The sequence below is a fragment of the Hyperolius riggenbachi genome, chromosome 4, assembly GCF_040937935.1.
Source record: "Hyperolius riggenbachi isolate aHypRig1 chromosome 4, aHypRig1.pri, whole genome shotgun sequence".
NCBI classification, from domain to species: domain Eukaryota; kingdom Metazoa; phylum Chordata; class Amphibia; order Anura; family Hyperoliidae; genus Hyperolius; species Hyperolius riggenbachi.
This window is the reverse complement of record NC_090649.1, coordinates 395,783,114-395,855,202: the sequence shown is the minus strand read 5'-3', so window position 1 is coordinate 395,855,202 and position 72,089 is coordinate 395,783,114. Positions and strand designations below refer to the sequence as shown.

At 45.4% G+C, this 72,089-nt stretch overlaps 1 protein-coding gene across 3 annotated transcripts; it reads left to right on the top strand.

Annotated features, from left to right (window-relative positions):
- Window positions 1-17,448: 17,448 nt before the first annotated feature.
- On the top strand, window positions 17,449-68,973 carry APMAP (adipocyte plasma membrane associated protein). Of its 3 annotated transcripts, none has more exons than XM_068232231.1 (9): window positions 17,449-17,591; window positions 30,734-30,850; window positions 52,317-52,432; window positions 54,718-54,810; window positions 58,225-58,341; window positions 58,433-58,607; window positions 61,038-61,172; window positions 65,023-65,215; window positions 66,866-68,973. In XM_068232231.1, exons 1-9 carry the CDS (start codon window positions 17,500-17,502, stop codon window positions 67,073-67,075), a joined length of 1,248 nt encoding a protein of 415 aa, XP_068088332.1. In that variant the 5' UTR covers window positions 17,449-17,499; the 3' UTR covers window positions 67,076-68,973. The 3 variants fall into 3 exon arrangements, with proteins under 3 accessions (XP_068088332.1, XP_068088333.1, XP_068088334.1); XM_068232232.1 differs by lacking the exon at window positions 17,449-17,591 and adding an exon at window positions 26,307-26,454; XM_068232233.1 differs by lacking the exons at window positions 17,449-17,591; window positions 30,734-30,850 and adding an exon at window positions 35,276-35,368.
- The last annotated feature ends 3,116 nt before the right edge of the window (window positions 68,974-72,089 follow it).

The window sequence follows — 72,089 nt, the reverse complement described above, 5'->3', positions numbered from 1 at the left end:
TTCTTACAAAGGTACAATAATGGATAATTGTTCATATACAAGTGATAATTAAGGTTTTTTTTATAGCACTGACATCTTCTGCAGCACATTACAGAGTACATAGCCATGTCACTGACTGTCCTCAGAGGAGCTCACAATCTAATCCTACCATAGTCATAGTCTAATGCCATACCATATTATTATTATGTATTTATATAGCACTGACATCTTCTGCAGCACATTACAGAGTACATAGTCATGTCCCTGACTGTCCTCAGAGGAGCTCACACTCTAATCCTACCATAGTCATAGTGTAATGTCCTACCATATTATTATGTATTTATATAGCACTGACATCTTCTGCAGCACATTACAGAGTACATAGTCATGTCACTGACTGTCCTCAGAGGAGCTCACACTCTAATCCTACCATAGTCATAGTGTAATGTCCTACCATATTATTATTATGTATTTATATAGCACTGACATCTTCTGCAGTACATTAAAGAGTACATAGTCATGTCACTGACTGTCCTCAGAGGAGCTCACACTCTAATCCTGCCATAGTCATAGTGTAATGTCCTACCATATTATTATTATGTATTTATATAGCACCGACATCTTCTGCAGCACATTACAGAGTACAGAGTCATGTCACTGACTGTCCTCAGAGGAGCTCACACTCTAATCCTACCATAGTCATAGTCTAATGTCCTCCCATATTATTATTATTATTATGTATTTATATAGCACTGACATCTCCTGCAGCACATTACAGAGTACATAGTCATGTCACTGACTGTCCTCAGTGGAGCTCACAATCTGATCCTACCATAGTCATAGTCTAATGTCCTACCATATTATTATGTATTTATATAGCACTGACATCTCCTGCAGCACATTACAGAGTACATAGTCATGTCACTGACTGTCCTCAGTGGAGCTCACAATCCGATCCTACCATAGTCATAGTCTAATGTCCTACCATATTATTATGTATTTATATAGCACTGACATCTCCTGCAGCACATTACAGAGTACATAGTCATGTCACTGACTGTCCTCAGTGGAGCTCACAATCTGATCCTACCATAGTCATAGTCTAATGTCCTACCATATTATTATGTATTTATATAGCACTGACATCTCCTGCAGCACATTACAGAGTACATAGTCATGTCACTGACTGTCCTCAGAGGAGCTCACACTCTAATCCTACCATAGTCATAGTCTAGTGTCCTACTATATTATTATTATGTATTTATATAGCAGTGACATCTTGTGCAGCACATTACACAGTACATAGTCATGTCACTGACTGTCCTCAGAGGAGCTCACAATCTAATCCCACCATAGTTAAAGTCTAATATTGTCAATATATGATTGTTTTGGGGGAAACCAGTTGACTTGTTAGTGTGTTTAGGGATGTTGGGGAATATGAAGTGCCTAAATGAATTCCTGGGGAAGATAGTAACTCCATGCAGATTTTGCCCTAACCAATATTCAAACCTAGGACTCAGCCCGCGGGGTCTGTGGCATGCAGAGCAGGGTGGCAGCTGAATTACGATTATTTTCCAGTGAAACGCAGCCGCATCACGATTATTTTCATAGGGAGGCACCACAAGGGGGAGGATGGGGGAGCGTGTCGGGGCACCATGGGGGGGGGGGGGGGGGCACCACAGTTTTTCTCGCCTGGAGTGCCAAGATGGCTAGAAGCGCCCCTGGGTGTGTTGTAACGGCCGCTTTGTAACGCGGCTTACCACACTCTAATGCTCCAACGATGCGCGACGTTCTCAGTGTGGCAGTTGTAATGAGTTAAAACAGTTGCAGGTTGGTAACACGCTGCATGCAGGTACAGTGAAGCCTACTTATGCTAACGTGCGGTATGACTTTTACATTCAGTTACATTACATTACTGTGATACAGGGAACACAACACCTAGCTGTGAAGCCTGTTCAATGATTGGCCAATTTTACCACTTCCATTATATAGGTAAGCTCTCATACTACATAGGCCTTGATTCACTAAAGGGTGCTAAGTGTTAGCACGCCAGTGAAAAGGCACTTAGGACGCGAAAACGGCCGCTTCATGCGCTAATACTCACGTAAAAAGTTTGCGCGTGCAAAGTTTAGCGCCCCGGGGGATGCACGCGAAACGTCCCACCGATGCGTGCAAAACGTTGCACCAATCGCATGCTAGGCGTACTTAGCACGCGAACTGTGCAACGTTTCGCGCGCACCACACAGCACTAAACTTTGGGCGCGATCTGTAACAGCTTTAGACGTTCAAACTACTTAGCACCCTAGTTTGCATGTCCAAAGCTATTTGTGAATCGAGCCCATAGAGGTGGTAAACTTGGTCAGTGATTGGCCAATCAAAATTGGAGGAGTGTACCGGGCTTTAGAAACGCTGTAGAATGGCTAAAGTTACATACGCACTTTAGACTACTATCGCTCAGAACAATAGATAATTAACACATGAACGAAAGTTTGCCAACTGGAATGACGATTTCTTAGTTGAACAGAGCTTGTTCTTGTGTGAGCTACACAGCATATAATGACTGGCTATAAGTTCAAACGACCAATCAGTACTGAATTGCGCTCATACAGAAGTGACGTCAGACTTTCTTGGGTAATGGATTGTGCACATGTGCGCAGCGATCGCTATCTAACAATAGCCATTCATACTTTTAGAAATAAACGATCGTTGTTCAATCAGATCTGTCTTGATGGATCTGCATTTTCCACCGATGTTGGTACTTTGATCATCAGATAATCATGCACAAAACTTTAACAAACAATCATTAAAACTAACGATAATCGTTTCTTAGCCATTTCAAATGACTATAGTTTATCGTTTGCATATAGCTTTAGCGTTATATGCAAATAAAAAGCAATCAATGCTTGCAATATGCAGAGTTTAACTGAATGACTTTATTTTGGTGTAATTTACACTTTAAATACAACAAAGATAAACTAAATCTATGGGCTTGATTCACAAAGCGGTGCTAACTGTTTAGCACGGGTGTGCTAAACAATTAGCACGGGAAGTGCCGTTCGCGGACATTTGCGCGCGCAAAATGCCGCGAATCGCGCGATCGTGGACTTTTGGGCACCCAAATTGCCGCGATTCGCGCAAATCGCGGCAATTTGCGCGCACAAAGTCCGCGATCGCGCAATTCACGGCACTTTGCGCGCGCAAAATACCGCGAACGGCACTTCACGTGCTGTTTAGGACACCCGTGCTAAACAGTTAGCACCGCTTTGTGAATCAAGCCCTACGTATTGAACTATTAGTAATATTAAGGCACCCTCTAGTGGATAAATAGGGTATAGCTCAATGCTCTTGAGCACTGCTGGTGATGAGAAGAGATGACCCGAACCTCCGATTTTCGGTTCGTGAACTTCCGTGGAAGGTCCTGTTCGCGCGAACTTTCGCGAACCGCAATAGACTTCAATGGGGAGGCGAACTTTGAAAACTGGAAACATTTATGCTGGCCACAAAAGTGATGAAAAAGATGTTTCAAGGGGTCTAACACCTGGAGGGGGGCATGGCGGAGTGGGATACACGCCAAAAGTCCCGGGGAAAAATCTGTATTTGACGCAAAGCAGCGGTTTAAGGGCAGAAATCCCATTGAATGCTAAATTGCAGACCTAAAGCCGCATCTACACGAGTAGATGCGGCCGCGATGCTCCTTATCAATCGAGCCGCTGATGCGGCTCGATTGATAAGATCTGACAGGACGGATCTCCGCACCGCCGATTCCCTACTCGCTCCCCGCGAGGGGACAATGGCAGGGAATCGAGCGGAAGATAAGCGGCACCGGCGGGGACGAGCGGGGAATCGTATGCGGCGCACGCGCGGCGAGCGGAAACACAGCGGGCACGCGCGGGTACGTGGAAGAGGCGATCCGGCGGCTAATCGAGCCGCCGGATCGCAGCCTCATCTACGCGTGTAGATGAGGCTTAAAGTGCTTTAAAACATCTTGCATGTGTATACATCAATCAGGGAGTGTAATTAGAGTACTGCTTCCCACTGACACACCCAACTCACTGTGTAACGCACCGCAAACAGCTGTTTGCGTAGTGACGGCCGTGCTGGACTGGTGCGCGCCATGGCGAGAGTGCAGATCGTGGTGGTTTTCAAGCCCATATGGTCGCCGGGCTGTGGTAGCTCAGTGATAGAACAACAGTGACTGTCCAGCTGATCAAATTTGGTCTGTCCACAATGAAGCAACGGCCTTATTATCTTTGGTGTGCCACCCCCCGAGACACTCATATAGCTGGCGGTCATTGCTTCATTGTGATACGCAAGCCCCTTCACCGCGGCAAGGTAATGATCACGAAGGGGAATGGATACATGTACATGCCTTTTGTTTTGTTGTTGCAGCTGCACTGCTGCCAGAAAAATTAGGCAGGCATGTACACGCACCAGAAAAATTAGTATAGCGGCCGCTTGCTAGCAGCGGCGTTAAAAATTCAGGAATCCTCCTGGAGTCCTGGACCCTGTTGGTGGTGGCGGAGAAGGCAAGCGGCCTGCGGGCAGAGATGCTGTGTGTGGGGACTGACTTAGTCTTCGGGCGGGCAGTAGCCCACCGGAATCCATGCCTCATTCATTTTGATAAAGGTGAGGTACTGAACACTTTTGTGTCTTAGGCGACTTCTCTTCTCAGTGACAATGCCTCCAGCTGCGCTGAAGGTCCTTTCTGACAGGACGCTTGAGGCAGGGCAAGACAGAAGTTGGATGGCAAATTGGGACAGCTCTGGCCACAGGTCAAGCCTGCACACCCAGTAGTCCAAGGGTTCATCGCTGCTCACAGTGTCTACATCCACACTTAAGGCCAGGTAGTCGGCTACCTGCCGGTCCAGGCATTGGTGGAGGGTGGATCCGGAAGGGCTAAGGCGAGGCATTTGAATAAAGAATGTCCGCATGTCCGACATCACCATCGGATCACTGGAGCGTCCTGTCCTTGCCTGCCTGGACATGGGAGGATTACTGGCAGTGGTACCTTTATTGTGTTGTGCTGTGACATCACCCTTATACGCATTGTAAATACTTGCCAGCTTGTTCTGCATGTGCTGCATCCTTTCTGCTTTCAGGTGACTTGGTAACATGTCTGCCACTTTGTGCCTATACCGAGGGTCTAGTAGCGTGGCCACCCAGTACAACTCATCCCCCTTGAGTTTTTTTATACGGGGGTCCCTCAACAGGCTGGACAGCATGAAAGATGCCATCTGCACAAAGTTGGATTCAGATGTACTCTCCATCTCCTCTTGCTCTTCCTCAGTGACGTCAGGTAAGTCCTCCTCCTCCCCCAGACACGAACAATACCACAGGAATGTTGAGCAGCACAAGCCCCCTGCGACGCCTGCTGTGGTTGTTCTTCTGCCACTGCCTCCTCCTCCTCCAAAGAAACAGTTTCCTCATCATCTGAGTCTGATTCCTCTTCCCCACACGACTCTTCCTCCTCCTCCTCCCTCTGTGCTGCTGCAGTTGTTGAGGAAACATCTGGTTCTGATGTAAATTGCTCCCACAACTGTTCCTGCCATAACTGTTCCTCTTCACGCTCCTCCACAGCTTGATCCACCACTCTACGCACGGCACGCTCCAGGAAGTAATCGTACGGGATCAAGTCGCTGATGGTGCCTTCACTGCGACTCACCAGGTTGGTCACCTCCTCAAACGGCCGCATGAGCCTGCATGCATTTCGCATCAGTGTTCAGTTGTTGGGCCACAACATCCCCATCTCCCCAGATTGTGTCCTTCTACTGAAATTGTAGAGGTACTGGGTGACGGCTTTCTCCTGTTCTAGCAGGCGAGAAAACATGAGCAGGGTCGAATTTCAGCGAGTCGGGCTATCACATATCAAGCGTCTCACCGGCAAGTTGTTTCTCCGCTGAATGTCCGCAAAGCGGACATTCAGCCGTGTAAGATCACATGAAATGCCCACACAACTTCCTGGCCTGCTTCAGGACGTCCTCTAAGCCTGGGTACTTTGACAAAAATCTTTGAATGACTAGATTCAGCACATGTGCCATGCAGGGTACATGTGTCAGCTTTCCCAAATTCAAAGCGGAAATGAGATTGCTGCCATTGTCACACACCACGTTGCCGATCTCCAGCTGGTGCGGGGTCAGCCATTGATCCACCTGCTTGTTAAGAGCAGCCAGGAGAGCTGGTCCAGTGACTCTCCGCTTTGAGGCAAGACATGTCTAAGATGGCATGACACCATCGTACCTGGCATGCAGTATAGGCCCTGGGGAGCTGGGGCTGTGTAGCTGGAGAGGAGATCGCGGCACCAGCCAAGGAGGAGGAGGATGACGACAGCAAAGAGGATGTAGCAGGCGGAGAGGAGGTGGCAGGAGGCCTGCCTGCAAGCCGTGGAGGTGTCACAAGTTGGTCCGCTGCACAGCCACGTACTCACTGCTTGCCATCGGTCACCAGGTTGACCCAATGGGCTGTGTAAGTAATGTAGCGGCCCTGACCGTGCTTGGCAGACCAGGCATCCATGGCCAGGTGGACCCTTGACCCAACGCTGTGTGCCAGAGATGACATCACTTGCCTCTCCGCTTCACGGTGCAGTTTGGGTATCGCCTTTTTAGAGAAATAATTGCGGCCTGGCATCTTCCACTGCGGTGTCCCAATGGCCACAAATTTACGGAAGGCCTCAGAGTCCACCAGCTTGTATGGTAACAGCTGGCGAGCTAACAGTTCCGCCACGCCAGCTGTCAGGCGCCGGGCAAGGGAGTGACTGGCAGAAATTGGCTTCTTCCGCTCAAAGATTTCCTTCACGAACACCTGGCTGCTGTGGGCAGAGGAGCAGGAACCGCTCAAGGTCAGAGGTGGAGTGGAGGAGGGTGGCTGTGAAGGTGCAAGGGAGAAAGCGGCTGAAGATGCTGCACCTGAAGGAGGAAGAGGAGAAGGAGGGTGGCTTTTCTTTTGTGTGCTGCTTTTGCTCAGGTGCTCTTCCCATTGCAGTTTGTGCCTTTTTCCAGGTTCCTTTGTAAGGCACTTGTCCCTACGTGAGTGTTGGCCTTTCCACGGCTCAATTTTTGGAGGCAGAGAGAACAGATGGCATTGCTCCGATCTGAGGCAGACACACTAAAAAAAAGTCCAAACCGCTGAGCCCCCCTGGGGTGATGGCACTATGGTGGCCTCAGCAGCTGACGTTGAAGGGCATGTTGGCTGGCTGTTCATAGGTGGCGATACATGGCGCCGGACACTGCCTCCAGCTGTTTCTGATGACAAGCTCCCCCTGCTTCTTTCAGGAACTCATTTCCTCCTACGCCTCTCTGACTCCCCCTCTGAACTGTCCCCCTGTTCATCTCCTCTATTGGAAACATACATGGGATCCGTATCATCGTCATCATCATAATCATCCTGCCCAGCTTTGCTTGCCTCAGCCACCTCTAAAACTGCAACAGCAGCAGGTACTTCATCATCCTCCTCATCATACGTTACGTCCATAGTGTCGCCTAACTCACACATGAGGTGGTGTAACTTGCTTAGCGCCTTCATCTTGTTGTTGCAGTAGTGGCTGGGAATCAGTGATTTCACCACCAAATAACTCCTGCGAAGTGTCAAATGCAGCGGATGTGGTGCTTGTAGTAGCGCTGGTGGCTGCGGGAGATGAGGTGTTCTGTGTTAAATAGTCAACCACGTCCTGACAATCTTGGGAGTTGATGGCACGTGCCTTCTTCTGAGCACTGTACTTTGGGCCAGGGCCTCACGAAATCACATCAACAGGACCTCGCACAGACCTGCCAGGTGGCCTTCCTCTGGGACTGCCTCTACCTCTTCCTCTACCTGGTTTGTCTGTTTTGTCCATATCGGGAGGGGATGAAGTGAAAGGTATGCACTGACTTGAATAATACAATGTGCAGTCACACAGGTGCAGTTAACAGGTATGCACGGAGTGGTATATCACACTGTGTGCACTCACGTAGGTAGGTGGTTGCATTGAACACAACAGGTATGCAGTGATGAGGTGGGTTCACTGAACACAACAGGTAGGTATATGCAGTGATGAGGTGGGTTCATGGAACACAACTCTCAAAAGAGCTGTTGTGGGGTGCTATTTTAGCAATAAGAATCAGCCAGGAGCAAGCTAACAAGCCTATAACAGCCTAACTAATATTTCCCTATGAGAGTCTGCCAGCAACTGTCCCTTCTCTCACTATTGCAGGCACACGAGTGAGTGTAATGGCCGGCGGAGTCTGCCTTATATAAGAGGGGGGAGTGGCTCCAGGAGACAGTGTAGCCTAATTGACTACAATGTGCCTGCTGACTGTGATGTAGAGGGTCAAAGTTGACCCTAATGGTGCACTATGGGGGCGAACCGAACCTCCGGAAAAGTTTGCGTTACATGGCGAACGTGAACCACCGGAAGTTCACCTGGAACCGTTCGCCTGCGAACTTTGCGGGCCATCTCTAGTGATGAATGTAGATCTAGGCCAGCCATTCTCAACCGGGGTTCCGCAGAACTGTAGAGTTCCGTGAGACCCCTTCAGGGATTCCATAGCATTTCAGCCACTTCTATGAGACTTAATAGCCCCCCCTTCCCCATTTTAGTGGACAAAATAGTCCCACCCCTCTATTGATGCGACCGGAAGATTGATCTAATCCTCAGCGTATCACTAAGCTCTCCTATTGGGCAGCTTGCATGCCCATCATCCAGTTTGAATAGACGGTGGTGAGTAAGAGCGCACGTGTGGTGAGGATGAGCTGAGGCAGGTGTGACGGCGAGTGAAGCAAGCAGCACAGACAAGCAAGGCAGCACCTAGGAGAGAAGGAGACAGTTGGGGCAGAAAAGAGAGGCAGCGGAGGATGGCATGTTCCCCCCTTCCCCTACTGAGCATTGCACCAGTGACTTATTCCAGGAGGGCCAGCTAGTGACACACTGACACATACCGATCACCACTCATACGCACGACACAAGGGATAATGTAAAGCACAAGATAAACGTGCAATGATCTTACTGGATCGATAAACCTGGATATCGCTAAGTCCCTGTTTTGAATATCCAGGACATAAGTCCTTTTATAGGGGTAGCGATTACTGCATATGTACTATGACAATTATTATTTAGTATTTATATAGCGCCAACATCTTCTGTAGCGCTGTACAAAATATTTTGTCTTGTTACTTAAAGGACAACCAAGGTGATGTGACATGATGAGATAGACATGTGTATGTACAGTGGCAAGCACACAAACAACTAGAGTGTGTTCCTTTTTTTCTTGCTCTGCCTGAAAGAGCTAAACATCAGGAATGCAAGTGACAGTATTCTGTCTGGGTCATGCCCGGGTCGGACTGGGTCAGACTATAGCATGACCCTTAATGATAAGTAATTACAGACATAGAATACTTTCCTGTCAGTAAAGAGCAGGAAAGAGATAAAAAGGGTCAATAATTCATATTGATTTGATTTGAGCTCTAACATACCTGTACTTCAGTGAAGGTGTCATTGAGCAGAGATAATGAAACAGTAAAAACTTAAATATAAAATAAAACAGCGGGATATCTAAAAAAAGTCATTTTTAGGAGAAGGAGGATAGATACAATTGTTTTTCTCATCAGTTTATTTTTACCTCGGATGTCCTTTAACCCTCCTGGCGGTCTAATGTTTTCCGGCAGGAGGCAGCGCAGCAGTTTTTTTTTGTTTGTTTGTTTTTTTTTAAATTATGTAGCTACATGATAGCCGCTGCTCAGCGGCATCCCCCCGCCCGCTTCGATCGCCTTCGGTGATTTCCGATCAGGAAGTCCCGTTCAAAGAACGGGATTTCCTGGAGGGCTTCCCCCGTTGCCATGGCGACGGGGCGGGATGACGTCAGCGACGTCGTGACGTCATTGGGAGTCCCGATCCACCCCTCAGCGCTGCCTGGCACTAATTGGCCAGGCAGCGCACGGGGTCTGGGGGGGGCGGCACGGCGGAGCGGATAGCGGCGATCGAGCGCGGGCCGGCGGCGATCGGTGTGCTGACGCAGCTAGCAAAGTGCTAGCTGCGTTCAGCAAAAAAAAATTAAGCAAATCGGCCCAGCAGGGCCTGAGAAAACCTCCTGCGCGGCTTACCCCGAACTACGTTCGGGGTTACCGCCAGGAAGGTTAAAGAGGAACTCCAGTGAAAATAATGTAATATAAAAAGTGCTTCATTTTTACAATAATTATGTATAAATGATTTAGTCAGTATTTGCCCATTGTATAATCTTTCCTCTCCCTGATTTACATTCTGACATTTATCACATGGTGACATTTTTACTGATGGCAGGTGATGTCAGTGGAAGGAGATGCTGCTTGTTTTTTTTTGGCAGTTGGAAACAGCTGTTATTTCCCACAATGCAACAAGGCTCCCACAGTGTGATGTCAGAACCTGACATCACACTGTGGGAGGGGTTTCACCAGAATATCAGCCATACAGAGCCCCCTGATGATCTGTTTGTGAAAAGGAAAAGATTTCTCATGGGAAAGGGGGTATCAGCTACTGAATGGGATGAAGTTCAATTCTTGGTTACAGTTTCTCTTGAACTGTCCCTCAGAGGGTCTTACAATCTAATTCCTTCCACAGTCATAGTCATATGTCTAGTGGTCATCGATTGGTTAAAATTAGACATTACGATCATAACCAATCCATAGCTTGCAATGACTTCTGATTACAGGAAAAAAAGATTGATCGCCACATTTTTTTTTTACCAATAATGGCACTCGATATTTCACTTCTGATCAGAATTATCTGATCATTCAAACTATTTTTCGCTAGAAATGGGACCGTTAGTTGCCACCTTTAGTGGCCACCTTTAAGGGGATCAGTGAATAATGGCGCACAGCGGCTATGCATATAAATGGCGCCGCATTAAAAAGATACGCTTATCGCTATTTATCGTTAGTACTGCATAATTATGGCGCACAGGGAAAAAAGAAGAAAAACGGCACACACTAACGTTATTTATCAATAGTGGCACACACTAACGTTATTTATCAATAGTGGCACACACTAACGTTATTTATCAATAGCGCCCTACATAAGCCAAACTGCAGATGTTATTTAACTGCAAAACGGGGAATGGATTTAATGTAACACTGTCAAGGTTAGGGTTAGGCACCACTGGGGGGGTCTTAAGGTTAGGCACCACCAGGGGGTCTTAGGGTTAGGCACCACTAGGGGGGTCTTAGGGTAAGGCACCACCAGGGGGGTCTTAGGGTTAGGCACCACCAGGGGGGTCTTAGGGTTAGGCACCACCAGGGGGGTCTTAGGGTTAGGCACCACCAGGGGGGTCTTAGGGTTAGGCACCACCAGGGGGGTCTTAGGGTTAGGCACCACCAGGGGGGTGGTTAGGGTTAGGCACCACCAGGGAGATCTTAGGGTTAGGCACCACCAGGGGGATCTTAGGGTTAGGCACCACCAGAGGGTGGTTAGGGTTAGGCACCACCAGGGGGTGGTTAGGGTTAGGCACCACCAGGGGGTGGTTAGGGTTAGGCACCACCAGGGGGTGGTTAGGGTTAGGCACCACCAGGGGGGTTTAGGGGTTAGGGATAGGTACAGAGAGGGTTCTGTGTGTTAACGGTAAATAACAATAAGGCTTTAACGTTAAATAACAATAAGGCTTTAACGTTAAATAGCGATAAGCGGCAAACGGATTAGCGGCAACACCGTGCGCCATTATTCGCAGGCGCCATTTTCAGATGGATGCACCTTTAAGAGCTAACTGGCTCACTTGACCTTGTCCCAGTGATGTCACCTTTCAGCCTGTTGGTACTGAGATCTTTGTCTAGTAAGCTGTAAAATATGTGTATGTTGAGGCTGAGACAGTGATCATTACAGCCTGCCCAGTGATCGGATCCATTTTCTTTACATTTTTCACAACCAATAGCCATAAGCACTATACCAAAGATCCTATTTTATCTGTATTAATACTAGAGTCAGAGTGGGCAGCCAGGCATATCCACATATTTACCATCAATGTCACCAGCACACTTTGGAATGTACAAAGAGTCCTCAAGCTGTTGCAATAGCTCAGGTGTGGAAGGAACATCAGAAAATCAAACAAAGTGAGGAAAGAGAGGCAGCTGTAATCACTATGGTGAAAGTACAGCTAAGGTTGCAGCATATTGGTGGTAACAATGTTGCAAAACTGTGTGTCATGTTAGTCTAATTATATGAACAAAGTTACAGGAAACAGTGTATCATTATGCAAAGTATAATTATTTCAACACCGTTAGGCACACACACACTTGAACCTTTGTTGTTGTTTTTTTTTTACTTTCATGTATTCATTTTTTAGAGCACTGATTGCAATTCTGCGCCTGTAGCAATAATACTGTGAGGCCAGGCAGAACTCTGGCCTTCTTTCAGTTTCAATACCCCCAATCTCTTCAGCAGTCTTCATCTTATATGGCCCATCCACACTTAGCCGAGAGACAATCCACTAAAATTGCAATGAAATCTCCATCCCTCCATTCCCATCGTCTCTCAGGTTGTTCCCTCATCTGCATCCCCCCAGCTGCTCCCTTGTTTCATCCACCCTTCACCTCTTTTGCTCCTGTCACCATTGACAAAGTCAGCCTCAGCCTATTGCTGGCGACTTCCCCTCCAACATCTCCCCCTTGACCCTATACCCTCAAACAACTTATGCCCCCACTTCTATGACCTGGCCCCAGTCCTCACCTCCTTGTTCAACCTCTCCTTTTCCATAGGCACCTTCCCCGCTGAAAAAAAAAACCCTCACTCGACCCATTCCTAGCCTCAAACTACCGCCCAATCACCCTCCTTCCGTTTGCCTCTAAACTCCTCAAGCGTCTGGTCCACCGACGTATTACCCAATTCCTCAACAACAGTGTCCCCGGACACTACCAAGCTGCTCATTCATGCCCTCATCTTCTCCTGCCTTGGTTACTGCAACTACCTTCAATTTGGCCTCCCCTTGAACCACATTGTCCCCCTTAAATCAGTTACGAATGCGGCTGCCAGACTCATCCTTTCTTCTCACCGCTCTGCATCCACATCCCTCCTCTATAAATCTCTGCACTGGCTCCCTATCCGATTCAGAATAAGTTTCAAGATTCTATACCTGGCCTATAAATCTGTGCACAGAACCTGCCCTATGTACATCTTGGAGCTTATTCACAGATATATACCAAGCCATCCCCTCTGGTCCTCCAACAACCTTTGCACCTTTGCCTAACTGCCCCGCGCATTTCCCGCTCTGATTTCTCAAAAGCTGCCCTCTGGAACTCCCTTCCAACGCCCATCAGACTTGTTCCCTCCTTAAAGAGACTCCGTAACAAAAATTGCATCCTGTTTTTTATCATCCTACAAGTTCCAAAAGCTATTCTAATGTGTTCTGGCTTACTGCAGCACTTTCTACTATCACAGTCTCTGTAATAAATCAATGTATCTTTCCCTTGTCAGACTTGTCGGCCTGTGTCTGGAAGGCTGCCAAGTTCTTCAGTGTTGTGGTTCTGTGATGCATCTCCCCCCTCCAGGCCCCTCTCTGCACACTGCCTGTGTATTGTTTAGATTAGGGCAGCTTCTCTCTTATCTTTTACAAGCTGGATAAATCGTCCTCTGAGCTGGCTGGGCTTTCACATACTGGGAATTAGACAAGGGCAAAGCTGTTTGCAGGAAGAAAAGAGCAGTCTGAAACTTCAGTGCATGAGAGCAGAAGGGGGAAAGAAACACACAAATGATCTCTTGAGATTCAAAAGGAAGGGTGTATACAGCCTGCTTGTGTATGGATGTATTTTCTATGTGTGGACATACTGTACATCAACCTACTTCCTGTTTTGGTGGCCATTTTGTTTGTTTATAAACAAACTTTTTAAAACTGTTTTTAACCACTTTTAATGCGGTGAGGAGCGGCGAAATTGTGACAGAGGGTAATAGGAGACGTCCCCTAACGCACTGGTATGTTTACTTTTGTGCGATTTTAACAATACAGATTCTCTTTAAACACATTCAAGCAAGCCCTCAAAACCCACCTCTTTAAGATGGCCTACCCAACCCTTACCACGAGTAACTTTCTGCTGATTACTTACCTAGTGTGTCCACCTCCCCTCCCCTTTGATTGTAAGCCTTTGGTCCTCCCTTCCCTAGTGTATTATACATGATCGTGTGTCCCATCATGTGCTCCGCTCCTATGACCGCCTCGTACTTGTATTACTGGACCTACCTAAGCAGCCCAAAACAGCATGATCATGTATCTTGTAACCTGTTTGCCTTGTACAGCTTTGTCCTACGCTGTATAACCTTGTTATGTCTGTCATCCTGGTATCATTGTATGTATTTATTGACCAGCGCTGCGTAATATGTTGGCACTTTATAAATGCAATAAATAATAATAATAATACATAAGCTGTACAGAAAATAAGAGTAACCCAAACATATCTGGGCAGCATGTACTCTGCAAACACATAAATAAGCAAAATGTTCCCAAAGCCAGCCTGCTTGTTAAAGGAAAAATTGAAGAGAGAGAGAGACTATACTCACCTTCAAGTTCACTCGCATCTAGCAGTCTTCAGCCTCTTTGTCTTTAGCAGCACTCCTCTGACGTGCTGAGCACAGATTATAATGTTAGTGCAGCACAGCACATATCGGGCTTGATTCATTAAGCTGCACTGCTAAAGCAGCAGCTAAACCTTAATGTGAATGAGTGGCTTCTAATGCATGCCTTACATAGAAGCTCTCACTGCTATGTAAGGAGCATGCCTTCCTTAGGAGCAAGCCTTACTTATTTGGATAGGGTAGTCAGGGGTCTGGAGTTCTCCCTATTTTGCACTGCCTATTTGGGACCATCATACAGAGGTGTGTGTTCTGATACTCTCCTTTTTTGCAACTACATTGTCCATTTCCTTTTCAGAGGTGCACGGTTGTGCCAGTTCATTCTGAGTGACTGTCTCCTGTTACTACAGAGTGCCCATCAGAGACTTCCAGCCCTTTCAGTTCTGCACATGCCTCAGGCTGCAGGCTTACACTTTTCTATAGCAATTCCGTGTACAAAATATGCACCAAAGTGACAATTGCATGTTCTCAGGGGAGTTCAAATAAACATTTATGTGGAAGTTTTTGCTTTCCTCTCCACCCACACATCAATTGACTGGTATTCTATATTGTGGGTCAAAGGACTTGGCACAGCAGGTAAGAGACACAGAGATATGAGGTAACACTGTGGTGTAATTCTGTGGTGATGCAAACTGTATGCATCTTGGCAAATGGCAATGGAGCAGATAAATGAAGCTGTCCATATAAGGGATGCATACATTTGCATTAACTCAAAATTACAAGTATATAATAAACCAATGGCCAATGAGATGCTACTAATTCCAACTTGCATGCAAAGTCTATGCAGCTTCGAATTGGCAGCTACAATGCAGTTGCTGTTGATTTTGATTGTCTCAGTTCCAGCCTGCATTCATCTTTGGATATGCATGCCGGTGTAGTGACATATTTTGTCGTTCCTATTCACCGCATGCACGCTGTATATACTGCAGTGGGGGTGCTAAGGTTAGGTGTCGGTAGGGGCAGTTGTAAAGTTAGGTGTTGGTGGGGGGTGTTTTAGCCGGTAACAGTAAATTCGGGCGCCTGAGGCTAGTGGACAAATCGGGCGCCGCCATTCACTCCTATAATAAATATCGTTTAATGGGCGCCCGATAGGAAAAAAGGGCGCCGGAGAAAAATAAAGTTTTAAAAGCGGCGCCCGGAGACTTAATGTTTTATTACTGCTTCTCATGATTACACATTATGTAATGATTTATACATTTTTAAATATTATTTTTAAACGAAAAACAGTACAATATTTTTTTTCAAACATTATTTTTAAACGAAAAACAGTACATTTTTTTTTTTTTTTTTTTTTACATTATTTTTAAACGAAAAAACCAACAGGGGGGTCTTAGGTTTAGGCACCAACAGGGGGGTCTTAGGTTTAGGCACCAACAGGGGGGTCTTAGGTTTAGGCACCAACAGGGGGGTTTTAGGTTTAGGCACTAACAGGGGGGTCTTAGGTTTAGGCACCAACAGGGGGGTCTTAGGTTTAGGCACTAACAGGGGGGTCTAGGGGTTAGGGGTAGGTACAGGGAGGGTTACTTAGGCACCAACAGGGGGGGTCTTAGGTTTAGGCATCAACAGGGGGGTCTAGGGGTTAGGGGTAGGTACAGGGAGGGTTACTTAGTAATTTTTTTTTTTAAACGTTATTATACGTTTCACTATTTAAACGAAAGATTAACGTTCTTACAATTGCCGATTTAATGCACATTATTTAATGATTTATAACTTTATAAAACATTAATTTTAAACGAAATACAGTACAATACATTTTTAAACGTTATCCATGCTTATCGTTAAAAACCCGGCGCCCTTTTTTTCCCAGCGCCCCTTTTTAACGTACGCGTTTTAGCCTCCTTACTGGTAATCGCAAATCAGACTTGGCATGGAAATCCACAGCTCAGAGCGGTAATCTCATGCCTGAGTGAGTTTTATGTAGGAGATGCTGCAGATCTCTCTGTGGTATGTGGTATCTAAAAGCTTGTGAAAAAATTGCACAGCTTTTAGACCCTATATATGAAAATAATCATAATGCGGGAGGGGGGGGGGTTGTTAGGTATTGGACTGGAAGATGTGTAGGGTCGGGTAGGCATCCACAGTTAGGCATTGATGGGGGGCTGGTTAGGGTTAGGCATGGGGGAAGGAGAGGCATCCACAGGGGTGTCTGTTTACACTTAATCAGTAGCTTTCAGTTATAACTGAAAGAACAACTGATTTTCAAAGTAAGTCCCATGTTTCCCAATGGCACCTTTTACACTTACCGCGTTTTAACTGAAATCTTTTTCACAATGCACTGCTATGGAGAGGAAAAAAAAGGTGTAGCAACTGATGAAGTGTAAACGGGGCCTAATTAGTGTTAGACATCGGTGGGGTTGGGAGGGGGCTGGTTAGGGTTAGGCATCAGCAGGGGAGGTGGTTAGGCATAAGTATAGGGAGGGTTCTGTGTGAGACTAGGTTGCATTTTATGATAGTAATAGCTTTAAACAATTGGTTAGGTTGCTTTAACATCGCAGCAGATAAAAATATATGCAGAATTTGATAAAGTTGCAACTTTGTTTACTACACTGTAATTATTTTCATCTCATTGAGGGTCTCTACCCAGCAGTGGTCCTCAGACCAGTGTCACAACCAGTGCTCTGATGCGCTTAGCTGTTCTCCACAAAATGTATCCTACAATGGTCCCTGCCCTCTAATGTTAATGGCTTCTATCCATCCACCATCGTATAAAAAAAAAAATTAAAAAAAAAACACGAACGTCGTACTATGGAGGTGTAAAATCTACGTGAATGGGACATGAAATGTGCATTCTTATCTTCACACATAAGTCCTCGGCCAGAGCGGAGAACACCAAGTGCTGGAAGCCGATTGGCTGAGCGTGGTGACAGGTGTGCTGCCATTGGCTGGAGAGCGGAGGTGAGTCCCGCCCCTCCGGCTGCGCTCTGTCAGATGCCCTTGGTGAGAGCGGTGCAGGGAGCGGACTGACCATGGAGGACGGAGATGGGCTGCGGCAGAGAAGGCCTATCCGGCCGCAGGTCATTACAGATGACAGCTACGTGCAGGAAGCCGAGCGCAGCGGGTAAGTAAGCTAAATACATGATAACACGCCTGTCTACCTGCGCTTGGTATTGGCCAATGCGCCATGTGACGCTAGCCCCGCTAGTTTTGTACTTGCGCATGCGCCCCGCCCTTCTCCTGCCGCTGTTCAGTGTCACCCCTCCCCCATACTCTAGTGTTGTATTGTGATTGTTCTGGGGTGAGCCCCTCGGACATATGAGTATGGTGCTGTCTCTCGATCTCACGGCAGCATGCAGCATGACAGATGTTTATTCTGTCTCTGCTACAGAAAGGTGTACTCCTCCCCCCACCCTTCTAATAGATGACATTAGTGTGTTGTGAAGTAGTCACACTATGTTAATTTAACTTTAGATTCTGAGGGCTGGGACCCACAAGGGTGATTTTTTTGAGCGTTTGAAAACGCTAGCATTTTGTAAAAACGCTTAGCTAATGTAAATGGATGGGGCAACTTCCTCTGGAGCGATTGCGATTAGAAAAATCACAAACACAGGACATGCAGCATTTTTGGGAGCGTTAGCGCTTCAGTGTTAAGTATGTAATCTCTGGCGTAATCGCTCATCAAAACCTGCACTGAGCGATTTTGCAAGCGTTTTGAAGTTACTGCACACTGAAAGGACCAATCAGACTTTAAATCGCTAATCGCTACAGAACCACTGGCAAATTAATACACTTTTTTAAAAGCGCTCATGAAATCGCTAACAAACTGCTCATACAAAACGCTAGCGATTGCGATTATCGATAGTGTTTTGTAGTGGGTTTCAGGCCTGAGAGTATAGGCATCTAAAGGTGCCCATACACCTTGACAGATATTACTGATCTGACTGGACAGTTGTTTGCTGGTAAATCGGTGACATCTATGTTGGGGGGCCTAGAGCTGGTGACCTGTGCCCCCCTGGTAATGCTGCTCTCCCCAGAACCCCATGCTGAGTATTACTGCAGCGTAGATCTCTTAAAGGATACCAGAGGTCAAATACTTTGGAGAAACTGGGGGAGCAGGCATATACTACCACCTGTCCTTATGTCCACCACTCCCCTGGTTTTCTGTCTGCCCCCGTCGCTCATCTAAAAGCCCCCGGGATCCTCTTCTGGTTGGCTGGGTCGGGACTTACTGCACTGGTCCTGGCTGAGCTGCACAGGTGCTACAGTGCACGCCTGTGGCTGGGAGTGCACTGCGTATGATGTCATGCACATGACAGTGACTTCACATGCATGCGCAGTGTAGGATGCGCGCAGCCTGTGCCTGCGCAGTAAGTCCTGACCGGAAGAGGATCTCGGGGAGCTTTTAGGTGAGCTATGGGGGCAGACAGAAGTAAGGTGGAACAGTGGACATAAGGACAGGTGGTAGTATATGCCTGCTCCCCCCGTTTCTCCAAAGTTTTTGACCTCTGGTATCCTTTAAGCAAAGTACTCACCAGAAGATGGCTCGGTGAACCCACGGAGGCGCGACTCGACGAAAGCATTTCACGATCTTCCACGAGCATTCCACGATCCACCCTCCTACCGCATGAACACGTGACGGCACACGACTGGCACACATGAGAGTTCAAACCATTGCAGCACTTTGTGCGAGTTGTCGGGGATCTTATAGATCCGATCTGCTGTGACGGTCATAATTGCAGCACATCACAAAACATAGTTTTTCCAAGATGATTGATTTTGATGGCTAGAATCATTAAGAGGACCTCCATACTAAATACAAAAATCTGTCAGCCTGCAAGAAAAAGAAGGATATATTCTTCGGGACGGCATCACTGGACAAGGCTTCCTGGGTACATATAACTTTCTTGCAGACTGCCAGATTTTTTGTATTTAGTATGGAGGTCCTCTTTAACCAGCTGGGCGGTATGGACGAGCTCAGCTCGTCCATTACCGCCGGAGGCTGCCGCTCAGGCCCTGCTGGGCCGATTTTAATCAAATAAAAAGGAGCACACGCAGCCGGCACTTAGCCAGCCGCGTGTGCTACGTGATTGTCGATCCGCCGCGTGCAGCGGCGGAAGAGGGTGCCGCCCGAGCCCAGCGCAGCCGGACCAAACAGTTCCGGCCAGCGCTAAGGGCTGTATCGGAGGTGGCTGCGTCAGGACGTCGGCTGACGTCCATGACGTCACTCCGCTCGAGGAAAGCCTAACAAGAAGGGCCGCTCATCGCGGCCTTTCTTGTTACTTCTGATCAGAAGTACGCATTAGGAGCGCCCTCTAGTGGGCTTTCATGTAGCCAACTTTCAGTTGGCTGCATGCAATAGTTTGTTTTTTTTTATTAAAAAAAAAACGTCCGGTCGCCAGCCTGGCGATCTTAATAGAACGCCAGGCTGGTTAAGAAACAGTGGCAACAAGTGGTTGTTTTTTTTTTTTCTTAAGACCTTGTAGTTTTTGAGAAAATCAATTTTAAAGTTACGATTCACTGCAGAGATATGGTGCAGAGCTCCGTCATCAGGTGAATTATGAAAAGAGAAAAACCATACCTGGCACCAAACGCAGCAGGGCAGACACACCAGGATTGGGACACAGGGCGTGCTCATCCGAAGTCCTTGTTATCCAATAGAGTAGAAGAAAAAAGCGTGGGGCACCAGTGGGAGAGACTGCCTCTGAAGAAGCTGGTTTAAACTAGCGAAACAGCTGTCAGGCACTTGATACCCCCACTGCATGTACCTGCTGTCTCCCCCACCGGAATAAAGGGACTTTTAAAGGAGTGGTGCTCCGCGTTTTTTTCTTCTACTCTAGAGCTTCGTCATCAGCTTGTCAGCCCGTGATCGCGGCTAGCAGGTTACTAGTGTAACCCCCCCCCCCAAAAAAAAAATCCACTTTGTTTACATCTGTACAGCGCTGTGATATAGCGCAGCGCTGTACAAGGGACACTTAGCTGTCCCTCCGAGCGGCTCACTATCAAATCCTTCTCATAGGCTGATATCTATGAAAGAACCAGGAAAGTATTGATTGCTGCCTAGGGCCAATGTAGGGGGGGAAGGGAGGAGGGAGAACTAGAATAAAATATAGGCTCTTTTTTCAGTAAAACAAAAAAAGATTGCAGCAGCAATCAGATGCCACCAACAGAAAGCTCTGTTGGTGGCAAGAAAAGGAGGGCAGATTCATTTGTGTGCTAAGTTGTATGGCCGTGCTGCACACTGTTAAAGCTGCAGAGTGCTGAATTGTAAAAAAAATGGCTTGCTCACTTTAAGCCTATGGTCCTCAAGTGGTTAAATGACATAATTTATCAACCTAACAGATCAACCGTTGGCCAGGGATTGCTGTACAGCCGCAATATTGTTGTATAAGTATCCCTGGCAAATTTAGCTATGATCTGGCTATACTGATTATACAGTACTACTATATTCTACTTATACATGCCCCGAGCCTCTTTAACCCTTTGTTACCCATGTAGGCTTGGAGAGCCAGAATGCAGAGCCAGGATCGCGTGGGGCTCCGCACTCGGAGCTAGACCAGCCTGCATGGTAGAGGGGATACTCTGGAAGAGAGAGGCGGACAAGCTGCCGCCTCTCCCACAAAGTCCTTGTCCAATCAATGGACAAGGGGCTCTTTCCCACCTCCAATGCCCCGGAGGAGTTGGGTGGGTGTTGATGCCGGTGGGGAGGGTCATGGCGGCATCTGGGAGTTCTCTTTAAGAACAGTACCCCCAGACATCCACCCCTCCCCAGGTGAAATAAGTATAGGGGTACTGATTAGGGCTGAACGATTTTTGGGTTTTAAACCAAAATCGTGATCAGCAGTAAGACGATCTTGAGATCGTCAAGCTGTGCGGTTTTCCGCACTGCTGCTGCTACCTTTTCTGCTCCTTCTCACAGCCCCCTTTGCCAGAAAATCCCGTTCCGCGTCGCCCCATTGCCGCGCTCAAGCGGCTGGGAGAAGAGTCAGTCCTGAGATAGGAGAGTGGTGCTGCCGGCCATGTGATGCCGCCAGAAAGTCTCCGTGCCTGCTCAAGGCGCTGAGAGGAGAGCCTTACGCAATTAGAAATGTGCAGAGCGCCGTCCTCTCCCCTCACTCCCGAGCTGCAAATCACCCTGGGGGCCACACGCTTGTCCAGGGTAGCAGAGTCTGCCAGTCACGCATCAGCTCGCTGGAGGTCCTGTACTGAAGGAGGAGGTCAGTGCTGGGGGACCGGTGTGTCATGTGCAGGGGGGAGGGTAGTCGTGCTGGGGTGAAAGAAGTGTGTTGTGTTGGGGACAGCACGGCTATGCGGCGAGGTGGATTGGGACTTTCTGGAGGAGGGGGCCAGGAGTCAGAGAAGGTACCAGCGGTGGTGAGCAGAAAACGAACTATCTATCTATCTATCTATCTATCTATCTATCTATCACTGCAGCATCTATACTGACTAACCTTGTGCACTTATAGCTGGCTTATCTATATTGGGGCACCTATAGCTAGCTACCTTTACTGAGGCACTTAAAGGGAACCTAAACTGAGAGGGATATGGTTGTTTTCTGTTAAACAATATCAGTTGCCTGGCAGTCCTGCTGATCTCTTTGGCTGCAGCGGTGGTTGAGTCACACACCTGTAACAAGCATGCAGCTAATCCAGTCTGACTTCTGTCAGAGCACCTGATCTGCATGCTTGTTCAGGGGCTGTGGCTAAAAGTATTAGAGACACAGGATCAGCAGGAGTGTCAGGGAACTGGTATTATTTTAAAAGGAAAAATCCATAACCTTCTCAGTTTAGGTTCCCTTTAAAGCTGGCTAAACTGTACTGGGGGCACCTATACTTGGCTACCTATACTGGGGCTACTCATACTTGCCATCGACGTGCTGATCCATTGTTGTGTATCAAAAATTGTGAATCAAATCGAAATCGCAATTTCTGACAGAAATTGTGCAATTTAATCTTTACCTAAAATCGTTCAGGCCTAGTACTGATCCTAATTAATTTATATAAACCCTATGCCCAAATGTAGTAATATATCATATTCATTTATTTGGTTCTCCCTGAGCTTACAAGGCAGTCTGCTACTCTGGATGTGTCACGTTCTACCCCATAGAGCCACATTAATCTATGCCATGCACTGATGAGGATCATCCAGTCCGAAACAGTCTGTATGCATGTTGGATTAGAATGGCTCTGTAATATTAAAGAGAACCAGAGGTGGGGATATGGGGGGCAGATGGGACACAGAGCCATGTTCTCTGCCTAATGACATGGCTCTGTGTCCCCACACCGCCACTCTCGGACCCCCCCCCATCGAGCTAGAGCCCCTCGAGTTTAGCGACAAGATTTGTCGCTAACTCAGAGGTAAACAGAGGGGAGAGGAATTCCCAGTTTAAAATGCCTGCCAGCTCTCTCCCCTGGCCGCGCCTCCTGCCGCTCCCCCACCTCCCTGCACTGTGTGAACGACAACACCGTCTCTCAGTGCAGCGTCGTGACCCAGCGGTCATGCAAGTGAAAGTGGGCTATTGCGGCCCACGAGAGCAGCGGCTACCTGATCCGCTCAGGCCTGCGGATGAGGTAGCCTACTTTTTTTTTTTTTTTTTTTTGATCCCACGTCGGGCTCTCTTTAACAAGCTGATATATCATTGCATTCCAGCGGTTATGGAATGCAATATAAGGGACAACAAAGGGACAATTTGCATATTCACAGTGATGCATTGTGGGAGAACTTACATGCTCAATCCAACCTGAATAATCGCAAATACCTTCTGTTTTAAGAAGGCACACTTCTATTTTGCATAGCATTTATAGTAAGATGGTGGTACCTGCCAATACTAGTACTATTGTCAAAGTGGTTTACATTAAACTCATTGGTGATGTTACTGAAGGTCTTCTAAAGTAACCAGTCTTAGGGCCGCTTAACACGGCCAGCTACTGGCGTCTCATTCCGCTGATGTCAAACGCTTTTCTGCTACTTTGATTGTTGTTTGAGCCCCTAGGAGGAGTTGGAACTGTAAATGTAGCCAACACCAGAAGCTGCATGAAGCATCTCAGAAATTTGATCGACCATGGTGCTTGTGCAATCAAATGCGTTGATATGAATTCTCCCATTTATCTCAGTGTGGGACACGGTGGATCCCAGCGGTAAACAATGAGCACAGAAGCTGGCAGGCAGCTTAGGTTTTTCTTATATTTATGCCAGGAGTTTAATTAGATAACAAAAATGTTTTTTAGGCTGAGCTGTACAGTTGTTCTTTTGAAATTCAGGAAGTCTTTGGACTGCATACTAATCCTGAGTCATTTCTCAAAGGAACGAAGAGTGCTTAGGTGACACAAATCTATTGAAATGTGCTTGTCATGTGGGCCCTCCCTATGCCTGTCAGCAAAACAGTCAACTTTACAATTAAACACTAATGACTGGTATGTAATTATTACACTAAAACAGTCTGAGATGTCACAAACAATGATGAAAGCAATGTTCATGTAGTAATGATATAATCTGTAGTGTCTTACGTGTGAAAAAGTAGTTATCTGCATAATCTATTAAAAGCAACCAGACTAAATATAGGAGCTTAGAGCTGTAAAGAAGTTTGTCAGCCTAAAAAAAAAAAAGTGGCTACCGGTATATAGTCTGGTCTCTGCAAGATTCTTCACATCCCATTTGATTAGGCCAATTTTACAACCTCCATGTAATATGAGAGCTTACCTACTTTTGTTTGTTTTTAATTAGTCCCCCCCCCCCCCCAACCTATGAAAATCGAATTAAAAAATCGATTGAAATTCAGGTATGGTGTGTACCTAGCATTATACTACATAGGAGTGGTAAAATTGACCAATCATTGGCCAATTAAAATTGATGAGAGTAGGTACACTTACTTTCTAGGATCAGGCTGTGTTCCTTTTAGGCTAGTTACACACCAGGACGTTGCGTTTAGGGGACGTTATAGGGCACATAACGTGCCCCTAACGCAACGCCTGGTGCTCTCTGGTGTGGACGTCGGAGTGAGCCGCGTTGTGCAGGTCACTCTGGCGTCCGTGATGCGTACTCTTGGACGCATGCTGCATCACGTGGTCCCGCCCGGCCAATCGCCGCACAGAGCGGCCGCTCCAGGAAGTAAACACTGCACGTCACTGAGTGCAGTGAATATTAATTAGCCATGTGCCCGGCCGCTCTCCCCTCCTCCCCAACATGACTGAGCATGTGCAAACAGTCTAACGTGTCTTAGCCGCATAGAACGCACAGCATGCAGCACTTGCTGCGTTACAATGTAATGCAACGTGGGCAGTGTGAACAGCTCACTTGTGTTACGTTGCTGTGCGTTGGGGGAGCGTTACAGGCTGCACTAACGTGCGCCTGTATCGTCCCTGTGTGCAAGAAACCTTAGGTTGGGTCAATAGGAGCATGTTTGGAGTAAATTGTTGGTTTTAGTGCTAATTCTTCCATTTCAAAGGAGTATTACTATGTGTACATTGCTACTCAGTTAACAAAGTTAGGCCTTATGTGTGTGTGGCTTGATCCTCTGGGCAATAGTTTGGGGCCTAGTGCTGTACAGCCACGTTACTAGCCTACAGGCTAGTGACACATCCGTCTAACGGTTGGCTCCAAACCGTTACTATGGAGTGGGGTGAAGGGATGACATCATGGTGTACGACAGAGCAGCACAGAATGGAAGGGGCAAGGAGGAGAACAATAGCCTTAGGCCTTGTTCACATCTAAAATCGCAAGCGGTCTGCAATTTTGTGCACAATTTTTTTTTTTAGCGCCTCCCGGTGCTCCATTGTGCGCTGCGTTTTTTTTAAAAGCGCTTTTTCAGAGCAATTTTTTTTAATTCACTCCCTGACGCAAGTCAGGAAGTGAACTTTTTGACCCGGAAAAGAATAAATACAAAGTATTTATTCTTAAAAATGCGAACGCAATTGCTGCGCAAAGCGATTTTGTGAACGTTTTGCGTTTTTCCTATATCTTCCATTGATGCAAAATCGCCTCAAAAATGGGTCAGGCTCTGCTTTGCTGAGCAGATCGGAAACAAACCGCTCAGATGTGAACTCTCTCATACAGAATCATTGCACACGCATTTTAGGGCGATTTTTGAAAATCGCCTGCGCTTGAAAAAATGCCGAAAACGCCCTACATGTGAACAAGCCCTCAATCTGTGCTCAAGGGAGATGATCCAGCAGGCCAGAACTCTCAGCCACACCTCAGGTTTTTCAGTGCGATTTACTAAATTAGAAGTAAGGGCTGGTTAACGCTGGCTTCTAGCGGCGTCCCTTTTGCCGGCGTCTCAATCGGGGGCTTGCGCAGGCTTTTGGCGGCTTCCTGGCGCGATCGGTGCGGATGGGGCAAATCAAGATCAGAACGCCGTGTTCATGCAAATGCCAATAAATGATACACTCCGCCCGATACAAATGCTCCCATTCACTTGAATGGTAGCTTTTGACGACGAGTTCCGGACACTAGTGGTAAACGCCCGCCAAGCGTCCGTGTGAACCGGCCTGAAAGAGGAGTGAAGAGTTTGCGTTGAAGATCTAATCATGTTTTTGAGGCAGCCGATTTATATGTTATAGATAAGAGGAGTTCGCAACATTTGCCCTCATTTTTCTTTGTTACAATATTAAAATGTTGATTTACTCGTGAGTATATTTAGGGTGCATTTGTAACCCATGTCCTTTCGTAAAATAGCCTCTCAAGTCTTATGGGTCCTGACCCTCCTGCAATATAGTGCCCCTCCCTTGATTTTCACCATTTACACAGAGCTCTTGTGAAACATCAGCAAACACACTGTGTAGCTCACCCAAGGTGACCTTTTGCCAAACCCATTTTGTGAAGTTGTTCAGTTAGATATGCAGGATATTGCATTGTGAGCAGCTTTGTGTTCTCAAGAGGAGTGTGGTATTTACTGGGATTAGAAGAGGAGCAATGGACTGCAGGATAAGAGGGAACAAAGTTACCCCAAAGCCGTACACGAATCAGTTCTCTAGTTCCCCTGCACACAGGTGAGATCTTCCATGCATTGGGTAGAGGGAAGGGGATAGGAAGGCATGTGTTTGATTAGTTCTACTTATCTTTGTTTAAACCTATATACACATGGTGCTTTGAACTTAGTCGTGGCGAACGATGAAGACCTCCTCTGCCGAGAATCTTGAAAGAAACCAGCGTCTGTACACTGGCTGGCCAACATTTGTTGAAGATCCCTGACAGAAACCAGTGTGTGTACGCTGGCTGCCTGACGTCTGTTAAAGATCCCTGATGCCTGAGGACAGTCCTGGAGGCTAATGACACATCTGTATAGCGTCGGCACTGCACTGTTGCCCAAGGGTTAGAATACCGATCCTTCCTGGGCGGCAGAAATGCCTCTGTGTGTATGAGGCTTCAAGAAAATCAGTAACAAAAAATACAGCCCCTTGGGGGTACTTACTCTAGGAGGGGAAAGCCTCTGGATCCTAATGACGCTTCCCCAATCCTCTTCACCCTCCAAAGTCCAGCGCTGGCAGTCCCGAACATCAGCGAGGTAAATATTTACCTACCGCGATCCTGTGCAGTAGCGGCTTTCTGATTGGAAGCAGCCGGAAATAGCTGAGCCCAATTGGGTCCGCTCTGCTGTGCAGGCGACTCGTGCCTTTCGGGGGAGACAGCGCCGGATCCGTGCTGCACAGGAGGAAGGGGAAGACTCATTATGATCCAGAGACGTGCCCCTCCCAAGGTAAGTGCCCCTCCCAAGGTAAGTACCCCCCAGGGGCTGTTTTTTTTTTGTTACAGATTCCCTTTCACAAGACTGCTAAATGTGAGAGACAGATGTATTACACATGAAGCACATAGCACATTCTACAACACAGGATTGCACTGGAAAGTTTGACTGTTGTTTTTTAAAGTTGCCTTCATATATCAAATCAGTTAAAGGGAAACTGAGATGAGAAGCATCTCAGGTTCCATACCTACCTGAGGCCCAGATGGATGGGCCGTGGCTGGATTAATAAAGGGCAGAGAGCTTGAGTCCGACTCAGACGCCAGCAAGGTGGTGGTGGAGTACTGGTTTGGGCTGGTATCATCAAAGATGAGCTTGTGGGGCCTTTTCGGGTTGAGGATGGAGTCAAGCTCAACTCCCAGTCCTACTGCCAGTTTCTGAAAGACACCTTCTTCAAGCAGTGGTAGAGGAAGAAGTCTGCATCCTTCAAGAAAAACATGATTTGAATGCAGGACAATGCTCCATCACACGCGTCCAAGTACTCCACAGCGTGGCTGGCAAGAAAGGGTATAAAAGAAGAAAAACTAATGACATGGCCTCCTTGTTCACCAGATCTGAACCCCATTGAGAACCTGTGGTCCATCATAAAATGTGAGATTTACAAAGAGGGAAAACAGTACACTTCTCTGAACAGTGTCTGGGAGGCTGTGCTTGCTGCTGCACGCAATGTTGATGGTGAACAGATCAAAACACTGACAGAATCCATGGATGGCAGGCTTTTGAGTGTCCTTGCAAAGAAAGATGGCTATATTGGTCACTGATTTGTTTTTGTTTTGTTTTTGAATGTCAGAAATGTGTATTTGTGAATGTTAAGATGTTATATTGGTTTCACTGGTAAAAATAAATAATTGAAATGGGTATATATTTGTTTTTTGTTAAGTTGCCTAATAATTATGCACAGTAATAGTCACCTGCACACACAGATATCCCCCTAAAATAGCTAAAACTAAAAACAAACTAAAAACTACTTTCAAAAATATTCAGCTTTGATATTAATGAGATTTTTGGGTTCATTGAGCACATGGTTGTTGTTAAATAATAAAATTATTCCTCAAAAATACAACTTGCCTAATAATTCTGCACTCCCTGTATTGCCCACATCTGAGCACCCCTGTCAAGGGACTTTTGAGGGGAGCCAATGCTGGATTGCCCCAGGCTACAGAGGACGGGTAAGCCTCACTGGCACCCTGAGGCTTCCCCCTCCCAAGGTAAGTATCCCCCCCAGAGGGTTGTTTTTTTTTGTTACAGTATCTCTATAAAGGGACCCCGAGCAGTAATTAAAATCAAAATTTTCACTTACCTACGGCTTCCTCCAGTTCACCGTAGGCTGCGAGGTCCACCGCGGTCCTCCTCTCTCTTCTGCGGGTCCCGCTGGCAGCTCCGTTGCATCATCGAGCCGGCGCTCAGCGTCATCATGGCGGTCAGCGTGACAGTACTGCGCATGCGCGGTTCAGAGGTAGCAAAACGCACATGCGCAGTACCGTGATGACGCTGAGCGGCCGGTGCGATGATGTAAAGCGGGCGCCAAGGATTCAAAATCAGGAAGTGTTGGCCCGACACCTGGCCCAGGTGTCGCCTGCAACGGAGCCGCCAGAGGGACCCGCAGAAGAGCCAGGACGACGGCGGGGGACCTTGCGGCCTGCGGTGTGCTGGAGGAAGCCCCATGTAAGTGAAAGTTTTGATTTTAATTACTGCTTGGGGTCCCTTTAAGGGGGGCTTAAAGGGAACCTTAACTGTAAAAAAAAAAATGAGTTTTACTTACCTGGGGCATCTACCAGCCCCCTGCAGCCATCCTGTGCCCTCCTGGGCTCCAGCAGGGATGCATAAAAACGTACGCATGGTGGCCGGCCGTCTCCCAGTCAGCAAAAACGAAACTAGCTGGCAGCGGGGGACCAGAGGAGCCATGAGTGACTGCGAGGGCACAGGATGGCTGCAGGGGGCTGGTAGATACCCCAGTTAAGTAAAAAAAAAAAAAAAAAAAACGTTTTACAGTTAAGGTTCCCTTTAAGGAAGCCTCAGATAAGTATGGTACCTGACACTGCTATTGAAAGTATGATCTTTGATTTATTTTGAATAAAGTTAAAGTATATTTGTCCCTATTTAATTTTCTCTTTTAGGCCTGGGACCCACTAGCAGTGCTTTTCTAAGCCCTTGTGATATGTACAGCTCTTGCTAATGTAATGCTATGGGGGATTTTAAAAGAATCACATACCTGAAGTGGGATCACACACATAGCATTACATTAGCAAGAGCTTTTCTCAATCACAAGTGCTGCTAGTGGGTCCCAGGCCTTAGTGCTATATTTCTATTGCTTAATGTCTACCTTTTATTTCTATTAACTGTTTATTTCTGAGTTATTCTTAAAAGAAATCTTTCTATTATGTGTGAGCATTCCATGGACAGCTGAAAAACTGCTACTGCCAATAAGTAGAGCCAGACCTCTACCCAGATGCTGGACTGTGAGGTCCAACTATTGAGCGCTACCCCAGGCTTTGCTCGGGTTGACCCTAACTGAACTAGACTCTTTAATATTACATGGCAAATTTTATACCCCTTACCTGGGTCATATCAGAGTATGGCATGAATTGCAGAAAGATTAGTGAACTAGATTGAAGTCATTACATTCTGCTATGACCAGGGTGAGGGTTGCATACGTGATCTCTCTCTATTGCCCTCCAGTGACCTTCAGCCTTGTAATAATCAGCTCTGGTAAGACTAGGGACTCCTGTCTACATTGTGAGATGTATAAGGATGGTCCAATGGACCATTCGAATTCTGCCTAGGAGGAATTTGCATACAAGATGTGCATCATCCTGCATCAATGACTTTTCAGGACCATCCCTAATGATGAGCTTTCAGTCAGCTGTGGGCAGATCTATCAGGCCTTTGTCTGTACTTTTATAAGGCCCCATATTACAGCCAGGGCCAGTTCTATTTACAAAGGGGCCTCTGGGCAAAACCTGTGGGGCCCCCTGAACCTTACTCCTGTAATAGGCATTAGGGGCTCTTTATTTCTTGACAGATTTTACCCCCAGGGCCCCTGAGCTGGCTGCGGGGCTCCGCCAGGTCTCTCCGCCTACTTTAGTTTTGTTCTTGAGGCCACTGCAGAGGCTGCTGGGCTCCGCCAGGTCTCTCCGCCTACTTTAGTTTGGTTCTTGAGGCCACTGCAGAGTTTCCTGCAGCATAGAGACTCACCTGTCCTGACTGGTGCACTCCTCCATTATTCTGTGCATTCCCGCCTTCATCCTCACTGGGTGCCTTTCCTCTGTGGCCCAGCACATGTTATGTGAGCAGTGTAATGCCGCTGGGAGCTAAATTAATTTGTCAAGGATTCTTTAGAGGACCCCAGTGTAGGAGGGGGGAAGAAACACTGGGGGAGCCTCTGGACCATCCAGGGGGCTTCTCCCTACTTAGGTATCTACATTTTTTTTTCTCTATCATGATTTCAGGTACCCTTTAAAATATATTTTGTGTATGGCTTCTTTGTGTTAGTGTGGTGTAATAATCAGTGATGTTCTTCTTCCCTGCAGGACATACAGTGGGAAAGTGTTTCGTGCCACCTTGACATTTGTGGCCCTGTCATTGATTATACCGTCACTGGCAGCAGTCTGCCTTCTGGAGAGCCCCATAGAGCCTCAGACGCTAAGGTAAGCCCAATCAGTATTTTCTGCTTGCTCTTTTTCTTTAGTCTGGTTTCATACTGCAAACTGGTGGCAGCGATGCGGTCAGGACCGGATTTGTACTTTCCAGCGCCCTAGGCCAGCATTCACCAACCGCCCCCCCCCCCCCCATTTTGTCCAACTCTGACTAGTTTGAACGGGCCCCCCTCTGTTTTGCTGCTTTGCCCCGTTCAACAAAGAAGCAGCGCATGCTCTGGCCACTCCATGTAATTTTGCGCTCCTGTCTGCATGCACAGCAGGCGATCGTGTTCTGGGCTTGCATACTTCAGAAATGATGCTCATGTATGAGCAGCACTTGTCAAGTACACATACCCATAACACTCCCTCGGCTCCTGTGCACATGCATACAGGAGTGCAAAATCACAAGTAGCCCCAGTGGACAGCGCTGCTTCTTTGTCCTCTGTGCGACTTGCTGCCGTCAGAGCCACAAATAGGGGACAGTGTAGCACAATGCAGAGAAGCCCATCCAAAACAGAGAACAGGTAAGTAGAAGGATCCGACACTACACACACTGGCATAGATGTAGTGTAATGCTAGGTACACATGATGCAATTTTCTGACAGATTTACTGTCAGGTCGATTATTTCCATCATGTCTGATCTAATTTAAATTTTTCTATCAATTTGCTGTTCACTTCTATGAAAAATCATTCAGAAAATTGATTGGAAAGCAGATCGGACATGTTGGAAATAGTCCATCTTACAGTAAATCTGTGAGAAAATTGCATTGTGTGTACCCAGCGCTCAGGTGTACTTTACACAGTGACAATTTAGCACTTAAGACAGATCTTAAAATCAGTCAGCAGGAAGTTTTGTAACAGAATAACACTTTCTTTTGGCTAACCAAAAGAAAAACAGTGAGCCTTTGGTTAATGAGCCATCTTCAGACTTTGTTACTGTATACAAGATGTTAGGCACACAGCTATATATACAGTCAGCAGGAGATGCATTGATTGTTTTGTAAATATAAATAAATGTAACACAGTTGTCATTCTGTTTCAAAACATCTTGCTTTCAGTGATGGTCAACACAGTACTTTGCTGGCAAAAAAAAGCCAGGAAAGAGTTAAACTGTAGCACAAAGAATGTTGTTGTCATTCTCTAGGAGGAAAAAAAAAAGCCATAAATTGAACAGATCTGAGGTCTTTAACAGCACTGACCTACTAGTAATAAACTAACATCAGTCAAGGAGGGGGAGAGCTGCTAATTCCTGCCCGTGAATGCGTGCTGCATGAAAAAAACTAATCGGAACTCAAGAGTTCTGATACTTGAGCCCATATATTTTTCTTCTCACAGCAGATTGTTTGTCCCCTCTCATCATACAGGTCACAGCAGATGCTGACTGCCATAACACACACTTTGCACAAGTAAGAGAGATGTAGGGATCTCTGGAATTCAGGTAGACCAGAGCAAAGCAGGAGAGGTGATTTACTTTGACATGTGACCTCTTATCTCTCCAAGTCCTGCGCCCTGCTGATTTTTATCGCCCTAGGCCATGGCCTCTGTGACCTTTCCAGAAATCCGGCCCTGGATGCTGTGTGTTGCGCACGCCGCACCACCAGAAACAGGTGTTCAGGGAACACCGCATAAGTACGCAGTGTTCCCTGTCTGGCCACTAGCCAAGCAGGAAGTGATGCACTTGCCATCACATTCTGCTTCGGGTATGCGGTAGTGCATGGAAGCGTATTGTTAAAATACGCTTCCACGCATGCACGTTGCAACACCAACATTTTTAAAGTGTACCAGATACCATAAAAGTTGTATACATACCTGGGGCTTCCTCCAGTCCCATATGGTATCTCGTCTCTGGTTTCCTTTAACCACTTGAGGACTCAGCCTTTACCCCCCCCTTAAAGAGACACTGAAGCGGAAAAAAAATATGATATAGTGAATTGGTTGTGTACTATGAATAATTACTAGAAGATTAGCAGCAAAGAAAATATTCTCATACTTTTATTTTCAGGTATATAGTGTTTTTTCTAACATTGCATCATTCTATAATATGTGCAGATTACACAACACTCAGCATTCAAAATGAGTCTTTCAGAGCAGTCTGTGAAGTAATGACCTCTCCTCTAGCAGAGGAAAAGTAAATAGTCCAGGAACAGTTGAGATAATAAAAGTCAGATAACAGCCCTCTCCACGACTAACTTAGTCGGAGAGCTTAATGGCTTGTTTGCATAGAGATAACAACTGGGGTTTCTCAACTCTTCCTGTACTGGAAACAATTACACTGATGTATCTGATCTTAATGTTTTATTTCTTAGCTGTGCTACACATACAAATCATAATATCCTCATTTTTTTTTTTCGCTTCAGTGTCTCTTTAAGGACCAGCGCTGTTTTTTCCATTCAGACCACTGCAGCTTTAACGGTTTATTGCTCGCTCATACAACCTACCACCTAAATGAATTTTGCGTCCTTTTCTTCTCACTAATACAGCTTTCTTTTGATGCTATTTGATTGCTGCTGCGAGTTTTAGTTTTTATTATATTCATCAAAAAAGATGAATTTTATCAAAAAAATTACTTTTTTAACTTTCTGTGCTGACATTTTTCAAATAAAGTAATATTTCCTATACATTTGAGCGCGAAAGTTATTCTGCTACATGTCTTTGATTAAAAAAAAAACCATTCAGTGTATATTTATTGGTATGGGTAAAAGTTATAGCGTTTACAAACTATGGTGCCAAAAGTGAATTTTCCCATTTTAAAGCACCTCTGATTTTTCTGACTACCTGTCATGTTTCATGAGGTGCTAAAATTCCAGGATAGTATAAATACCCCCCAAATGACCCCATTTTGGAAAGAAGACATCCCAAAGTATTCACTGAGAAGCATGGTGAGTTCATAGAAGATTTTATTTTTTGTCACAAGTTAGCGGAAAATGACACTTCGTGACAAAAAAAAAAAAAAAAAAGTTTCCATTTCTGCTAACTTGTAACAAAAAAAAATGAAATCTGCCACAGACTCACCATGCCCCTCTCTGAATACCTTGAAGTGTCTATTTTTCAAAATGGGGTCATTTGTGGGGTGTGTTTACTGTCCTGGCATTTTGGGGGGTGCTGAATTGTAAGCACCCCTGTAAAGCCTAAAAGTAGTCATTGCACTGTGGGACCCTTAGCGCAGTTTGGCTGCAAAAAAGTGTCACACATATGGTATCGCCATACTCGGGAGAAGTAGTACAATGTGTTTTGGGGTGTATTTTTACACATACCCATGCTGGGTGGAAGAAATATCTCTGTAAATGACAATTTTTTTTTGATTTTTTTTTTTTACACACAATTGTCCATTTACAGAGAGTTTTCTCCCACCCAGTATGGATATGTATAAAAATACACCCCAAAACACATTGTACTACTTCTCCTGAGTACGGCGATACCACATGTGTGGCACTTATTTGCACCCTAACTGCGCTAAGGGGCCCAGAGTCCAATGAGTACCTTTAGCATTTCACAGGTCATTTTGCGACATTTGGTTTCAAGACTACTCCTCACGGTTTAGGGCCCCTAAAATGCCAGGGCAGTATAGGAACCCCACAAATGACCCCATTTTAGAAAGAAGACACCCCAAGGTACTCCATTAGGAGTATGGTGAGTTCATAGAAGATTTTACTTTTTGTCACAAGTTAGCGGAAAATTTTTTTTATTGTTTTTTTTTACCAATTGTCATTTTCCGCTAACTTGTGACAAAAAATAAAATCTTCTATGAACTCACCATACTCCTAACGGAATACCTTGGGATGTCCTCTTTGTAAAATGGGGTCATTTGTGGGGAGAGGACGTCAGGATGTGTGCTCCTAATCCATTGATAGCAGCCTCGGACTGACCCACCGAAGTACCGAGGATTTGCTCGGTAGTCCCCGCCTCCACATCTCCAGTGGGCCCCTCCTCCACTCCTAGGGTGAACAAATCCCAGCCTGCAGCACAACGTTTCTCCTCTCAGCGTATGAATCATTCATGCTGAGAGTCTGCTGCAGGCTCAGGCTGGGCTGTGTGTGTCATGTAGCTCCGCCCCCCTGTGATGCTGGGCTGGGGCGGCAAGGTTCAAAGGCTCCAGCTCAGCATGAAGAAGAAATACACATCGGCCAGCCAGTAAAAGAAGTGAAGTGCGGGAGCGGGACTCAGGAAGAGGTAGGGGCCAGTGCCACTGAAAGAAGGGGTGGGAGAATGATGAGCTGCAGCAGCTTCTTCCCCAGACCATCAGAACTAAATTGCCATCGCTACTGCAGCCATTTAAACAGGGGCTGAGAATGATCCTGCCTTCCACCCTGACTGTCACTCTCTGCTGCCCTGTTATAAGTTATGGAGGTGTCTAGTTTCCCCCTGCAGTAGTGAACTTGGCTGTAGCTGCTCTAACCCCGCCCCCTGCTCTGTCCTGTGCTACGTGAGCCTTGTGGAGCTGCTGGGGCTGATGGTCAGAAGGCCTCAGCAAACATACACCATGCAGTGTTCCCTGAGTGTGGCTGCAGCATGGAGAAGAGAGGCAGGTGAGAGACTGGTCTGTTGTGAATTGCCTGGCTGCTATATCCCTAATCACCCTCCCCACAAGATGCTCAGCAGGCTGTATGTGTTCTGTACTGTCTCCAGTCACCTCGGCTCTGGCAGCTGCACGTTTATCTACTCTGTGACCTTTGCTGACATATCACCCTGATTTGCATCCACACAGGCAGCCCATCCAGCACCCAGCAGCATGATATCTGACTCTGCTTAGTCACATGTAGCCCTTCATATCTGTATTCCTAAACGCTGCAGAACTTCTGCCTCCTCTGTAACCCAGGCAAGGCTCATACTGTAGCCTGCCACAAGGTAGTTTGAGCACTGAGGTGTTGGGAGGATTAGAGAGTACAGCTGATATAGGGAAAGTGGGCTTCAGATGGTTAATTTTGCACTTTTAAGCCCCATCTACACGATACGATTCTTTGTCCGATTCGATTACAATTCTATTTATGATCCGATTTAAATCCAATATGTCCGATCGGGATTCGATTCAATTCGATTTGCCATTGTTTTGCAATGGCAAATCAAATTGAATCAAATCGAATCCTGATCAGACATGTCGGATTTAATTGGATCGTAAATAGAATCGTAATCGAATCGCACAAATAATCATATCGTGTAGATGGTGCTTTAAGGGAACAACAAGCCAGATAATGGGGTCAGGTAGGGCTGGGAACTGTGGAAGTCCTGTCAGTTGGTCCAAGGTTTTGTGACGAGGATTCCTGCAGACAATGAATAAAGTATTGTGAGTGTCACTGATGTGCACCGTATAAGGGCATGATACAGCAACAGCTTCGTTCCCTCCTTGCTGATGCCAGGTAGCCATTGCCCTGTCAAATTGTTGTGGAACAGGATGGGAATTAGGGGCTCTGTCTGTGGAGGTGGCCATGGACCGGATAAGAGATGCCAACTTCTGCATTGTTATAGTGCAGGCTACAAACCCCAATACCGTCCCGTTCCAAAATGCTTTACATTACACCTCCATCAGGGCCATGTGAGTCAGGACATGGACTTCAGAATCCCCATCTACTCCATTATGTTCAGGCATCACAGCTCAGAGCATTAACTGAGAGACTCACAAATATTATGTACGAGGAGTCCATGTCATGTCGTATTGATTTAATTTTACAAAAATGAGAACTGATTTAAGCCAATTAACTTATCTGAATGTTTTTGTGATGTGGGAGGAAACCGTAATGCTCGGATAAAACCCACACAGACACGAGAACATACAAGCTCCATGCAGTAGTGCCCTAGCGGGGATTCAAACTGGGGACGCAGTGCTGCAAGGCGAGAGTACTAACCACTACGCCACCGTGCTGCTGACATGCCAGATCCATGGGATGAGAAGGGAGGGGGGGAGAGGTTGTAACAGGATTTATACTTCTTAAGCCCCCATTAGTCTGTCAGCTCCCTCAGTGTTTTTACTTTACCCTCCATTCTGCCATTATCAGCCCAGTAGTAGTGGACTACTGCGCACGCACAGCACTGGCCACACGCCTCCTCAATTGTGCATCATTGCCAGTAACGTTCTGTGTCTGTGCAGTTAAAGCAGAACTGAAAAAAAAAAGTTTGACTTGTCTGGTGCTTCTGCAATCCCCTTGTAGCCTTCCTGTCCGATGCCGGTCCTCCTTGATCCTCCTTTCTCCCACCCCAAGCTACTTTCAGCTCGGTCAACTTGGCAACTGCTCCTGCATGCCCCGGGCCACACGTATCTTTCTCTGCAATAGCGCAGGACACTTTTGCAGGCAGGAAAGAAACGGGTGACTTGCCATCGATTTACAAGTCCACAGTACCAAAAGTAGCTAGCGGCGGGAGAACGGAGGAATGTGGAGGACCAACGCGGGACAGGAAGGCTGCAAGGGGCTGTCAGAAGCAACAGGTAAGTAAAACACTTTGTTTTTTTATTACAGTTCCGATTTAAGGCTTTTGGCTGCGCAGGCGCAGAATACTCTTGAATATGGGAGCACGATTGAGGAGACTCTGGGGCAACGCATGCGCAATAGTCCCGACTGAGCTGAGTTGTGGACTTTACTAGAGCTGACAGCGGCAGAACAGAATGGACCAGATGGACACTGAGGAGTTGATGGACCACAGGGACTAGAATAAGCCCCAGGTAAGTATAACTCTTCTTCTCCCCCTGATGACAGCCTGGCTGTGGAATTAAGGACCACTAGACACCAGGGAACTGTATAGGGGAAAGAGGGGACAATTAGACACCAGTGAACTGTATAGAGGCAGAAGGGCCACTAGATTATAGGGAACTGTATAGGGGAGGGTGCACAAGATGCCAGGAAACTTGTATAGGGCAAGGAGGAGGTCCACTAGACACTAGGAAACTGTATAGGAAAGGAAGGTCCACTAGACTTCAGGGAACTGTATGGGGAAGTTGGGCCACTAGAATTCAGGGAACTGCATAAGGGAGGGTGGACCCCTAGACTCCAGGGAATTGTATAAGGGAGGGAAGGGTCCACTTGATGCCAGGGAAATGTATATTGGAGGGAGGAGGTCCACTAGACTCTTCAGGATTGCTGCATTTCTTACTACTTGGAGATACTTGACATTAATTGTCATTGCTCACAATCAAATGATTGCCACCATATCTTGCCTAGTGTGCTATATTTGTATGATGCATTTATATCTTCTGCAGCACTTAACAGAGTACAACGTCATGTCACTGACTGTCCTCAGAGAAACTCACTCTAATCCTACCATAGTCATAGTCTAATGTCCTACCATATTATTATAATATATTTATATAGCACTGACATCTTCTGCAGCACTGTACAGAGTACACACTCATGTCACTGACTGTCCTCAGAGGAGCTCACAATCTAATTCTAGCATAGTCATAGTGTAATGTCCTACCATATTATTATTATGTATTTATATAGCAGTGACATCTCCTGCAGCACTTTACAGAGTACATAGTCATGTCACTGACTGTCCCCAGAGGAGCTCACAATCTAATTCTAGCATAGTCATAGTGTAATGTCCTACCATATTATTATTATGTATTTATATAGCAGTGACATCTTCTGCAGCACTTTACAGAGTACATAGTCATGTCACTGACTGTCCCCAGAGGAGCTCACAATCTAATCCTACCATAGTCATAGTCTAATGTCCTATCATATTATTATTATTATTTATTTATATAGCACTGACATCTTCTGCAGCACTTTACAGCGTACATAGTCATGTCACTGACTGTCCTCAGAGGAGCTCAGTCTAATCCCTACCATAGTCATAGTCTAATGTCCTACCATATTATTATTATGTATTTATATAGCACTGACATCTCCTGCAGCACTTTACAGAGTACATAGTCATGTCACTGACTATCCTCAGAGGAGCTCACAATCTAATCCTACCATAGTCATAGTCTAATGTCCTACCATATTATTATTATGTATTTATATAGCACTGACATCTTCTGCAGCACTTTACAGAGCACATAGTCATGTCACTGGCTGTCCTCAGAGGAGCTCACAATCTAATTCAACCATAGTAATAGTCTAATGTCCTACCATATTATTATGTATTTATATAGCACTGACATCTTCTGCAGCACATTACAGAGTACATAGTCATATCACTAACTGTCCTCAGAGGAGTTCACAATCTAATCCTACCATAGTCATAGTCTAATGTCCTACCATCCTACCATATTATTATTATGTATTTATATAGCACTGACATCTTCTGCAGCACTTTACAGAGCACATAGTCATGTCACTGGCTGTCTTCAGAGGAGCTCACAATCTAGTTCAACCATAGTAATAGTCTAATGTCCTACCATATTATTATGTATTTATACAGCACTGATATCTCTTGCAGCACATTACAGAGTACATAGTCATGTCACTGTCCTCAGAGGAGCTCACACTCTAATCCTACCATAGTCATAGTCTAATGTCCTACCATATTATTATTATGCATTTATATATCACTCAAATCTTCTGCAGCACTTTACAGAGTACATAGTCATGTCACTGACTGTCCTCAGAGGAGCTCACAATGTAATCAATTTCATATGTATGGTAACTAGGACATTACTTTATATTAATATTACTTTATATAAATACTATGCAAAGATGTTCTGGGCAGCGGTGTCTCAATTACAATGCTGCTATGTACATTTGGCCCTGTCAATGATACCTCACGGCCACGCCCACCTTCTGGTACATGGTCACACCCCCTTTTCAACGCAATCATGGGATGTGTGGGCCCCAGGTTGAAATTTCTCTGGTGGGCCCCCAGGGTCCCAGTCCGACCCTGATTGATAGGTTTGATGCAATGAATGTGTTTGCATGTCTGCACTATGCATGTTACAGGGCCAGAGTTAGGACACCTATGTTTACCTGGGTACTTCTGCGCAGTATAGGTGACTAAGCATAAGAATGCATTCTTCTGTGAACTAAAACCCCGTCTTTTAACTTAGCTGTAGGGATAACAGTTGTGCCTGGATGAGTGAATCTGTGAATGCATTTGTTTGAACATTTGCATGTGAGAGTGCGAAGGGTTAATAGATTTTTGCTGTTTTCTAGCCACATCCCCTTCAGCACCTCCCTTTCCTTAACTTATTTAATGTCCTAAATAGATGCGATGTGCCTGGATATATGTATTTTGGACATAGGAGCTGCCACCCCAAAAATCCAAACCCACCAGCTCGTATGCCCAGGCAATCCTGATTTATTCATCCACATCGATCGATGTGAATGGAGAAATCATTGCTTGAGTTCTTTTTTGATACAAAGTGCTTGCCAAAGCATATGAACCCCAACACCACTCCTTGGCCCATATGCCTCGGCAAACGTATCGTTTTTACTGTGGAGGAGAAATCTCGTCCTACAGCGCTGCATGCACCGATTTTGTGTAACCTGACAGAAGCGCAATGCTTCTGTCAGGATGCATCATCAGTGCTGCAGCTGATTGGTCGGTTGGAAAAAAAGAGAGAAGAAGGAAAAAAAAAAAAAAAGCAAGCAGCAAAGCACTTCAATAACATTAACTTTTTAAACTTTATTACCGTATTTTTCGGACCATAAGACGCTCTGGACCATTAGACGCACCCAGGTTTAGAGGACAAAAACCAGGAAAAAAATGTTTTATTAAACCTGGTGCATCCATGGAGCAGGGGCATCTTGTGCATCTTCTCCTTCCCTTAATTATGTCCCCCTTTTGTAGTTTGTGTGTCTCCTTTCTGTCCTCTTCTGCCCTGCCTGTGTCCTCTGTCCCCATCTCTGCCCCTGTCCTTGTCCTATGTGCCTGATGTTTCCCTATATGTGCCTGTTTCCTCATCCCTGCCCCCTGCGTCATTATCTATTCCCCTGGTGTCCTTTATATTTGCCCCCAGTGTCCTTATAGCCGCCCCCTGTACTTATAGCTGGCCCCAGTACATATAGCTGCCCCCCTGTACATATAGCTGCCACCCTGTACTTATAGCTGCCCCCTGTCCTTATAGCTTCCCCCTGTAGTTATAGCTGCCCCCCAGTGTCCTTATAGCTGCCCCCTGTACATTTAGCTGCCCCCAGTGTGCTTATAGCTGCCCCCTGTACATATAGCTGCCCCCCCCCCTGTACATATAGCTGCCTCCCTTACATATAGCTGTCCCCCCCATTCATATAGCTGCCTCCTGTACATATAGCTGCCCCCCTGCAGTTATAGTTTCCCCCCCCCTGTACTTATACTTTTCCCCCCTGCACTTATTTATTTCTGCCCCCCCCCCCTGTACTTATAGCTGTCCCCCCTGTCCCCCCCCCTGTACTTATCCTTTTCCCCCCTGCACTTATTTATTTCTGCCCCCCCCCCCCCCCCCCCCCCTGTACTTATAGCTGTCCCCCGTGTAGTCATATCGGCTTCCCCGAGCGCCGCTGTGTCCCGCCTGCCTCTATGTAGCGTTATGCTTACCCCCGTGTATTTATAGCTGTCCCCCGTGTAGTCATATCGGCTTCCCCGAGCGCCGTCCTTAATGCTCTGTGTCCCGCCTGCCTCTATGTAGCGTGAGGCTTACCCCATAACGCCGCTATGAGTAGCGGTAATCCTCCTTGTAAAGCCGCTGAGGGATTCACGCACGCAGGCAAAGTATTTCCCTCTTCACTTCCGCATATGTCACTAATGCGGAAGTGAAGAGGGAAATACTTTGCCTGCGTGCGTGAATCCCTCAGCGGCTTTACAAGGAGGATTACCGCTACTCATAGCGGCGTTATGGGGTAAGCCTCACGCTACATAGAGGCAGGCGGGACACAGAGCATTAAGGACGGCGCTCGGGGAAGCCGATATGACTACACGGGGGACAGCTATAAATACACGGGGGTAAGCATAACGCTACATAGAGGCAGGCGGGACACAGCGGCGCTCGGGGAAGCCGATATGACTACACGGGGGACAGCTATAAGTACAGGGGGGGGCAGAAATAAATACACCGGGGGCAGCCACAAGTGAACCACATAAGGAGCCGGGGGAAAACAAGATAAACGCCTGGGGACATTGCCGACAAGCAGATCGGAATGTTCCACTTCCACTTCTTAAGGGGAGGCAGGTCTGTTTTGGCACATTTGGACCATAAGACACACCAATATTTTCCCCCTCTCTTTGAGGGAAGAAAAGTGCGTCTTATGGTCCGAAAAATACGGTAAATATGTTCAAACCAAACAATAACATTGGTAACCAAATATTAACTTTTTTGCTTACCTGGTTTTTTTTTTTTTGTTTTGTTTTTTTACTTGCGAGCTGAGGATAAAATTCTCCTCCCCCATGGGTCAATGTGCAAAGTGCAAATCGCACAGATATGTGGCGAAGTACATTATGCATTCTGTCCCAAGTGAAAGGAGAGGTTTCTGGCAGGCCAGTGTATTTGGATCTCTCAAAACCTGATGTTTGGGTTCACACTGCATACCGGCCTATCCGGTCGGTCGAGCCCGCCGCACCGTCTCGCCCAAAATAGATCTTCAGGGAATACCACAAGAGTAGCATTCGGCCTAGTAATTAACTGCGTCGCCGTAGACTAACATGACTTCCGGGCCGACCCAAATTGCCGCAGAACCCACGCAGTAACGTAGGCATGCACTAGCGTTAAGTCAAGCACTTCCGGCGTAGGGGGGGGACTGCAAAGTGTGACTTTTGCTAGGCAATTTGCCCTAACGCATCGCGCCAGTGTGAAATAGCACTGAGAGACCCTTGTGTGCCTATTGCTGTGTCTGTAGTTCCCTAGGTTCTAAAAGTGTGCCTTCTCGTGGTACCTCTCATAACACTCCCCTAGGCATAGGCCAGGCTGGTCAGCACAGGAGGGACAGTAAACGGGGGTGTCACGCCTTATTCCAGCCCTGCTGCAGACACAACATCTTTTTCTGGGGTTGCGTTGAGTTGGGGTACTGGGAATCGGGTAGGCGTAATGCCTTCCATGCAGCCGGCTAGTTGCATTTGGGGGTTGGGCTCTGGCACCTTCTGGATACAGGAGTGCCGAAACGATCTCTTCCTGGAATTGAAGGAAAGATCCAGTTCTCCCAGCCTTACTGTAGAGAACAAAGCTGTTGTACGTCGCCAATTGAATTAAATACACAGACACTTTCTTATACCAGCGTCTGGTTTTCCGGGAAATTAAATAGGGCCCTAACATCTGGTCATTGAAGTCCACCCCTCCCATGTTGGCATTATAGTTGTGGATGGCGAGGGGCTTTTCAATGACCTCTGTTGCCCGTGTAATTTGTACTGTCGTGTCTGTGTGAATGGTAGACAGAAGGTAAACGTCCCTCTTGTCCTTCCATTTCACCGAGAGCAAGTCATCGGTACACAAGGCGGCCCTCTCCCCCCGTTAAAGTCTGGTGTTAACGAGCCGTTGGGGGAAGCCCCGGCGACTAGGCCGCACGGTGCCACAGCATCGGATTCCTTCTAACTTTAAGTGCTGAAAGAGGGCCACACTTGTGTAAAAGTTGTCCACATAAAGATGGTACCCCATATGGAACAAGGGTGACACCAAGTCCCACACAATCTTTCCACTGCTCCCCAGGTAGTCAGGACATCCGACCGGCTCCAATTTTTAGTCTTTTCCCTCATAGACCCTAAAACGAGATGTATAGCCTGTGGCCCTATCACAGAGCTTATACAGTTTCACCCCATACCGGGTGCGCTTGCTTGGGATGTACTGTTTGATGCCAAGGCGCCCGGTAAAATGTACGAGGGACTCGTCTACACAGATGTTCTGTTCAGGGGTATAAGCATGTGCAAATGTGGATGACAGGTGGTCTATGAGGGGCCGAATTTTGTGGAGCCGGTCATAAGCTGGGTGGTCTCTTGCATGACAGGTGTCGTTGTCATTGAAATGCAGGAAGCGCAGGATGATCTCAAATCGCGCCCTGGACATGGCAGCAGAGAACACGGGCATGTTATGTATTGGGCGTGTAGACCAATAAGAGCGCAATACATTTTTTTTGGTAATACCCATGTTGAGGAGAAGGCCCAAAAAAATTTTAAGTTCGGAAACTTGGAGTGGTTTCCACCGAAAAGGCTGGGCGTGGCAGCTTTTCGGGAGGGGCGGTTATAAATTGTGTGGCATATAGGTTGGTCTCAGCCACAATAAAGTCAAGGAGATCCTGGGTGAGGAACAGTTCAAAAAAGTCTAGGGCCTATCCTAGTTCAACTGTCTCCACCTGGACTCCAGACTGGGGGCAGTACGGGTGTGGCGGGATCAGGGGAATGCCAATCAGGGTTTGCCAGCACCTCTGGAAAACGAATGGGCGTACGGGCCCGTCTACTTGGTGGCTGCGAATCGGGTCTTAATTCACGTACCACCGAACCAGTTTCTACTTCCAGGCTGGTGTTCGCCACTTCTACGGAAGTACTGGTGTTGAGAGGTCCAGGAGATGCTGCGCTGCTGGTGCATGCCTCACCAAGAAAAATCAGATCAGCGCCAGCATCACTCTGCTGCCCTTGAGACTGATCTTCCGCCACCTGCAGTCCAGTGACATGGGGTGTGGTACGCCTGGCTCTAGCCGGGACCTCAACCTCGTCATCGGAACTATCGGTCAGAGAGCCACTGCTGTCTACAGGATCGTACTCTGAACCAGAAGATTCGTCGAATAACTCGACCCAATTATCCTCATCCGACTGGTCCATGTACCTGTAGATGTCTTCATTGGAAAACCTCTTTTTTGCCATGGTTACCTGCTAAATTTAGGAGTTATTCCTCTGAGACTACCCAGGAAAAGGAGCACCTACCTAGCGAAAGGGAGTACTTGAGAGGTAGAAAGCTGTGGTCACTGAGTTTTGATTAAAAAAAAATCAAAACTGCTGTTTACAGTGCCACAGTTTTAGTGTACAGTGTTTTTTGCAGTGATCAGAAAAAATAAATGTCTGTCACTGCGGTGGGGCGGGCTGAACGCAGTGCAAGCGCAAACACTGCGGTTTTTTGTGGATCCTAGTGACCCAATATAGATCTGACTGTGATCACTAATGATCACTTACAGATACTATATAGTACCAATGCTGATTAGCGACAGTGATGACGCTAATTAGTGACTGTGGTGCAGTGGGCTGAGCACTAACTGACACTAACAACTCTTTTGCCTAGCTAACTGGCCTAACTGTTACCACTAGTGATACTAAAAAAGTGACAGTTTTCACTGATCACTGTTTTTAGATCACTAGGATAGTGATGGTGAGGGGGGGGGGGGGGGGGTTGGGGATCAGAGAGCAATCACAAATAATCAAAAACAATCACGAGGCAATTACAACACAATTACAGCAATCTGCGCAATCAAAGCCAATCAAGGAGCAATTGAATCCAATAACACGACAATCAAAAACCAATTACGTGACAATCGAAGCCAATCACACGACAATCGATGCCAATCACAGTACAATTGAGACAATTGTAGCCAAACAAAGCACAATCAAGCCTTACAGACAGGAGATAAGATACACAATGGCAGGGGGGAGAATATACGCAAGGAAGGTGTGGGGAGGATCTGAAGGGGTGGGGGGTGATCAGATACCCCTAAGGGGTAGTTGGGGGTCTGATCTGATGGATAGGAGTGAAAGGTGGTGACAGGGGTGATAGATGGGTTATTGACGGGTGATAAGTGGGTGTTTACAGGGAAAAACAGATGCAAACAATGGACTGCTGATGTGATCAGGGGGGGGGGGGGTCTCGGGGGGATCTGAAAGGGTGGGTGGGTGATCAGAAGCCCCTAAGGGGCAGTTGGAGGTCTGATCTGATGTGGGGCAGTGACAGGTGGTGACAAGGGATGATTGACAGGTGACTGATAGGTGATTGACAGCTGATCAGTGGGTGATTACAGGGAGATAGATAGATGCAGTATACGGGGGGGGGGGGGGGGGGGTCAGGGGTGGGGGAGATCTGAAGGGGTGGGGGGGGGGTGATCAGATACCCCTAAGGGGTAGTTGGGGGTCTAATCTGATGGATGGGAGTGACAGGTGTTGACAGGGGGTGATAGATGGGTTATTGATGGGTGATAAGTGGGTTTTTACAGGGGGGGTGGGGGGTGATCAGATAACCCTAAGGGGTAGTTGGGGGTCTGATCTGATTGATAGGAGTGACAGGTGGTGACAGGGATTGATTGATGGGTGATATGAGGGGTGGTTGGGTCTAAGCTGCGTGCTGCAGGGGTGTACAGGGGGGGGGTCTGATGGGTGCTGCGGGTGACCGGGGGGGTCTGTGGGGCTCCTAAGGTGTGTGGTGTGTGACTCACTGTGCCTGCTCTCCTCGCCGGTGATCGATCGCTAAGTGTGACCACCATCGGGGAGGCAGGCAGTATAATACAGTTTGTTAGGTAAACAAACTGTATTATACGTTTTTAAGTGGCTGGTTTGAAAAGTTACAACCCGCCGGCGCTGCAGATTGGCCAGCGGGTTGTAGTCACAAGGGGGCGGCACCACGCGATCGCTGATTAATTACCGAGAACCTGGCGACGCAGATGTGCGTCACTGGTCCTCCAAGAGCCACTTTGCCGACGCGCGTTATGAGTGCGCGGTCGGCAAGTGGTTAAATCCCCCACGTCGCCGTAGAGTAACATGACTTTTGGTCCGACACAGAGCGACCGCAAGTACGCGCGTTAAGGTAGTTTTGTCCTAGCATCGGGGATGCGGCAAAAACATCACTTGCACCGTACCGTGGCAGTATGATAGTCTCCATAGACTTTCATTGCCCGGCGGTGGGGTGCTGTAAAAATACCGCACCACCCCGGTGTGAAAGGGCCCCGACTATATTTGTTCATCACATACATTTCTTATCTGACTACAGTGGAAATAAGCAATTTTTGGATCAATTGAATATTAGCAACACAAAAAGGGTGAAGAGGCACACAGGAAGGATAAAATTCTGTTAAAACCAAATAAGATAAAAATAAAATGGAGGTGGCTAACCTCTGAATTGACACTAAAAGGTATTGCAAGAAAGATTTATTTTGCGCAAGCAATATGTATCGTGGGTACAAGCTCACTTCCTCCACTACACCTCCTCTGTAGTAGCCAAAAGCCTTCCTGAGGGACTTTTCACCTTTGTTGTATCACCTTTGGGGAGGAGGTTGGTTCTTGGTCTAGAGTGGTTTGGCCACGACTAGTACCAGTACCCCTTTTTTTTTTTTTTTTTTTTTTCTCCCAAGAGAGCAACCCAAGTGGAGATGGGTTTAATTCTCCACCTGCCTACTGTTGGTTGGTTGCGCTTTCATGCAACCAATCTTTGTGAGTACTATTTTATACCTCTTCAGATCTCCATTTTAGTGACATATTGCACTACTGGGCTCCCATTGTCTTTGTTTTTTTTTGTTTTTTTTCTTAAGGTGTAAAGTCACCTCATCTACTCTTTAATATTAGCAAGAAAAGTAGCTGACTTGAGATGTTTAGAAAACTGTAGTTCTTGTCATTGGGAGTCAGCATCTGATAACAAAACAGTTCCACACTCTGTAACACTGAGCATAGGGAGCTCAAAACTAAATAGCATTTTCCTGTGCTGTGATTGCATTTGCATTTTTCCAACAGTTCTGTTCTGGGGGGAAAACCTTACACAGGGAAATCACAAGAAAATCACATAGCCCGGAGTTTGGAATGTAGTTTTCTTGTGCTCCCATCAACTTTAACCCAAATGCAGAAAAATTGCAGCATGCACTATGTTTGTGTACAAATCGAATTGCATCAGTTGGAAACGGACACTGCAATTACAATGATAATCATAGTGCCATTGTCAGGCCCGGATTTACATCACTGGAGCCTATAGGCACAGATGTCCTGGCGCCCTACACTTTGCCCTCCATGAACCCACAAACCCCCACCAAATTGCACTGCAAGTGTGCTGGCTGTCACTTATCCCTTACTTCCCTTGACCATCATAAGTAGCTACAGATGTCCCCTAGCATTAGGTAGCCAGAGGTACCCTGAGTATTAAGTAGCTAGGGATGCCTACTGCCCCTGATTGAAGAGATATTTTGTCAGTGGAATGCAGAGACCCAGGTGAGTAACATTTCAATTATGCTCTGCACAGGGAAGCAGGGAGGAAGGCGCTCAGGGAGGGTAGTGAGCCGCCTCTCCATCATCCATCATCAGTCGCCTGTAGGCACGTGCCTACAGTGCCTTATGGTAAATCCGGCCCTGTCCGTTGTGATTGTTGAATCACGTGTAATCCAATTTCCTGATTCAAACATGGTCAGTGGAAAAGGTCTTCTACACTCTCCAGCCCTTGAGAAACTCAGTAATTCCTATTCATAGCCAGACAATAATACAGTTAGTTGTGTTATAGCAGTGAGTTTGTGACACATAAGAGCTTTCCTGATCAGTAGGCATCATTATTATAAGAGACTGACAGGAAATAGTCATTTTGTAGCAGCTTGATGTTTACGTTGTGCAGGGTAGCTAGTTTGAAGAAATGTCTGAAACACATCTAACAAGACCAAAGTGGCTTCTTGAAACCTTTTATAATCACAACAGGTACCTACGCGTTGTCTTTGAGTCCTATTATCCCTTTCACATGCAGCAAATGCTTCCACCCTGACACCCCTGTTCTGCTTGGAAATGTTTTCTTCTGCAGCACAGTAGCCAAGTGCTCAGCACTCTCACCTTGCAGCTCTAGAGTCCTGTGTTTGAACCCCAGCCAGGATGCTGTCTGCTTGTTGTTTGTATGTTCATTAAGGCTAATTTCACACATGGTGCGGTGCGATTTTCCTGCAACATGAGAGGCAGGGGCGACAGGGTAACATACATAGATGTCCACTACCTCCCCTTCCCTTACTGTCACCTGTTCTCTGCTGGACAGGAAATAGATCACTGGATTATCATCACTATATGCGCTGCACCGCAACCACGATGGACAGCTCACACATATTGTGTTGCCATTCACAATCCTTGCTGCATAGTCCGTGTGGTAATCACAGACCATGCAGCAACGTATTGCAGACTTTGCAGTGGCTATGCGGCACTTCTGTTGCATCACATTAAGGGCTTGATTCACTAAGACAAATGGCATGCCTTACCAGAGTTAAGGTGCCTTATCAGAGTAGCATAGCGAGCGTTACGAACTTATGCCTGCTGATTGGCAATGAGGAGAGCTCCACTCGTCCTGCCCTGGGCCCCTGCAGGTCCAATCACTTTAAAGGACATTATCTCCGCACTTTGGCCCAATAGGCTGCCTTCGTACTGGTAAAAACAGGAGAAAAGACACAGGGAGCTCAATCTGGTGTAGTATTGTTTGGTTGTATAGGATAAGAATGCATGATACAAATATATATTCACAGGTGTGGATTGCCACCAGATGCCACCATTCTTGAGGGCATGTGGAAAAGTACCATTTCCACTCTGCCTTTCAGGTGTAGAGAAAAGGTCGCTGCTCCAAAAACGGTGGTATCTCACAATTAATTCTGTACGGTATTTTACAGTAAAATAATTTTGGCTTTTTTACCCCTGGGCGCCTCCTGGAACTAAGAGTCTATAAAAAAGGAACTCACAAGAAGTATCTCTATAAAAAGATGTTAAATTGTATTTCTTTTTTTTCATATTAAAGGCTTTATTGAAGAGATTATCAATTGTAACAACATCCTATGCCAGTCAAATAGCACATCAATTATACAAGTGATTTGCATACAGAGTCTAATTAACATAAACTAAAAATAGAAAAAGGAAGAAAACAAACACAAAAGGAAAGAATAAAAATGCGGCCGGGGAGCTTGGCCCGTAAGAATGGACCATTCAACCTGGGAAATGGGGCACAATTGAATTTTATTTCATAAGCACTATGACAACGCGTTTCTCAGCAACAGCCGCTTCCTCAGGTCAAGTTTGTGCCACAAAGGCTAGTGTCCGGGTCTGTAGAGCGCTGAGATCTCAGCATGCAATAAAAATGCAGAAAAAATATGCATAGATCTATACAATATTGTTAATATTCATAAATATCACATGGTGCTGGTGTAAGGGAGATAACACCATAGAAAAATGCCAAAAAAGTATTTAGAGTGAAGCATACCAATGAAAGTGCTAGTGCAAAAAGATGGCCAAGTCATAGATGTACTGAACAGTACCTAAATATGTCCATCCTGGTAACAGTAAATTCGGGCGCCTGAGGCAAGTGGACAAATCGGGCGCCGCCATTCACTCCCATAATAAATATCGTTTAATGGGCGCCCGACAGGAAAAAAGGGCGCCGGAGAAAAATAACGTTTTATAAGCAGCGCCCGGAGACTTTTACTGTTTTATAACTGCTTCTCATGATTACACATTATTTTATGATTTATAATTTTTTAAACATTATTTTTAAACGAAAAACAGTACAATCTTTCTTAAAACATTATTTTTAAACGAAAAACAGCACAATATTTTTTTCACACGTTATTAATGCTTATCACAGGGGGGTCTTAGGTTTAGGCACCCCCAGGGGGGTCTTAGGTTTAGGCACCACCAGGGGGGTCTTAGGTTTAGGCACCACCAGGGGGGTCTTAGGTTTAGGCACCAACAGGGGGGTCTTAGGTTTAGGCACCAACAGGGGGGTCTTAGGTTTAGGCACCATCAGGGGAGTCTTAGGTTTAGGCACCATCAGGGGAGTCTTAGGTTTAGGCACCACCAGGGGGGTCTTAGGTTTAGGCACCAACACGGGGGTCTAGGGGTTAGGGGTAGGTACAGGGAGGGTTACTTACTATTTTTTTTTAAACGTTATTATACGTTTCACTTTTTAAACGGAAGATTAACGTTTTCACAATTGCCAATTTCATGCACATTATTTAATGATTTATAACTTTATAAAACATTATTTTTAAACGAAATATAGTACATTATATTTTTAAACGTTATCCATGTTTATCGTTTAAAACCCGGCGCCCTTTTTTCCCAGCGCCCCTTTTTAACGTACGCGTCCATCCTACATGTAAACGTGCTACATTGGGACACTGTGTTTATTTACCTATCAGTCTCTACTCGCATTTCTCTCTGCATGTTACATCACAAGTTAATGGTTATATGGTTTGAACTCTGTCACAGTAAGAATAGCACAGGGCAATCAAGTTATATTCCACTGACTCTATCACGCCCAATTTTTTTAATAATAAAAAAAGTGTGTGCACAATGCCTTTCATCCATAGGGACAATTTAGGGCCAAGTGCTGTACAGAGACATCACTAGGCTACAGCCTAGCAATGTGTTCTGTTGTAATGGAGGAGCGGAGACGGGAAGATGGTACATTACACGATGAAGTGACATCTGGCAGGATGGTGTAACGATTTGTGTCAGCAAGAGGCAGAATTCTGATTATTAGGTGATCTGCAGTATCACCTATAATGCAGATATATACCTGATTATATGGTGATCTGCAGAATCACCTATAATGCTGGTATATCAGAAGCTGCCGTGACAACAAATACTAAAGGTGTAACAGGTGTATCGTGCTTGGTGCAACAGTAATACTGATAAGTTTGGCAGAACCTCACCAGAGGAGCTGGTGGGTACTATCAGAAATAAACCTCACCAGTGACTAGGGCTCACTGGTGAGTAGAGTGGTCAGACAGATCAGATCGGCAACAGACAGGAAGGTACAGTACAAAATCGGCAGGCAAGAGGATAAAGATAAATCAGGCAGAGTTAGCAACAGGATCAGATGGGCTAAAGTACTGAATCGTAAAGTGAAAGCGAAGTCAAAAGAGAGCCAGAGTCAAACACAGGATATCAAGCAATATATATCAATAAAAGTAATAAATCCTAGTCTTGTGTGAAATCCCCGGTTTCCTCCCGGATCAAAGCACACCGGATCTATCTAAGGTCTGAGTGCTAACACGTAGCATTCGCAACAGCAGACAGTTTGCAAGTGACTCCAAGCGGCTTAAGAAGCGGAGGAGATCCCTCGGCCACGCCCACACTCATCAGCCAATCAGAAACGCCGAGAGTCTCCCCTGACGTCAGCCGGCCGGTCAGCTGACGCGCCTCCTTCCCGCATAAAGGTCCCGTCTGTGCGCACGCGCGCGACAAAGCTACCCTGTGAGTCGCTACCCTGTGAGCCACTGACAGTCCCCTCCTCGGCGTGCTAGACGCCAGAGGAACGGGAGAAACGCCCGACAGAGAAACCGAAGCAGCTGCGGAGGCATCCTGACTTGACTGCCCGCAGCTGCCTCTCCAGGGATTGTTACAGATGGTAAGAAGGAGAAGAGTGCCTCCACCAGGCAGGATTGTGTTGTGTGCTATGACTATTACACAGGATCCCAGAATCGTGAACACAAACTAAGCCACAGAAGAATTGCATGCATTTGCATTTTAAGTTTACGTTTTTGAGGATGATGGTAGCCTGAATTTGATACAGCAACCCACCTATGAAGAATTTCAAACAGTGGAGGAGTACGTATGGTAGCTTTGTAGTATTGTTGTATTATCTATTTATAATGCTGTGGGTGTGAAATGTTCTAAGCTCATTTAGTTCTTTAAGCATTCACTTCAATTTTTCTTTTTCTTCTCCAGTTTTCCAACTCCCCCTCTGATGACCGGCCCCCTTGAAGCAAATTTTAAACTGAGGAAATCTGTGCGATTATATGAAGGGGAATTAGTGGGCCCTGAATCCATTGTCAATATTGGAGGTAAACCATTGTTCTGAGATTATACTGTGTGGAGGTAACTATCATGCCTAGCCTACCATTACAGAGAAATTTCTACTTTTATCACTTGCTTGGGGGAGGGGGGGAGGCAGAGAAATCTGATTCATTGTTATAGTGTGTGTCCAGCACTGTGGGTTCCAAAGACACACAAAGGCATGTGAAGTACCTGTAGGCACCTTGTCTTGCTTATATGAAGAGGTATGTGTACCCACCAGTAAATTACACGTTTCTGCACTGATCAGCTGAAACATTGAAACCAAGTTGGTGTGCTAGATTATCTCCTTAGAGTGTTCTGGCTCTGCTTGTGTTTCCTGGGGGTGTGATGGGTGGGTGTGGCTCCCTGTTCCCCCGATCCCCTTCTCTCTGCAACCGCCCAGAAGTTCCTCGAGCTATGCAGAGCATTTACGAAATGCCCAGGCATGAGATTTGAACTGTGCCTGTGCAGTGAAAGGAAGCGCTTGTTATAAGTGCTTGCTTTTGCTGTGTTCGCTCAGTTCAGAACTGCAGTTATCGGTTGCAAGGTGCCACTTGGGGGATTTGGTATTCGACTGGAGATCCTGTGGAATATGAAGAGGATGGGGAACGGGAGACCCTAAGGACAATGAGCAGCATCGGCACACTCAGGAGGAGGTTATCATTCATTGGGGGACCTCTGTTCAGGGGTACTTTACTACAAATAATGTTACAGTGGAATCACCCTCATAGTGTTATATTATCAAAGTGCTTTTTGAATCACCAGCTGTTTGAAAAGCGCTCAGAAGTGCTTGCAGTGTGAACTACCCATACAATTCTATGGGCCTTTTCACTCTTCTGCCTTGTAACGGACCACGTTATTCTAACTTGCTGCATGCTGGCTCTGAATTAAAGTCTTTGTCCAGCCTCCATTGCAGTTCACACTCATTATATAACATGTGCGTTATGCAAGGCACCACTGTGAATCCTGCCATGTTGTACTGAGGGAAAAAGCAGGAGGCCCTGCACTGTGAGCAAATACAGCTGAAAATAGAAGTAGTAGCAAAAGGAAGGGAACACACCTGTACATAAAGGTTTTGGACCACAGATATTTATTTTCCGGATGCAACTTTAGCTTGTGCCATGAGATTCCCCAGTGCTATGTGTGAGGTGATGAGCTGGCAGTCTGAGATTACACACAGTTTTTTTCTCATGTGTTAGTCTCCCGGAAAACCAGTTTTCCAGCAATAGGGAAATTTAAGCAGTGAGGATGACTGGTGTTCCGTGGCATTTCCAGAATTAGATGGGGCGTGTTGAGCAGTATAGTCCTCTTCAATGTACATTCTGTTTAACAAATCGGTCCCTAAGTAAATCCAACAGTGATTCCCCCCCCCCCCCCCCCCCCCAATTGATGAGGCAACGGAGCTGTAACCTGCAAAATGTGCTGCTTGTTACCTATAGGCAGCACTAAAAAATCAAATCATAAAGATTAGTTCCACATTGACTAATTAAAAAAACAAAAAATGATCATTCCATTAGCTATATACATTTCAAAATGTATTAAGTGGGAGTGATCAGTTTGAGTGATGTATTCAGAAAAATGTGACATCACTGGCATCCTTAAGGTGGCTACTAACAGTACAATTCTTAGTGAAGAATCGTTAGAGCGATCATATAAATGCTATCGGAAATAACATATAATACATCAATTATTTCACCATCAACAAATCAATCTGTACTTCCTATCCATCACAACCAATTATAAAATATGTTTTTTCGATCAATAAAATTGCTGTAAAACTATCGTTTTAAGAATCGTTTGCAGTCTATTAGGAACATAATCGGAGTTTATGTTCTGTCAGTCCGATCACAAGTATTTTCTTGCTCAAACGATTCTTCACTAAAAATTGTACCATTGGGTTTTGTCCCTGTAAATAAAATGGCCATTGCAGTAAATTGTATGGCCTGCTTTGAGCAGACTGCAGGAAGCCATGAGGTATAAATATTGAGAAATTCTGCACACTGGACATTAGACTTTTGTTGTGATTTTAGATATGCTTTGTTTCAGGATTTACCAGTATTAAAAAGTTATATGGGGCTGCAGACTGAAAGGTAATTTTAAATTACTAAAAAGTAAATTGCAAAATGTTATATAAATATGTACTGTAAAGTGGAGTTGCCTCTGGAAGTTTCAATTTTGGCTAGAGTCTCCCCTTAATATGTTTTTGTATGCTTATCTGCATTCCAGCAGTACGGTATTTGGTTTCTATTTTTAGTAGATGTGACTGTATTCTGTTTGTGAAACCTTCCTTCAGATGTCCTGTATACTGGCACTGCAGATGGGCAAATTGTGAAAATTGAAGATGAGAAAATTCACACCATAGCAAGGCTGGGCAAACCACCCTGTGGTAAGTTTAGAAATGCTAAGAGATAACTTACAGGAGCATTATCAAAGCACAACACAAAACATTTATAATTTAAAATACATGTGTATGCATATGTACCTTTGTCCAAGAGTAAAATGCATTATATATTGTTTTTCCTGTGTAGCTGTCACTTACAGTAATTAGTCAAATCTGACAGGTATAGGACTAGTCCATCTCATGGGGAATTTCTTTATTTTCTCTCTGGATAGCAATGGCACAGTCCAGCTGCCAGAATAGTGTGCAGCATGAAGGCATGCTTGCCGGTATCTTTTGTATAGGGCCTTTCAATGGAGTGCTTTTGTAATAAATAAAGGAAATGTTAGTAAAAATCTGACAGGTTTTAGAATATCCATGCCCTTATGAGGGATTTCTAACAGCTATAAGTGACGGTGACATTGGAAAAAAGTAATGTGTAATGCATATTTATTTATCTATTTGGGACAAATGTTCATGTTTTATGTATGTGTGCGCATGAATTTTACAATTTGCTGGTGGAATGGGGGGGGTGTTGTTAATGTTTTAGGCCTCTTTCACACTATACGGGCTGCCATGTGCATTTTGGCAGTGCGTATGGTGTGCTATCTGCAAGAACATCAGCAGTGCATAGAGAGCACTTCTGACGTTCAGACTATGTGCGCTGTGCAGCAGTGCCATGCACTATCGCACTGCTGCATGCATTTTTGCCAAAGCGCATTGCTGATCCCATTCATTGTAATGAATGGGATCAGCAGTGCAGCAGATGGCGTGCGATCGGGTGCGCTTGCGTCCTGAACGCACGGCCATAAGCATTACCTACTGTGAACGAGGCCTAAAAGTCAAATATTTTATATGAAAACAGTTCTAGGCTTGAGCTGTGGCTAAACGTGTAGAACATGTTCATTGAAGTCTGTAATAATGATGTACAGTACGTTCTTGCAGAGCTGCCTTGCATGTTTAAACAAGACATTGCCCGGGGGTTATTAAACCATGATCTAAGCTGCTGTCATGTGCTTGGTATAAAACCATTCTGCTTCATGATTGACACAGACCATTCTTCACAATACTGCAGCAAAGTGCTTTAATTTGTTCAGTGATCCCACTGATCCAGTAGCATTTAAAGTAGCCTTTCATTGACGTTTTACCCTATCCTTGGCTTACCTGATCCTTTGTCCTGGGAAATAACTCTGTTTCTCTGTAAGGATTTTAGAATTAGAGGTGATCTATGTTTAACAAAATCAGTTATGCAACAAATTAGCTATAGATTCAGAAAAACATCAGTACAAAATGTACATCAGAACTGAGGTCTGACATGGGGGCTAACATGGGGTCCTTTGAAAAAAAACTGCCATACCGATCGACCATTTATTTAAAGATAAATATGATTATATTATTTTATGCTGTGAAGTGATAAAATATCAAATTCTCTTTTTATCTGAATGATCGTATTGTAAAATGATTTTTCACTAAGCATCTGATGACAGCCAGTGAACTGTCACTCTGACCAGTAACCTTTTCTAGACCATTTCATATAACTAATGGGCTATTTACCACAGTGTCCCTAGCCCTAAATTAGGGTTCCCACTTGACTGTTTTCCATGTGGTTTCCTGCATGCAATTTCACATTTAATCTTATAACCAATGTACATCAGTGGGCTAGATCACATCCAATGTGTTTCGTGCATACAGGAAATTCTTGCTGCATAATTTTGCACACCTTGCGCATTTTCATTTAACTACTGTAGTTAAACACGTGCACGTTGTAACGTAGACAACCTCACATGGCATCCAAACAATTGTGTGCAATAAAAACCACACAAGTTTTCCGTGCCGTTTGAACTCTCCCTAAGCTTTTGAACATCTCTAATCCCAATTGTAGGAAATCACAAGCCAGCTAACTGCAATAGCCTAAACGCAAATGTTGGCATGAAAGTAAAAACAAATTTATGACATTAGGCAGCATTCACAAAGCTATACCAGTTGTTTTTTCGTCTGTCCGGTATTTTTCCGTGGTCGGTAAATGATCATTTGGAAAAGCTTAGTGAATTTAAACATATTTACGTGTATACCGCTAATGGAAACGGGGGTTCCGAAGACGGATGGGCACCACGCGGTGACTGACACAGGACAGGTAATGTACATTTACTGTATACATTGGGGGGCAGCGGCGATGTGGCGGACACAGACAATTCCTGAGAGATTTCATGCTGAAATCGATCAGGAATCGTTGTATGGGCAACTGACAGATCTCTCTCTAATAAGATTCGATCAGAGAGATATTTGTCTTTTGGTCGAATCTGCCCATCATCTCTAGATGTAAGAGTTTGGTGGCTCTATTTAAGCTGTGAACCCCTATCATTCTATTCATCCACTTTCCTTGGAGCACAGAGTTTCTTTGTATAAAATTCTGCCCTCTACCACTAATACTCTTAGCCATAAACCCTGAACAAGCACGCAAATCAGAGGTTTCTGACTGAAGTTTGACTGAATTAGCTGCATGCTTTTTATCAGGTGGATAATTCAGACACTACTGCAGCCAAATAGATCAGGAAACTGGGATTATGTAAAAGGAAATAAATATGTCATCCTCCATATTCCTCTCACTTCACTTGCATGACTCTGGACAATATTATAACTATGGACCTGTGAGAGAATCTGTTCCTCAGGTTTGCACAGTTTAGTGTCCCTGCCGCAGTCTGGAGGCAATTTTGGAAGAACTGGATAACTCTCCAGTATGGCTCGGGGATTCGGCAGTACCAGGAGGAACGGATTTTATCAGATTGCCATTTGAGGTCGAATAAGCATATTTTACCTTTTTAAAGCTGATCAGCCCCCACTTTTTCTCTTCTTTTTTTGGCATTTTATTCCCACTGAACCATGAGGAGTTTGTTTAGGGTACACAATGTTTTTTCCTTTTTTTGTTTTTTCTTTATGTTTTCAAACTGGTTGGGTTGGACAGATGTCCTCTTTCAGCCAAAATAATTACACCGACGTAAAATGATATAATTGCATAATAATTACAGCGAGAACAGAAAATCTCCAGTGACCTCTGACTCTAGCACTGTTAGGCAAGACGGCTAACCAGTTAACCACAGTGTCTTTTAGATATTTAAGTAAAAATCAGTCTATGTATGGTAAATAATTAGTGACACAGTATTTAGCATGATTTTCCTGTGAAAGAAATGGTCTGTTCACAAACCTGTTAGGCATGGTGCAGTTCTATTGGAAAAACACTGCACAACACTATCCAGATTATGTGTAATATGAATGTAATGCTGTCAGAAAGTTTTTCCATAACACGTTTTTACACTGGGGTAAAGGGCAGCACAGTACATTCCATTACATCTACATTACAATAGCTCATTCTTCCCTCTCTATGTATGCTTCATGTTAGTGTCCATCTTTGTCTCTTTACACCAGGAACAAGAGAAAATGAGCCAAACTGCGGAAGACCCCTGGGGATGAGAGTCGGCCCTAATGGCACTCTGTTTGTTGCAGATGCGTATCAAGGAATATTTGAAGTGAATCCTGTTACAGGTGCTTTATATGTGAATGTTGAGGTGTCAGGTCAAAGCTCTGGGGTCTATGGCCAGTTCTATTGAACCATGTATCTGTTTATCTGTTTCAGGTGCTGTAGAGATGCTGGTATCTTCCAAGACGCCCATTCAAGGAAAGCAAATGTCCTTTGTTAATGACCTTGCTGTCACCAGTGACGGTAGGAAGATCTACTTCACTGACTCCAGCAGTAAATGGCAGAGAAAGGATTATGCTATGCTGGTCATGGAGGGCACAGATGATGGCCGGTGGGTATTTGTTTATAGCACAAGCACATTCCACAATGCTTAAAGTGACACTGAAGCGGAAAAAACTTATGATATAATGAATTGTAAGTGTAGTATGGATGATTAATAGAACATTAGCAAAGAAATTAGTCTCATATTTGTTCAGTTATATAGCTTTTTTTTTTAATAACATTGCATAATTCTCTAATATTTGCAGTTTACACATTACTCAGCATTCTAAATGATTTTGCAGACCTAATGACTTTTTCAACTGTCTTTTGTAGTAAAACCTTACACAAACAAGATACAGTGAGAGACAGTTGCGATAAAAGCTTCAGAAGACAGAGCTCTCTAGTTGCAGAGCTCAGAGAAGCTCTTTTGCATAGATAACTGAAGTTTCTTAACTTCCTGTACTGGAAACAATATGAGACTCATATCTGTGCTGCTAATGTTTTATTTCATAGTTGTACTACACATACAAATCATTATATCATAAGTTTATTTTCACTTCAGATTGCCTTTAATGGACTCCTGAAGTGAGAGGGATATGCGGGCTGCCATATTTATTTCCCTTTAAATAATACCAGTTGCCTGGCTGTCCTTCTGATCTTTCATTCATCAGTAGTGTCTGAATATGCCACCTGAAACAAGCCTGTAGCTAATCTAGTCAAACATCTGATTTACTTGCTTTTTCCATCTAGCTTACAGTCTAATGCACATTACTATTGCTGTACAGTCAAACATACACTTATACTAATTTAAATGGAAGCGATTATTCTAATTGCATAATTTACTAACGTTTTTCCGAGCCGAAGTGCAAGATTGACTTTATTGTAGATTAAAAATTGTATTCTATTAGGTGGTAAAAGTTTTCAAAACTTGGTAGGGTCAAATTAATCTGTGGCAGTGGTTTCTGAAAGGTAGTGAATTAACAGCAGAAATGGATGCAAACACATGCATGACTGGTCTTCAGCAGTCTGCTAACATCTTGCAATACTGGACCTAATCTGACTATTTGATTAGTGTGGGTTTTTTTTTTTTTAGGGGGGGGGGTGGCTTCTCTGTTCCAGAAGAGAGGCATATCCTACCTCGGAACATTCCCAATATGTGTAGGGGTGTCACAGACCAAAGCTGGAGGTTCATCAAGCCTCCATGTTAAACCATCCATACACATACAATTTCAGTCTGGACATGACCCATGTCGGTAAAAACTTTTAATACTTTATTTCCATATATGGAAATAAAGTATTGAAAGTTTTTTTCCAGCATGCTTCGAGTCCAGACTGAAATCGTATGTGTATGGACATCTTAGAAAATGCACAAATGATTTGATTTTCCTCTTGCCTTTAGTGGGGAATTTAGTGTTACAAGGTACCTAGGCAGGTTATCGAGGACCATAACCATCTGGAGTTTTTGCACTGAGGCCAACAGAACCAGAACCTACACTGTAAAATTCATTCTTTAAATGAAAGGTATTTGTAAATGTCCCCTCCAAAAAGCAATATTTATGTATCCCTTCAGGATTGGGAGTGGAATATGTAGCTCAGTCCTTTTTTTTTTTTTTCGTCTTTCTCAGTCAGGTCTAGAACTGGTGATTACATTATACCTATAACCACCTGGTAATGTTACAGAGCTATATAATCCAGCTTGAAACCACTATTTCAGGTTGTTTTGGCCTTTTTGGGTTGGATATGGCGGTGTAGTATGGATTTTAGAGAATACAGTAGTGTTCCATCAAACCCAACCTCTCAGATATTTCAGTGTCCTGAAGTGAAGCATTATTTGTCGTACTTCCTTCTCATATGATGGTGAAATTGGCACAAAGAGGCAGAGCGGTTCTGTATTTGTATTGCATATATTTGCTGTACTGCTCTGGGATCTGTCCCAGGGTCCACTGCCACCTCCTAGTGGGTGTGTACCATTCATTAGAAGAGGTAAGTCTCTATCCAGAGGCTTTTCGCATTCCCCTCAGGCATGCCATTTCAGAGCTGGGGCGCCCAAAACTCTTTGACACAAGCGGCTTTGTGTACAAGCGCTGCTGCATGCGCAGGACCATGGAGTTGCTCATGCATGTTTATCCTGAAGCTTCCTACGGAGGAGGATGTGGGAAGCTTCAGGAGGCTTGAGAGACTTGCCTCTACAGAGATAAGTATCTGACTTCCCTCCCCTTGAGTCACAAGTTTGTTACAAGTGTGGAAGAAATACTGGTCACGTGCCTTAGCTATGTACTTGATTGTGTTGGCAGTTTTTTCACACTGATGTGTGTAATGTAATAGTAGAAAATGCTATGAAATTGTTAAAGGTTTTCATTTAGCAGTATGTGCAATTGTATTTGATAAAGTGAAGTCTGTTAATAGGGGTGTTTTTTCTGACAAAAATTAAGCTTTGTCCATTCATGTACCTGACAACGCAGAGATTAGGATAATCCTGTAATTGCTTGTTACTTTGCAGTTTGCTGGAGTATGATACAGTGACGAAGGAAGTGAAGGTACTGATGGGAGGATTACGCTTTGCCAATGGCGTGCAGCTCTCTCCTGCAGAGGATTTTGTGCTTGTTGCAGAAACCACAATGGCACGAATAAGGAGGTATGTCGCTCTGATATCATATTGTCATCTGTACCTTCTGCTTGTTGCAGAAACCACAATGGCACGTATAAGGAGGTATGCCGCACTGATATCATATTGTCAGCTGTACCTTCTGCCAAAACCTTCATTGGAAACAAAACCAGTCTTTGTTTATGCAGCTAATATGTAACATCTCTGAAAACAAAGCATCTTTATGTCCAGAGCTCAGGGGCAGATGCCTCGCAGAGTTACAGATTGCCCAGCAAGCTCATGGTGAACGAGAACTTTACGGCCAGTTCACATGGTCACCTTGCGGCGTCCTCCAGCCTGCCATTCTACATCATCACGTTCGAGGCGGTGCCAGGCTTTCTGTGGCGATCAACGGCGTCCCGTTGCGATCTGCGTTTTTCATTCCTGCAAGGAGACATGAAGACGCGGTGAATCGACCGACTTCTAGGGTCGTCTGAAACTATGCAATAAATCGGGATCAGAATGCTGCGTTTGCATAGTAGACGAGTCCTAGACGCTTAGGGCCCTTTTCCACTAGAGCGATTGCTAAATCGCAAATCGCTAGCGATTTTAAAATAACATAGGAATCGTAGTAGGTAATTTCCACTACCGCGATTCGGTTTTTTTACTAAATCGCGATCGCGCCACGGAGCGATTATTGCCGCGATCTTGCTATGCTATGCAGTGCATAGCAAAATCGCAATAGTCGGGGGAAAGAAGGACTTTTGCTGAATCGCTAGCGTTTAGCGCTAACGCTAGCGATTGCTAGTGGAAAAGGGCCCATAGCGGTAAGCGCCATCAAGCGTCCATGTGAACCGGCCCTTAGGAGTGTGTAAGTGGCCACAAAGGACCAAAAAGTCCTCTTACTAAATTGCTATGCACAAGTTTATCTGAAGTATTAAAAAAAAAAAAAAAAAAAGTTACTTGCCTAAGGAGAGGGAAGGCTCTGGGTCCTATAGAGCCTTCCTGTTCCTCTCCTCATCCTCATTCCCCCGCAGGCTCTTCCATACAATTCTTCCACCACAGGAGGCTTAGCCGGCTCTGTACTGCACATGCACGAGAGCGTGCTTGCGTGTGCGCAGCATGGAGTGGCCTGTCTTTGGGGCCTGAGTGCTTCCGAAGCCCACCAACAGCAGGTGAGAGAGAGAGCAGTCTCCGATCAGTTGGAAACTGCTAACGGGGGAGCCAGCACAGGAATGACGGGACGATGAGAGGAACGGGAAGGCTCTATAGGACCCAGAACCTTGCCTCTCCTTAGGTAAGCATCTTGAGGTTTTTTTGGCTTCAGACTCTCTTTTAGAAGGCAAATTAATATTTAGCATAGCATTTTAGTAAAAGGGCTTTTTGGCCCTTCGACTTCTGTTTTTACCATGAGCTTGCTGGTTACTCTGTAACCAGGGCTGTGGAGTCGGCACAAAAATCTTCCGACTCCGACTCCTCAGTTTCTGAAACCACGACTCCCACTCCAACTCCGGGTACCCAAAATTGCTCAGACTCCGACTCCTTAGTCTAATACTTAACAGGGCTGTGGATTTTGTACAAAAATCATGCGACTCTGACTCCCGACTCCAACTCCTCAGTTACTGAAAGCATGACTCCAACTCCGACTCCGGGTGCCCAAAATTGCCCCGACTCCAAATTCACAGCCCTGTTTGTAACTCTGGGTGTTTCATGTCCTACCCCATAGAGCCATATTAATCCATGTCATGCACTGATGAGGTTCAACCAGTGTGAAACAGTCTGTATGCATGTTGGATTAGTGTGACTCTGTAATTTTAACAAGCTGACACATCATTGCATTCCAGCGGTTCTGGGTTATGTTTAGCTATCATGGACAACAAAGGGATGATTTGCATATTCCGCAGCGATCCTCTGTGGGATACCTCTGCTCACTTCATCCTGAATAATCGCAAATACCGTCTGTTTTTAAGAAGGCACATTTCTGTTATTTTTCATAGAGCAGAACTTGTTGCTTGTCTGGTAGCCACGCAACATGCCTGTATGGCAATTATACAAAAAATTCAAGCGTCTGTAACCATTGTTTGGAACTGAGGACTGGCAGAAGTAGCAGTGATGTGAACCTAGCTGTGGAACTCATTCCCATTACTGCAGTGAAGATGAGGCTTCATCCACCACTACCTACAGAAAATAAGTGCTTCAGGGGGAAAAATGTATGACAGTGCTGAAGCAATTAATACTAGCCAGGGGGGTTCATGGGCTGCTATACACATGCTGGATTCTCAGCAGAGGTGTTAAGTTAGTAGCTGATTATGTAATGGTTAAGAGCTTTGTCTCAGACATAGGAGACCAGACCAGGGTTGGAATCACAGCTCTTCCTGTTCAGTAAGCCAGCACCTATTCAGTAGGAGACTGCTACTGCCTACTGAGCACATCCTAGTGGTGGCAGCTCTGGAGCTTTGAGTCTGTGGGGGGAGGGGGGGACAGCATTTAAGATCTACAGGTGGAGATGCTGGGAGCACTTAACTCATCCTATACATAGAAATAACTGGCACACCAAGCAATGGTGATGCTTAAATCTGGTTATATTGTAAAGAGAATATACATCAACAGTATACAAACAGTGCAAAGACAATATGCAGTGGGCTCTGCATGACAAAAAGTGGCCCAAATAATGGAATCATACATGCATGACAATAGGCAAACACAGCAGGAGATATAATAGACAATCAATAAAGCATATAGGGATAAACAGCTGCTAGAGATGTAGCACAATGCTTCTGCTCAAGGCAGTTCAAATGAATAGGCTGCTAGCAGCAGTCAGAGGATTGAAATGATTGTCCAGATAAGCGAAAATAGTTACCCTGACAGCGCTGTTTCGTTTAGTCTTTATCAAAGGGTAAGAGGTGGTCCCCAGGTAGTGCTGCCTCTTACCCTTTGATAAAGACTAAACGAAACAGCGCTGTCAGGGTAACTTTTTTCGCTTATCTGGACAATCATCTGGACAGAAGCATTGTGCTACATCTTTAGCAGCTGTTTATCCCTATATGCTTTATTGATTGTCTATTATATCTCCTGCTGTGTTTGCCTATTGTCATGCATGTATAATTCCATTATTTGGGCCACTTTTTGTCATGCAGAGCCCACTGCATATTGTCTTTGCACTGTTTGTATACTGTTGATGTATATTCTCTTTACAATATAACCAGATTTAAGCATCACTATTGCTTGGTGTGCCAGTTATTTCTATGTATATGATTTAGTGTAAGACCTCTGGATAGGTCTGGTTTACCAACTGAGCACCCATTTGTTGCATATTACTTTGAAGGTGTGCATACCGACTTTTATTGAAAGCACTTAACTCATCCACCTTGATCCTGGCTTTGGCAATGGTGTGCTTGGAAGGAGGAGGCCACTGTTGTTGTCCTAGCTGTGGGAAAAATGGCAGGTGCCAGAGATGGGAGAGTAGGGCGCACCAGGTCTGTGGAGTTGGACTCTGAGTCAGACCAATTTTTGGGTACCTGGAGTCAGTTAGTGGTTTCATAAACTGAGGAGTTGGAGTCAGGTGATTTTTGTACTCCGTCCATAGCCTCGCAAGGGCTGTGGAGTCAGTCAAGGAGTCGGGGCAGTTTTTGGGTACCTGAAGTCGGAGTCAGGGTTTTCATAAACTGAGGATTTGTCTGGAGTCGCATGATTTTTATACCGACTCTGCAGCCCTGGGGTGCACACTATTACTCTATGGAAAATAGTTGTTCTGGCAGTGCTGTACCCAGTGCTCTGACCCTTCTGTATGTTTGTATTCTTGCTTTTAGATGGGCTTTAATAGTGATTAAAAATATTTGCATGAAAAATGAATTGTGTACAATGAAGATGTGAAAATAAATCTCCATCATTTTCTGTGCAGGTATTATGTATCTGGCCTCACCAAAGGAGGTGTAGATATGTTTGTGGACAATATGCCTGGGTTCCCTGATAACATTCGCCTCAGTAGCACCGGAGGGTACTGGGTGGCCATGTCTGCGGTCAGACTAAACCCAGGTTTTTCCATGATGGACTTCTTAGCGGACAAACCTTGGATCAAAAAGATCATTTTCAAGGTACAGTATGTTGAAATAATGAAAATGTACCGATTAAAATAAGGAAAATTCTACTTTTAGCCCCATTTCACACTTGTTTTAGTGCATCGCAGTACCCTCTCTCCTCGCAGTGGCCATAAGTCTCTAAGACTGGGCCCATTACCCATGATGCAATGCAACTGAAGTGCTTTTGACAATGCAGAGCTGATGCAGTGTGTTGCCGAGCACCCTGTCAGCGCATACTGCCACAGGGTGATTTTAACACGAAATGCTGCGGTGCAATTGTCCTGTGGTGGGCTTTCCTGCCGCAGGACAATCGCACCGCAGCATGTGTGAAATTAGCCTTAAGAGTAGCTATGAAAATAATATAAATCCAAATAAAGTGTAATTCATTTGCAGTTAGGCTACTTTCATAGGGGGGAGCTGAGCTGAACTGTGCGGTTGTCAGGCAGTTCAGCCTGCTGGCCACAAGTGTTGTTCGGCTTCAGTCACAATGCAGCTGAATGTCAGCGTTTGCAACATCAGTCAGAATTTGACACACGGTGGTGTTGCACAGTGTGGCAAAAAAAAAAACCACAGCATGTTGAGTATGAGCACAGCCACACTCAGATGTAATTCCATGGGGGGAGCACCTTTTCTACCACCTGTGCAGAGCGCTGGCAGGTGCCCAGCCGATGCTCAGGAGCAGCTGAGGTGGTCACCCAACATCCACCTCCCATGAGAAAGAGACCTTAGGCTACACTGCATATGATTCTATGGGGCCCCTGCATCTTTGCTTTCATTCACAAAATAACACCTGATAAAATCTTCCATACATATATCTGACCATCCGCTGATTATATTCAGTTAAAAAAAGCAGTTACTTTTAAAGTAGCTTTGATTATACTGTATACATAAGTCTGGTCCCACTGTACTATCCAGAAATGTTTTATGTCACTTCCAGCTGCATTTGTACCCGAATGGGGCTTGTGAGCGGCAGCCAGGAGGCTGAACTGCCCGACAAGTTCAGCCTCCCGTCTAAAAGAGGCTTAGTCAGGGGCGTAACTATAGTTGGCGGGCCGAGAGCGAGGGTGGCCCGGTCTTGTAGCTAGTGTCATTAAGCAAATTGTGCACCGGAAGCCTTCTTTACATTACCTACTCCCAGTGATCTCCAGATCTCTTCCACTTCCTGGTTAGTTACCAATCACCAGGCGGGGGCTGAAGCCGCATGATGACTGGCTGCACAACACTTACTAACTAACCAGGAAGTGGAGGAGATGCGATACCTGGGAGCAGGTAATGTATAATTAGGCTTCTGCTGCGCATTCTGCATAATGACAATAGCTACAGGATTACACACACACACGACTTTGGGGCATAAGCATAAACAATATAGCATTATAAGTTTAGATACCCTACCCAACCAAGTTATACAATAACTATTTTCTGGGCCCAATTCTATCCCAGGATTTATCAATGCTAGGGAGCATATAGAGGCTTGCATATGAAATATGATGGCTTCTAGGCCTGCCTCATTGTTCTGGTTGTACATTGGAAAAAGAGTATTAATAAATCTGTAAACCATTACATAACTTAGTTCAGGTACACTTTTACTAGTGTATGGTTGTCACTTCTTCTTGAGAATGTAAAGAAACTACTAGTCATTCTTATAATGTGTGTTTGCTCCATCAGATACTCAGTCAGGAGACGGTGATGAAGTTTGTGCCGAGATACAGTTTGGTTATAGAGCTTGGTGAGAAAGGATCATACAAGAGGAGTTTCCACGATCCCAATGGCGAGGTGGCAACTTACATCAGCGAGGCTCACGAACATGATGGCTATTTGTACCTGGGGTCTTTCCGCTCCCCTTTTCTTTGTAGACTGAACCTTAATGATGTCTGAGGTGTTGTACCGCTCCTTATCTCTGCAGGTGGGGTGCCAAAACCAGACTGGCCTCTAAGGATGTCCTTAAAGACAATGGCAATAACCAAGTCAGCTGCCCGGACATTCCTCTGCTCTTGATTGTCGGGCATACTCTACTTTGTTTTACAGTAATCTTTTTAAAAATATATTTCCAGTGCAAATGTTTCAGAAAGTTAGCTGTGAAGTTAACAGACTGAAAATAACTGGCAAAGCATCATCATTTTACCTGGAACACAAAATCAGTTTATCATTCATTTCCTGAGATACCGGAAAATTATTACTTCACATTGCTTCTATTCTGATGTGCTTCCATGTCATTGCTCTGTTATAGGGGGAATTGTGAAGGACTTGGCTGGTTGGACCATCACTTCACACAAGGAGCCTGGTGGGGAGAGGTTGTTTAGCACAACCAGGGCTGTGACCTAAGCTGGTGCCTCAAGGTGCAATTTTCATGATTTTTCCTGTAGCTTGTGTCGGAGAATAAAGATAAGGATGTGTATACCTTGGCTTATGCATGCACAATTGCATGTACTATATCTTAATTATGCATGTAGAGATCCGGTGCTGAAAGAAACCCATGCAAAAGAGCAAGCTAAAATATACTAACTTCAAAGTGCGAGCAGATGATGTCAGAAGCGGTCCTCTGAGAAGCCTCTGCTGTTATTTATATGACTGAAGCACAATACTGCAAGCTTTATAACTGGCAGAATGTTCAGATACTTGAATTGTGGGGTTAATAAGTAATCACTGCACTTGGATAGTAACCCCAATGTGGACATAGATGAGCAGATATTTTTTTTTCCAGCTATGATTATTCCTTTCTCACTCCTCATTCTTGCACAGCCACATCCTTCTCAGGCCACAGGCAAAGTTTCACTTTCGTCCCCAACTGAACACTTCTGCAAGGCGTAGCCAGCAGTGCATTTAAATTCTGACTCCTTTACCATCGCCATTCCAAGTCCTCCATAGCGTAAACAATACCGGAGTTACAGCTATCAGGCCTGGAGAGTGGGATGGATAAACCTTATCTATGTCTGCCACCCCATGCTGTTATTTGGAGTTTTTTTGTAATTGTAATAGAAAGTATCCAGTATTCTATTGGGTTAGTGCAGATGTTTTAGCTATTTGCATACTTTGCATTTAGATATTCTGTATAATGAGAATCAGTTGTTAAACTAACAGGATCTCAAATAGATTTTGTGATGTAAAATATAAAAACCACTAGGAATTTATGAAAAATATGGAACTGATCTGTAGAATATAAAGAAATAGAGAGCGTGTCTTTTTTCTTTTTCTAATACAAATCAGCAGGTAAATGTCTCCCTCTGTTGGCTGCTATCAGTCATGACGGCTTGCTTTATTTTTTATTTTTTGTTAGTAAGGGCTCTGCATTTCGTACTCGTCCGGCAATGTGAAGAATGAGGGCTCCTTGGCTTATACCAAGTTGCACCACACATAATGTAGCCATGTATTATTACAGAAGACTGTTAATTTTGTAAAATCACTTTATTTATTTATAGATGGATTTACCAGCTGGGTGTACTCCATGGCAAGCCTGCCCTGATGTGTGTGATCATTGGCACTAGATACATCTGCAGTCACATTAGAGAGACTAGGGGCCTGTTTCTTCATAGGCTAAAAATCAGTGTTGTGCAGCAGCCAATTAGAATACTGGTTTTATCGGTGTGTCCGGTGAAATGACTGTACACAACTTTACTGTGTACAGTGTTATATTAACTTAAATATGAAATATACAGAAAGCTATGTTATGCTGTAGCAGTCTTCTGGTAATGTTATTATTTTTAGATTAGGTATAATTTTTGTTTTGCTACTTAAATAATTTGTGAATTGGACAATAAAATTGAAATATACTGGAATTATTAGACTTATTTTTTTTGTATGTATAATGTTCAATTTTTAGTATGGTAGGTTAAGCCACTTCTTAATGTGGTCAGGACTGGTTCAAGCTACAATGGGGCCCTGGGGCAGAACTCCTCCCCCAAAGGGCAACAGAGCACTGCCACCCATCCCCCCAGGTCTCCTCCCCCACAGGGAAACAGAGAACTGCCATCCCCTCCCCAGGTCTCCTCCCCAAAGGGCAACAGAGCACTGCCACCTCCTCCCCCCAGGTCTCCTCCCCACTTGTGCTCCCAGGGGCCCCTGCACCATTCTTGGCAGCATAGCAACTCCCCTCTCCCAGCGCGCTGTTCCATTAGTCCATGGTCCCCATCTTCATCCTCACATGTGCACCTCTTCTCATTGGCCCGGAGCATGTTCTTACATAATGACATGCGTCAGGTCATGGAGAAGATGCGGCCAGCGGGAATGAAGACTGGCAATTTAGTTACATAGTTATTTGGGTTGAAAAAAAAGACATACATCCATAGAGTTCAACCAGAGGAGACAAATATGGACAAATGGAGCAGCGTGTCAGGACAGGTGAGTTGCTTTGCTGCTAAAAACTTTACTGGGGCTCTGTGGAGCAGAATTTGCGGGTCAGCCTTGAAGTCCTCAGGGGGAGACTTGGGCTATTGCCCAGGTTGCCCCTATATTAGCCCTGGTCTTTAATGTGGTTTCTGGTTTTCAGACATTTTTACAAAATGAATTTGGTTGTAAGATTGCCTTATTGTTCTCAGTGTGCTACTCTCTGCTGCTATAGCTTTCCATGACCCCATCTCCTGGTGCATCTTTCCCTTACTGTACAGCCAAGTCTATAGGGGGAGGAGCTTGGACTGGGGGGCTGCTTGGCGCCAATGCCCTGCTACAATGTAGAGGATGATAGAGAGAGCAGCCTGGCAGCAACACACCAGAACCAGCCATTTCCTCACCTTTCAAAGTACAATTCCCCATACACACCAGACTGAAATTTTGCAATATTTCACAAAATAAAAACAGTTTTTTTTGGTTTTTTTTTATGTCTTAATGACTGAGTGGCTATACCTTTTCGATCTTCACTGGTCAGAGATCAGTGCAAGATTCCCCAGGAACTGAGAGCCGTGTTTTAGCAGCACAAGAGTCCTACACAATATTAGGAAGGTGGTTTTAAAAAGTTGTCAAGCAGATGTAGTACCAAATCTATTTAAAATTTGCCTTTAATCTGCTTGTCTTATTTTTATTGTAAGAATCTATAACTCAGTGAATTAATTCTGCCTGAAACCTGATACGAGAGGTTATAAAACTTGTGCGCTGCTGAAGCCTTATGGCCCATACTCACGGGCAGCAAAAGTAGCCTGTCGCCAGCACACGTGAGCGTGTGGGCGACAGGCCGGCGACAGCTCGTCGCCACGTCCCTCCGCGTACACACGCGGAAGAGGGACCAGCGGCCGCGACGGAAGCTGTCGTCGACGTCCCTCCTCCCCCGCCGGAAGCTATGCGTATCCCAATGGAGGATGCTGTCGCTAGTCCGCGTACTCACGCGGACTAGCGACAGCTGCGGCGGAGTTGCGGCGGCGACTGTCGCCAGGCGATTGAACATTTCAATCGCCTGGCGACATAAGCGACGGGCGACAGTTCGGGTTGCGCGCCCGTTACGGGCGACAGTTCGGGGTGCGCGCGGCCCATACTCACAGGCGACCTGTCGCCGCAACACGCGCGCGCCGCGTGTTGAGGCGGCAAAAGTCCCTCGTGAGTATGGGCCATTATACACACTACAAAAACAGATGGTCCTCAGCTGAGGTGGCTGATCTAACAAGAAACTAGCGTGTGTATAGCTGTTACGCTTGGTGGTATATCCTCCACAGTCAGCACGTAGTGTATATCCTGACATGAAGGAGGTACACACGCTAGCACAAGGAACCAGGATATCCCCAGTTTAGTGGAGGAGAGGAGTGACTTCAACAGGAGATGTGGCGCACAGAGCAGGCGTAGATCCGAACAGCCACAAACAATCCTTCCTCTATAGTGGCTCAGCGCAAGGTAGCGCTGAGCGCATAAACCAGAACTCGAAAGATCAGGACAGGTAACAGAATGAACGCTTGCTTAACTAGTCACTGCTTAAGTGACAGCAGGCGTCCATAACAAGACAGACTGGAATGAGGCAGCTAATGCGATTGCAGCGGTGGCGTGCCTCACAAGGACAGGACAGAATAGTTGGGAAATAGAGTAAAGAAGGCAGACGTAATAACACACAAATATACAATAGGTATTATTTCCTAGTGTATTACGATTACACCTATCAATGAACTACAAACGACTAACTGACATATGTATATATCAGCGATAAACCGATATATGACATAAGCAAGGAACACTAACTAAGAACTGGAGCAGGACTAGGAAGGATTCGCTACTTCTGCGCAGAAGCGAGCGCAATCCGCGCAAGGCAACAGGCACAGGACTGACTAGCTAAGCACGGGTGATCACGATACGCGCAACCTACCAAAACGTGCTGAAAGCTGACTGACTGAACACAGGATATAAACAATTCGTGTACGTATATATCAGCGACACTCATGTATTAACGTTACACGAATACAAGGAAAATAACAAACGCGCTAGTATGCGTATATATTGGCGATTAACCGATATATGATGCAAGACTAGCAAAGTAACAATTACTGATAACGAGCTGAACTGGAGGGACTCACTGACCCCTTCGCAGGAGTCAGTGCAGTCCACACGAGATCTAGGAACGGGGGGCCTCGGACAGAGTAACAGACAGAATCTGAGACTATGATAGCTCATGGCGCACTGCAGGAAGCAGTCCTTTATACTGAGGTCATCCAATGGGAGCAGACATGCAGATTCCCACACAGGTGAATGGTAATCATCACAGGCTGACAGCAGGAAAGGGCAGACAATGATATGCAGCCTGCAAGAAAGGGATAGCAGCTCCATTGCAACAGACAATGTTTGTTTTCACAAAAGCATATTAATCTGTCATTAACTTCAGAGCGACTGCAGACGGAATCAACGCTCATAGTAAGCACATGCACAACTATGCGAGAAAATGGACGCAAAGAAATCAAAAACTGCTTGTCTTCAGTAAAACTAC

Bases quoted from the DNA above. Each gene is read 5' to 3' on its own strand.
- APMAP (XM_068232231.1), top strand. From the start codon at position 17,500: ATGGAGGACGGAGATGGGCTGCGGCAGAGAAGGCCTATCCGGCCGCAG. The intron at 17,592-30,733 runs GTAAGTAAGCTA...TCTTCCCTGCAG, and splicing joins CAGGAAGCCGAGCGCAGCGG to GACATACAGTGGGAAAGTGT. The intron at 58,608-61,037 runs GTGGGTATTTGT...GTTACTTTGCAG, and splicing joins GAGGGCACAGATGATGGCCG to TTTGCTGGAGTATGATACAG.